The sequence below is a fragment of the Bidens hawaiensis genome, unplaced genomic scaffold (genome assembly GCF_021521415.1).
Source record: "Bidens hawaiensis isolate Kalapana, Puna unplaced genomic scaffold, B.hawaiensis_p1.1 tig00020148_1, whole genome shotgun sequence".
NCBI classification, from domain to species: domain Eukaryota; kingdom Viridiplantae; phylum Streptophyta; class Magnoliopsida; order Asterales; family Asteraceae; genus Bidens; species Bidens hawaiensis.
The window spans coordinates 337,699-407,274 of NW_027493070.1; the positions used below are offsets into that span (position 1 = coordinate 337,699).

At 33.9% G+C, this 69,576-nt stretch overlaps 7 protein-coding genes across 7 annotated transcripts; 4 read left to right on the top strand and 3 right to left on the bottom strand.

Annotated features, from left to right (window-relative positions):
- Positions 1–25,414: 25,414 nt before the first annotated feature.
- LOC143559994 (ribosome-binding factor PSRP1, chloroplastic-like) lies at positions 25,415–28,444 on the top strand. Its single transcript, XM_077048405.1, has 5 exons — positions 25,415–25,677; positions 26,564–26,707; positions 27,271–27,543; positions 27,676–27,784; positions 28,318–28,444. The coding sequence occupies exons 1-5, from the start codon at positions 25,432–25,434 to the stop codon at positions 28,434–28,436; spliced, it is 891 nt and encodes a 296-aa protein (XP_076904520.1). The 5' UTR covers positions 25,415–25,431; the 3' UTR covers positions 28,437–28,444.
- Positions 28,445–34,779: 6,335 nt separating this feature from the next.
- LOC143559995 (uncharacterized) lies at positions 34,780–37,905 on the top strand. Its single transcript, XM_077048406.1, has 6 exons — positions 34,780–35,069; positions 35,730–35,892; positions 36,014–36,190; positions 36,269–36,352; positions 37,168–37,249; positions 37,339–37,905. Exons 1-6 carry the CDS (start codon positions 34,780–34,782, stop codon positions 37,806–37,808), a joined length of 1,266 nt encoding a protein of 421 aa, XP_076904521.1. The 3' UTR covers positions 37,809–37,905.
- A 663-nt stretch (positions 37,906–38,568) lies between these two features.
- LOC143559996 (large ribosomal subunit protein P1-like) lies at positions 38,569–40,266 on the bottom strand. The gene is made up of 3 exons (XM_077048407.1): positions 40,160–40,266; positions 39,866–40,081; positions 38,569–38,702 (listed from the first exon to the last, which is right to left on the bottom strand). Exons 1-3 carry the CDS (start codon positions 40,226–40,228, stop codon positions 38,649–38,651), a joined length of 339 nt encoding a protein of 112 aa, XP_076904522.1. The 5' UTR covers positions 40,229–40,266; the 3' UTR covers positions 38,569–38,648.
- A 1,434-nt stretch (positions 40,267–41,700) lies between these two features.
- On the bottom strand, positions 41,701–44,545 carry LOC143560007 (serine/arginine-rich splicing factor SR34A-like). Its single transcript, XM_077048416.1, has 13 exons — positions 44,226–44,545; positions 43,923–44,041; positions 43,333–43,398; positions 43,154–43,228; positions 42,930–43,056; positions 42,766–42,812; positions 42,600–42,657; positions 42,471–42,520; positions 42,321–42,377; positions 42,080–42,171; positions 41,936–42,007; positions 41,798–41,834; positions 41,701–41,715 (listed from the first exon to the last, which is right to left on the bottom strand). The coding sequence occupies exons 2-13, from the start codon at positions 44,007–44,009 to the stop codon at positions 41,701–41,703; spliced, it is 783 nt and encodes a 260-aa protein (XP_076904531.1). The 5' UTR covers positions 44,010–44,041; positions 44,226–44,545.
- A 10,340-nt stretch (positions 44,546–54,885) lies between these two features.
- On the top strand, positions 54,886–59,250 carry LOC143560017 (polyadenylate-binding protein-interacting protein 11-like). Its single transcript, XM_077048424.1, has 11 exons — positions 54,886–55,062; positions 55,135–55,526; positions 56,901–57,008; positions 57,095–57,139; positions 57,235–57,307; positions 57,396–57,508; positions 57,610–57,669; positions 57,743–57,790; positions 57,888–57,956; positions 58,513–58,574; positions 59,211–59,250. Exons 2-11 carry the CDS (start codon positions 55,197–55,199, stop codon positions 59,248–59,250), a joined length of 948 nt encoding a protein of 315 aa, XP_076904539.1. The 5' UTR covers positions 54,886–55,062; positions 55,135–55,196.
- A 4,118-nt stretch (positions 59,251–63,368) lies between these two features.
- Positions 63,369–65,457, top strand: LOC143560008 (uncharacterized). The gene is made up of 4 exons (XM_077048417.1): positions 63,369–63,434; positions 64,299–64,375; positions 64,981–65,080; positions 65,173–65,457. Exons 1-4 carry the CDS (start codon positions 63,369–63,371, stop codon positions 65,455–65,457), a joined length of 528 nt encoding a protein of 175 aa, XP_076904532.1.
- Positions 65,458–67,244: 1,787 nt separating this feature from the next.
- Positions 67,245–69,035, bottom strand: LOC143559997 (uncharacterized). The gene is made up of 5 exons (XM_077048408.1): positions 68,769–69,035; positions 68,576–68,674; positions 68,091–68,476; positions 67,473–67,505; positions 67,245–67,360 (listed from the first exon to the last, which is right to left on the bottom strand). Coding segments are annotated over exons 2-5 (498 nt in total). The 5' UTR covers positions 68,654–68,674; positions 68,769–69,035; the 3' UTR covers positions 67,245–67,359.
- Positions 69,036–69,576: the final 541 nt, after the last annotated feature.

The window sequence follows — 69,576 nt, forward strand, 5'->3', positions numbered from 1 at the left end:
GATTTGTTACCAACCACTCTCAACTTTCATCTTATTTGTTTTTGTCACACCCTCACTAACGGACGACTAACGTTGTTGGTGGAATCCCGTCATAATCATACTAGATTGCCGGATGCACTTCACAACCGTCGGAACGCCCTTGCATCTTATCATGATCCTTTCTTTGTGCCAATTGGACATTGAGTTGTTGCAGCCACCTTCGGTAGATGTCCGAATCACCCTTAATCAGAGGTCCCTGCCGACTACGACAAACCCATAGTTGTGCCGCCTCCATCATCTCTGTTTCTGATCGTCTAATTATCCATAAACTCGGGATTCGTCAGAAACCCTAGCTGCGCCACCTCCCTCTTCTCTGTTTCCAATCGTATGCTTCTCAAAAAATCGGGATACCAATAACGACATTAATCGTCCGTTAGCGAGGGAGTGATAAAAACAAAAGGGTGAAAGTTGGGAGTGGTGGGTAGCAAATCGAAGTTGAAAGTGTTATCAGCCAACGAGTGAAAGTTGGGAGTATTAAAAACCAATATCCCTTTTAAAATGAACAAAGATAAACACAAATATTTGTCTTATGAAAAAAGGGGCGGTTGATGTAGGTGACGATGATGGTTGATGCATGAGAGAGGAAGTTGATGATGGTGAGGTAATCGGAAGTAAACCGATGATGAAGAGAATAGACCGGTGACAGAGAATATATAGAGGGGAGAACTAAATTAGGGTTTGATGATGAAATAGTTTCACAAAAAAAATATGTTATAACCCGTTTAACGGATATCCAGGTTTGGTGAGACCCATGACTCGCAAAAATTATTGTTTGATTATTAAAGAGTTTCATAAATAAAATAACATGTTATAGCCCATTTAAGGACTATCCAGGTTTGATGAGATTCATACCTGTGAGTTCGGGTTAAATGAATGAGAAGCCTTAAATCACAAATCAAACAGTTTGATGACTTGAGAAAAGGTGAGAAGCAACCAGAGAATGATACATAAGATTTTTTTGATATTATAGATAGATAGATTTTTAATTTTGCCAGAGGTTCTTCATTTTAGCTATTTTTTATGTGCATGTTCAATAATACGTTGCTCATTTAACAAGTATTTATGAAATCAAAAACCTAAAAAATATATATTTTCTTATTTTATAATTTACAACAAATATTAATATTGAGACTGGATTAAATAATAAAAAATTATACTGTATATAAAAGAAACCCTATAGCTACAGTAACAAGATTGTGGTCCAATTAGTGGCTGTCATATGACAGCCACTAACTTTCTTTTCTTTTTTTTTTCAAATCTATTTTATAATTTATTGCTTTTAAACTAAGTGAAGTAGCAAAAACAGAAGCTGGTAGGGTGGTTTTGTTGTATAGTATCAACATGTAGGCATCTTTTTTTTTAGTATTTGTTCATTTGAAAGTAAGAAAAGTAATAAAAAAAGGAAGCTGCTGTTGTGGTATTGTTTTGTTGTTGCAACTTGCCAGTCCCGAGTTCGAACCTTCTTGAAGCCATTATTTTTTGTTTTTTTTTTAAATAGAAATAAAATTTTTTATTTATAGATTTCATACGTAATCAACTAATGAAAAAATAAGATGATGTGGTGTTTTGTTTTTTTAATTTGTTTTAAGGAATTATTTTTTTGGTTTAGTTTTGATATCGTAAAGAATGTTACCAATACCAACGTAATTCGCGTCAACCTACAGAAACGATGTCTGGGTGTAACCAACACATACTTGCCGCTTGGTTTATTATCTGACGCGCCTGATGCAACGCGCCAGGTAACAACCTAGTATCATTTATAGCACATGTAAAGCTATTTAATATTTATACATTATGCAAGTCTAATTTTATTTATAAAAAAATAATCGAGAACGTGAAGCTTCTTCCGTTTACCTTTTTTTTTAATATTATTTTTTTTATTATATGTTTAAACACCGTCATCAATAGTGGCATCATTAGTCATCACTTACGACACATCATGTACGTGTGGACATATATAAGTAATTATATATTCAAACCAGAAGTTAGCACTGCCGACTTAGGGTGGGAAGGGTGACCACCTTCGACCGATCATCTTGGCAGACCCGAATTTTTATAAAATTTTTTATGTCTATATTTTCTTTTAAAAGAAAATATGTATTTTTAAACTCAGTTATCCAATTCATTTATAGTCATTTTTATTAAAAAAAATTACACAATCTAAATCATAACCCAATAAGCTTATTATGAAAATTTAAATAATTAAAATCAATAAAAAAACATTTTACATTATGCTTAAAGTTTTTCTCGTCTTGGGCCCAAAAAATTTAACTATTCACATGGATGACCCTGCTAGTTTGCTTCTATATATTGGGGGTATGCACGATTTGGTTGTGGGTTAAAACCAAACCAAAAACAGAAGCTTTGGTTTTTGGATTTTTGAAAGTGTTCGGTTTCGTGTTAGTTTTGGTTTTAGTTTTTGTCATTTGGGCTTGAAAATATTGTGCCGGAAAAAAAAAGTTGGCCAAAAATATTGAATTTGGTATAAAAACAACAACAACAACCACACCAAGTGTATCCCACGAATATAAAAGTTATTAGTAGGGTGTTGGAAGTAAGCAAACTTGATAAATAGACTGCTTCCAATGAGATCCTGCCTCGAAAGTTATATCCAGACTTGTAGGTCCTCTAAATCCATTTAGAGCTCCTGCTTGTAGGTCCTCTAAATGGATCTCAAGACTTGACTCGGATCAATCCGTGTTGTTGGTTAGCGGAAATCACCAACGACACTCGGATTTCGGATCTTAGTTTGTTATTACAAAAGAGAGAAAATAAGAAGAGAGGTTTTGGAGAGAGAGGGAGAAACTTTTATTTCTTCGAGTGAAAGGGTTGGAGTTAGTTGAAAAAATGGGTTAAGTGGCCCTTTTATAGGGTCCCCATTTATCCAAAACTTACAAAATAAACGTATAAACTAAACGTACCGAGTACGTACTACACCGACTAAAAGCAAACTAAAACGACATATACAATCCTAAAAACAATATAGAATATTGGCCATACAATCTCCCTCTAGGATTGAGTATGTCGAGGAACCTTCGTCAAGTTCTTTGCTTCGTCTTTATTTCTTGAAACTTAGTACTTGTCTTGATCCAGGATCTTGAACCAGATTGGATCTTGAACATTTCTTTATTTTCCAGTCTTATAGACTTGAACTTCAATCTTATTTACTGGGAAGGATTGGCAACAACAAATTTTAGAAACATCAGATGCGGGAGGCTCGACATCTAATTTTCTCTTGTTGACTTTCTTGAGCCAACAGGTTTCTTTCCTTGTCTTCAGATACAATCAGTTCTTTTTTTAGGTTCAACCACCAACTTTCACGTTCTCGTTTTCTTTTTAAGTGCTTCAACATCTGCAACTCCAAGCAGACTTGATCTTGATCTACTTGTCCATGTATAGCTACACAAACCTTAGAACGATAAGATTCGTTCACAGACCCTCTCAAGGGTCAAGAAGAAATCGTTCATAGGCCCTCCCAATTTCAATCCCTCAACTTGTAAATGATTTGTTTAAGTCCCAGATTTCTAACGAACTTTGCATGAACGACCTTGACAACAAAACACATGATTTTGAATGAAACAAAGTTTAACAAAAAATGTACGAACATAATAAAAACTTAAAATCTTTTTGGCATTTTCATATTAAAATATAACGAAAATATATACATAACATTTTGAAGTTAAAACTAAAATAAAACAAAATCCAAATAAACAATAAAAGATAGGAGTAAATATGAAATTGATATTATATATCAATAATATTTACAGAAGACGTTTATAAATTATTTTCTGAGAAAGATCACAACATGGAATCACATTATCTGTTAACATTCTAGATCACACTTCTATTTGGACATTATTATGCCAAGAGCCCAAAGTCGATTGTAGATATAATTTGTCCACTTTAAACTTAACAAGTATTTTGATGTCAACATGATACGTTAAGGTACAATTAGGCACAATGCTTGTGTGGTCCCCATTTAATCCGACAAATTACAGACTCCATCATACCTCGAGCTTAATTTGCTTTCACATGTCACCTCAACTTGACTTAAACCTTTCTTAGTTGATCTCAGTAATCTTATTAACACACTTGACACTTTGACTTTGTGCACTTGAAACTTTGTACACTTAACTCGATCTAGAAAGATTAAAATAAAGCAGAAGTTCAGGCCATAACAATCAGGTCGGATAATACCATATTATCACTGTCACACCCCGACCAATGAAGGCGGAAACATCGAGGCGCGACATGATTGCTCATTGCACAATGACACTATAAAGTTATAATATTTAAACAACTCATTTAAAATCCATATCATCATAAATAACACAACAATTGTTCATACAAAATGCCAAATAGATAGATAAACAAATAACTTGTTCATTTATTTTCTAATATCCTAAAGCCAAGATAATAAGTTTCTTCAAGTAATCCAATCAAGCTAACATCAAACCTGTAACATTGCATAAAATAGAGTTTGTCAACACGAAAGTTGGTGAGCAATTTTCATAGTTTTGGACAATAAGTATATAGTATGAAATCCACAACTAGTATATGAAAACAATAAATAATAGCAACAATTTAGATAATAAAACCGTCAATAAGAATACATTGACGACAATAATGAAATCGTCAATAAGAATACATTGACGACACCTTTCTATATGGGGATACCATATATACTCGGAATTAACGTATGATCATACTTTGATGAGGCTACCCGCCTTAGCATTCAAGAGGCTACCCGCCTTAGCATTCAAGAATTTGCACATAATCATGTAAAGCATATAACACCAAATCGAGCATTTATTTAAGTAAACACATACAATACGTGTTGTGGTTTAAGACTCAAGTATAAATCATTTGAATTTGAATAAGTATGCAATGCCACCCCCAAAATGAAAGATGGAAAACGGGGGATGAAAAAGTACTCACATTAACAAGTAACTTGAAAGATAGTGTCGTGAATAATCGGAGAGATCGGTTTAACGAGCAAGACCTGTATTAAACGGGTCTTGTGTTAGTAGGTAGTCTTGGAAGGGTTTAAAATAAAATACATGACAAATAAAGTAAATAAATAAAGTTTAGGATTTAAAATGTAAATATTTGAGAAATTAAAGAAACGAGTTTTGTAAAATAAGTTTACTCGAAACCGGGTCTCGGTATTCTATTCATTAGTTTTTTTCTTTTTTTTTACTCAACCTATGTTAAATAATAATGTGGGTTAAAATGCGATATTGCAAAACCATTGGTTATAAGAATACCCAAAACGAGGTTTAAACGAGTGTTCGGGTTTGTCGGTTCGAGACTTGATAATTGACCAAGCTCACAGTTAACTTCCCAAAATAATAAATGTTATGAGATAACTCAATAAAATCAAAATAGACTTAACCAAGTATGTAGTTCTATTGTGAAGAACCTTAACGTTCGTTAAGCGAGTATACGACCTTATCGGTTCGAACTTGTTATAAGATCAAGTTGGTTACCAACATGCCAAGTATGTTTAGAAACTAACTAAAATTGATTTAAAATATAATCTTGAAGAAAAATATGAGTTTTGGTAGCTAAAAACACACTTGTGTGTCTTAAGCGAGTGAACTCGGTTTAGTTCGGTTTTTGGTTCGGTCCTTGACTCGGAATAAGACCGAGGATGGTTACCACATACCCAATTACCATGGAACTTGTAAAATAACTTATAAATAATAATACTCAAGTTTTACATTCAAAATGTTAACAATAAAGCTTTTAAACAAAAGTTCGGTTTTTGGTTCGGTCCTTGACTCGGAATAAGACCGAGGATGGTTACCACATACCCAATTACCATGGAACTTGCAAAATAACTTATAAATAATAATACTCAAGTTTTACATTCAAAAAGTTAACAATAAAGCTTTTAAACAAAAGTTCGGTTTTTGGTTCGGTCCTTGACTCGGAATAAGACCGAGGATGGTTACCACATACCCAATTACCATGGAACTTGTAAAATAACTTATAAATAATAATACTCAAGTTTTATATTCAAAAAGTTAACAATAATGCTTTTAAACAAAAGTTCGGTTTTTGGTTCGGTTCTCAACTCGGGATGAAACCGAGGCTAGTCACCACATACCCAATACCATGGAACTTGACAAATATGAACAATAAACTAAAATACGTAGAAGTTAAGCAAGTATAACAAGTTATATGGTTAGATTTTTTAAATATATAAACAAGGACTACAAAGTCCTCCATGTAACATTGCCTTACTAGCCCGACATTTCAACCGGCCGAGACCGGAGAAATGAAAGACCGAAGGTAAACAAGGAGTGTATATTATATATATGTTGTAACATCAAGCTTTAAGTATTGAGAAGCTAGTTAAAATGAAAGATTAGCTTATGAAAAACAACCTTAAAATTCAAGAATTTGATAGAGAAATGAAGAAATGAGCAAGCACAAATGAAGAAGATGGGTGTGTATATATAGAGTAAGTTGAATGGGTCTTTCATAAAGGGTGTTTCATGAAAATGGGTTGGTTATAGACCCAAGAAGCACAAACTACAAATGGGTCCTTCAAGTCTCCATTTTGGTAGTTTTAGTCCCTGGAGTTCGTTTTGAGCGTTTTCGGGGAATTTTAAGAACCGAAAAGGGTGTTTTTTTTAACCAACAACTATAAAACAAATATTTAACATACAATTCATCATTTTGATAATATCGAAAGGTTCGGGATACAAAACGGTTCGGGTTTACATTAAGAATACAAGTATAAAATAACTCGCAATTGACAAATGTCACAATCACGCAGAGAAAGTCCAAGGCTTGAACAAAAGAAAGAAAATAAAACAAAGCAGAAGATTCAGGGCCTTAACAATCAGGTCGGATAATACCATATTATCACGCAGGAGAAAGTCCAAGGCTTGAATCAAAATAAATGAAGAAATAAAGCAGAAGTTAAAATTCCTAGAACTGACTCTTTTTCTGACTCTTTTTCTTGATTTTTCTTTTTCTTTTCTGACTCTTTTATTTTTCTTTTTCTTGCTTTTCTTGACGCTTTACTTGACTCTTTTCTTGACTCAATAAAAATTAAAAATGACACTGATTTTTCATAAGACAACTGTGATAAGGTAAAGAGAGGCTTGGGTATGACATGTTTAATTGCATTTTAGCCTTCATTAATATGACTTTAGTTGGAGTCGGCAACCGCTTCATAACGTGTAACCACTAGCATAGGCAGATATTTATGTTTATATCAATATGACACTTACTCATTTGTCAAGCCTATCTACACATCACGCAATGATCTTGTTGGCTTTTTATCTACTCTTTTCATGTGCTAGAATCGTTAGAGATAATTTCTTATCATATTCCAATGGTCGGATCAATTTCTCAAAATTTTAAATATCCGACTCCCTCTAAGCAGGAGCTCCATCTAAACGGGACAATTCCGTTTAGATTTTCTTAAAAGTAAGATAAAATCTTTTTGGTAAATATCCGACTCCCTCTAAGCATGAGCTCCCTTTAAACGGGACAATTCCTTTTAGATTTTCTTAAAAGTAAGATAAAATCTTTTTGGTAAATCGAATGATTTGTTTTTGCTTTTCTTAAGATGAATTGAAAATCTTTTTGGTAAGTTAAACTTAACTCATTTTCTCCCTCTAAAATTGTGACATATTTGAAAAATATTTACAATTTTATATACAAAAAGATAGATAGTTTGTTTTAATCAAAATTGATCATGCCGATCTATTCGACCCGAAATTCAAATCGAGCATGATCGATGGTTGTAGTGAAAATGTCAGCAAAGTTGTTGTCAGATAGACTATCTTAAGCATGCATTATCACATTGTATGACAAAGTTGAAGAGATTCAAACCGAGATCCAATAGCTGATGCTGGATCCATCACTTGAGAGAAGCAGTTGGACGAGGTTGGTTTGAGAAACGCTCGAAAAGTTGTTGTTGAACCATTTAAACAAGGCTTCCCTTCCATGAAGTTTGTCCTCCCATGTCGCTTTTGAAATACTCGAATCCGCCATCAAATGGTTTAACATCAAATAGCAAGAGTTCGTTTCCCATCATATGCCAGGTGCAATCACTATCTAAGTACCTAATACTATTGATAGTCCTCCTTGATTGACCCTGCATGCACTAAGCTTTCAAATAGACATGGGTTCCCGGGATACTTTTGTCCCGGGAAGGTCAACCGTAAATCGACCAAACTTGATTTTATTTCCTGAAAACCATTTATTTCTTGTTGGAGCCTCACTTGATGAAGAGCGCTCCTTAGGAATCCAAGCAAAAACTTGTTCCTTGGTTTTGGCAATTTTGGACTTCTCTTTTCTAGCTTTTGAAATTGTTTTTGGTAAATCCTCAGACTTTACAGTCTTTGGATCATTTTTGATTTTATCCTTCTTGGTTTTCCAAAAAGGTTTCTTTTTGTGTTTTAATTTATTTACTTTGGATCTCACATCCACTTCACTAGGTTTACTATCAGCTTGATCAGTCCTTGAATCAGGGCTACTAAAAGCTCTTTTTGGGGACTGACTAAGCCGCCTTTGAATATCAAGTTGTTGCTTGAACCAGTGCTTGCAATGTCTTGCAAGGTGAGAAGAGTGACCACACACAAAACAACACTTTCTCCTGGGAGTGCCAAAGAACTCATCTGAACTATAATGTGGTTGGTGTGGTGGGAAAGGTGATCCATGGAAAGTAACATGATTATAAAACACATTTGTATAATATGGATCAACAAAATTTTGTTGATAATGACCATAGTAGTTGTTATCACAGAAGTTGTATGACTAAGGGTTTCTTGATTGATTGGTTGTTTGAGAAAATGATCGTTTATTTGGTGGAACATATTTACACGACGTACTTGTCTTTTCATTTTCAAAAACTTTGCTTTTACATGAATTATCCTCAGTCTCACAACTTGATGATGAACAACTTGATATGTTCACCTCAACATGCCTACTTTCGTTGACACATTTTTCAACAAAAGTTTCATCACAAACGGTTTCATAATCTGAGTCAGAAGAAGAACATTCACTTTCATTACGTACATCATTACAACTGTCTTCGCTAGTGGTTTCGTAAAATACAGTTTTTGATTCCGACATCAAACATCCTAACATGGATTCACAAACTTTATTACAAACTGGATTGTTAATAGTTTTGGTTAGATCCACACATGATTCAAAACGTGGTTCTAACTTTCTTTTTAGCTTACAACCCAGGTTAACCGTCGCACATTCACCACCATTTACATCACCAGCTGCTACACAAGACACATTGATGTCAAATTTATCAGATGATGGGACTGGAGCAGCAGTTTGAGAGGCAGCAGGAACAAATTTCACAGGCGTTGGTATTCTACCAACCCTGTATTCTATTTCTTCCTCTGGAAAAGTATTATAGCTAAAGTGGGGCAAACTGGTGTAGTTATCATTGAATGGTGGTGGTACAGCAGTGTAATCGTACCCCAACCCCGCTTTAACATTAGTACTTCTCTGGGATCCAATAAGATCATCTAACTTCTCAGATGATGCCTCAAATCTTTCGACTTGTTTTTCCTTTTCTTTCTTATCAGAAACTTCGAGTTTTAATTTCTTAATTTATTCTTTTAAATCATTAATTATGTCTTTATAATAAATGACATTATGCTTTTCTCGAAAAATTTCAAGTCTAAGATTAGCTACATCATCGTGATGAGTTTTAATCTTTTCAACGTAGATCTTGTCAGCTTTTACATATTCAGCATTTAACTGACGAAGTTTTGCATTTTCTTTCAAAACTTCGTCTTGATGATATCTATAGTATGTGACTTTGTTGATGAATGCTTAAGAACAAAGATTGTGATTTACCTCATCAGCTGGTGATGTGTCGGGAATGATAGGACATGCATGACTACTTTTACCGGCAGCACTTGTCCCAACTTTATTTTCTTTGAACTGATTGTTCATTTGGAGCTTATCTTCCATTATTTCAAAAGACTTGATGGTAGAAGCCAACTCTGAGAGTGTCATGGTATGCAAATTTGTGGTTCTTTTGATGGTAACCACATTGATGCTCCATGTATAAGGCAGTGAACTCAACAGCTTCATGTTGATCTGAAACAAACCATTGATGATACCAACACTTCTCATTTTGGTGACGAGTGACTAAAATCTGTTGATGAGAGAGGAAATCGATTCTCCTTTAATATGTGTAAACATGTAAGACATTTTTTTTAACTTGATTATATATATATATATATTTTTTTGCTACAGTACCGAGTCGCTACAGTGTTTCGCATGAGTTGCTACAGTACCGAGTCGCTACAGTGTTTCGCATGAGTTGTTACAGTACCGAGTTGCTACAGTACCCCCCGATGCGAAGCGGTTGCTACAGTACCCCCGTGCGAAGCGAAACGATTTGTTACAGTACCCCCCCCCCCCCCGCGCGCGCGATTGCTACAGTACCTCGGAAGCGACTGCTACAGTACCCCGATGTGAAATTATTTATTTATTTATTTTATTTTTTTAAAAATATAGCACCCAAACTTCCAAAAAGTCAAAAAGACTTTAGTATAAAAATCAATAATTCGGCCTAGATCTGAGTTTTAAGCCGAATCTGAGCTCAGACACAAAAACTTAAAATACTAAAAACTTGGATTTAGTGATTCTCGTGTATTTCCAAGGTGTAAGGGACTCCAAAAGAGATGAGTAACACGAAATCAACCTCAAATCCAACAAAAACTAAGATCAAAACCCGAGAAGTTTGACCCGAAAACCACAAAAAGTCGAGCCGAAAGCTCTGATACCACTTGTAGGTCCTCTAAATGGATCTCAAGACTTGACTCGGATCAATCCGTGTTGTTGGTTAGCGGAAATCACCAACGACACTCGGATCTCGGATCTTAGTTTGTTATTACAAAAGAGAGAAAATAAGAGAGGTTTTTGAAGAGAGAGAGAGAGAAACTTTTATTTCTTTGAGTGAAAGGGTTGGAGTTAGTTGGATAAATGGGTTAAGTGGCACTTTTATAGGGTCCCCATTTATCCAAAACTTACAAAATAAACGTACAAACTAAACGTACCGAGTACGTACTACACCGACTAAAAGCAAACTAAAACGACATATACAATCCTAAAAACAATATAGAATATTGACCCTATAGTAGGTTAGAATGTGGGATGTTACTTGTCCCTATACAATTATATATTCATAACAAAAAATTGGTAACACAACACTAACTTATATAAGAGCCACATAAATAACAAAATAACTAAGATAATATATCGGAACTAACTAGATAAACATCAAAAGGTGCTAAAGGTTTGATAAGTTTATTGGTTTTTATATAAAAATATACATTATATAAACGTTTTGAAACTATTACTCACTTTTGGAAAAATATGCTCGATGTAATCTCGAGTTATGGAAATTAGGGTTCTTAAGCCTAGGCTCGTTGCTCGTTCGATAAAAGCTCGAATAAAACTATCTAAAAAAACATGATTTGAAACATCCTAAACTAAGTTGGCTCATTTTTGTAACTGAGCCAAAATCGACCTAGGCTCGGCTCGCTGGCTCGATCTTAATCTCTTTTTAACTTCAAAATCGAGCTAGAGTCTTAGCTGAGTTGCCTCGTTTAATTTCAAGCCCGAGCTCGAAACCGTTGGGTTCTACTCGTTAACAGCCCTAATGAAAATCGGGTTAATTAATTACTCAATCATGCATAAATTAAATGAGTTGTATTTAAATTATGATGGCTAATTAGATAAAAAGATACACATGTTTGTTTATTATTAATTAGGAGTTTAGGTCAATCTCCAACTATATGGAGTCATGGTCTATTTAACCTAATCAAAGCTATAATTATGATTAGATGAGCTTGTAATAAGTTCTATTGGTCATAAGATCTAGAGTTATTCAATTCAAATTCATCGTATATTTTTGTTTTAACGAGTTATATTAATTTGTTCTTGAAACTATACATAATAGGTAATAAATATTTTGAAACATCTAAAAATAAAAATCATTTAAAACCCAACAATACGGCAAGTTAGATTTTAAAGTAAATAGCACGTTGATATTATAATGAGATGTGTCAATATGCCAAAACAATTGTTGGACGTATGGTCACCGTCTCTTGATTTGAGTCCTTTCACAACGACTTTTAGAGTGTCAAATGGGCAAATTTTATATTTTTATTATTTATTAAATTTTTGTTTTATAAATTTTTTTTACTAATTTGTAAATTTTATCAATCTATGAGAAAAAACAAACAAATCATTAAAGAAAATACAATATAAAAAGAAAATACAATATAAAAAAATAATTGAAATGAGACTTTATACACTCCGTATAGCTCTATACTGGACGTGTAGGGGGTGTCCCTAGTAAGAAAAAAAAGCACATACAAACAAATTAGTTTAATGGTGTTTTTTTTATTGTACATAATATAAGCATTCATATATATGAAGTAAAAAAGTTTAAAAATAATATATAAACCTTTTGAAAGAAAAAAAAAGATAGCGATTTAATTTCATAATATTCTTCGTAATAATTTAGTTTTTTGTAATGATCATCTACACATGAGCACACATGTAAATTGCATACACATGCGTGTGTGTGCGTACATGTAGATATGATTATTACAAAAGCTAAATTATCATGAAAATATAGAGAAAAAAAACTGAATCCTTTAATTTTTTCAACCAAAGGTCTATATTTTTTAAAACAATTAAAATAACTTGTTCATATATAATTGTTTTTTTCATTATAAACATTACCTACATGAGCATAGATTATGTTTAGTAAATATACTTACACATGATTACACAAGTTCTATAACTCACGAATGTGCACCGTTATAGTGTCATACCATCAAGCACCCAATATGGCAATATACCATTCTACCTACAATCATCGATCTCACCTCCATTGACTCAATCTCCATCCTAATCGAGTCGCAAGACTAATCATCGCCCATTATCCTGATCGACCACCCACTTTTCACCGCCACAAGCACAACAACCTATGCTACCCACAATTGCTTGATAAACCATGCACAACCGCTCGACCATCATAATTACCACCACAGACGTTCACCATTGTATGCACCGTACTAGGCATCAATTTACGGAACATTTTGTAATTTGAGATAGATATTGATTTGTATGACTTGATTATATTGATTGTTTATATGGATGTATATGGATTTGGTGACATCACACTAGATATATCATTTACATGCTTTTGGTGACATTTGGTTCTATGAGTACATTATCCTGATTGTGCAAATATGTAACTTTTTAATATGGATGTTGTATACACATTTTGCATGTTTGATTTTACATGACCTAAATGTTAAGTTTAACCTCTTTTTAAAATGATCACACACAATAATGGTGCCTGGTGGCACCATAGAGTAATCATACCAAAGTCTTGTTTCATCAGTCCTTTGTGTTATTCATGTATGAGCGCATGCGATACAGAAGTGTAACACCCTAGTAAATCCCATATCGGCTGCAGACAGGAGAGGTTTGGTTCATAAGAAATTGTCTCGTCTCTTAAGTTAGTAACGTGTTTTAGGCTTAATGCTAATAAATGAGATGACAGCTCCACAGTTAACTATGCTTAGATAGGAGTAGTACTGGGAAGTATCTACCCAGCAACCAAAAATGAGCAACCAATAACAAATTCATGAGCTCTTCGTGGGCAAAGCGGACAATATTGGTGGTATGAGAGATCGAATACTACAAGAAGAAGATGGAAGCTAAGCTGATGAGGATGCAACTGCTTCCAGCATCATAAAAAAAGAGTTGTACTGAAAGGGTCATGAAGGTCAGCTCGATTTTTCTCTTGTATATAACCTTTTATTCTAAAAAGATTTTGACTAAATTGCGGTTTCCGTCCCTATGGTTTGTCCAAATCTGCGGTTTTAGTCCGATAGTTTCAAATTTACGATTTTCATTCCTGTGGTTTCATTTCACTTCCGAATTCACTAATCCCGTTAAGTCTGGCCGTTAAACCCATCAGCGTGTCCTTCACGTGAAGGGCAGTTTTGTCATTTTTCTCTCCAAATAAACCCCGGTCCTAATTCCCCACGTGAGGGGCTGGGGTGTTTTTTTTGGGGGGGGAGCGGACAAAGCTGCCCCTCACGTGAACAACACGCTGATGGGTTTAACGACCAGACTTAACGGGATTAGTGAATTCGGGTTTAATTACAAGTGAAATGAAACCACATAGACGAAAATTGTAAATTTGAAACTATTGGACTAAAACCGCTGATTTTGACAAAACACGGGGACGAAAACCCCAGTTCGATTTTTTTTTTTTTTTTTTTTTTTGGCACACAATCTCCTTTTCTATCATCTGTGTGTCATCCTTTACTAGCGATATTTTTTTACAACTTCATTTTTCTATACAATAAATCACATTAAAACTGGTTGCAGATTCATGTGTAGAAGTCATGGTCATGCCGAATGCTAGATCTATTATGCATTGACATGTGCATACATGTTGACGTATACCAAGTGACATATGCATTTAGATTCATCGTACATTTCAAATCAAATTAATGTTTAAAGAAAACCCTTTCACAGTTTTAAAGACGCGCTTTAATTGTTCGGTTCGCATGTTACTGGTAAGGTACTGACACCCATATAAATATCGTGTAACTTATTACTAAAAAATATCGTATTTTGAATAAAACTCTGTTTTCAACAAAATTAGCACCCGAATGTCTATATAAAAACAAGCACGGTTGTGAATTATGTAAGAAGGTTGATGAGCGCACATTGTTAGAGAAAAAATCAAGTTGCACAATAAAATAAATGGATTAAAGGCGTGTTTAAACCATAAAAACAAATACATGTCATATGCTGTTTGGTTATAATCGGTTCGGTTTGTGGTGGTACCAATACGATACGGTACCAACACATGTATAAGCTTACCATACCAAAGGAATACGATATTTTGAATAAAACTCCGTTTTCAACATATTTATACTGCAATGCCGAGTAAAAAAAATTTTAAAAACAACTGTATATTAAGCTTTTTTTGTTAACAAATGCAAGTTATTAAAGAAAAAAATGTGCGTAAAGGAGTACAGAGTCCCGACAAAGATCATATAACATTAGTAAAGTACAAAGATCATATAACATTAGTAAAGTACAACGAGCAAAGGTTAACTTCGAAACGAAATCTAAACAGAGTGCTTCACGACCCTAACCTGATGCGTTACGTTACATAACTATTTTTTTTTTTCACAAAACAAATTCATACCCAACATCCAAAACATTCAAACAATTAAACATATACAAGAAACTTGCACTGGGCCATATGGATCCAAACTGCATTCATACTAGCCCACCAGAGCCCAATATTGACCAATCCTCTTTGTTTATTAATCCAAATATTTGGGGCTAGAAGTCTAGAATATCTTTTACGAATATTTATTAATAAGATTTATTTTATCCAGCTATTTTGTTTCTTTGGGCCTGCCTTTTCTTGTTTCCAGCATTTCTTATCTGGGCCCAACTTCATATTAACTTGTTCTTAAAAATCTTTTCCATTTTAGCCCAATTGCTCTCATTACAACCGACTTATTTGGGTCTTGGTGTAACAGACTTAGAGGTACACAAAATACCCGGTTCCTGAAAATACCCGGTTTGTGCACCTCTATAGACTATAACATGCTATATTCTCAAATAGCATCCAGTCTTAACCCGAAGAAATGAATTTCTTGCCTTATTTCATAGATTAAAAGGTTCGAGATCCATTTTGTTCTCCAGCATACTAGCGGGTCTGGTCTTGATTGCCTAAAGCAAATATTTTGTCATTAGGGTGCGATGCAGCTGCAAGCAGGTAGCAAAGATTTTACATTCGCTGTGAAAGGAACGTGGAAATGATTCACGAGTTGATGCTCATAAGCGTATTTGAGTCTTTTCACACACTTAACTGAAAAATCTAATGACCATCCATGTTAAAAAGCACTAATGTTGTCCGCTTCAAACTATTGAAGTGCATACCTGTAATTTAAGAAAAGTTTAAGTATATGTGCAACCTGAGACCATAGGGAGCATACTTGTTACATTCTTTCTCATATAATAAAAATACTAAATAGAATATAAAGTCAAATATTTCATCAAGCATCAATAGTAATGTACTAAATATAATTAAAGACATTAACCTATCGGTATCAGAGTGTTGAACAAAACTTTGTATTTTAAAAATGATACGGAGTTTAAGTCTTGTATTATGCATTGTAAAAAAGTGTGTAATTTATGAAAATACTCATAGTGTAAGTTGTGGTTCAAAAGGAATTAACTAAATTATATGTAACATTAATCTTGCATTTTTGTGGTTTGTGTCCAAAATTATTTTTATTTTTGTTTTCTTATTAACATTTTAATTAATTAAGTTGTAAATAATAATTTCAAAACATGATTAGATTCGTCACGGTATCAGAATGATACCGGCACTTGCGATATCAATCTGAAAAGCAAAGCCCAAAATAAATAAACCGTAATACGTCTAAGAGGAAAATTTTGTATCACTTTCTTTTGACTACGCCATGGGTTTTTCGACACGCACAGCCGAGCTGCCGTCACAATGTACCGAACACATGCATATTTTTATATACATTTTGATATAAATTGTACTCGATCCATTTTCGTCTCTTTACACACATGAGTTATCATTGCACTTCAGCAAGCTTTATCATTTAGTCAAGACAGATCCAAAACATTTCTTAGAAAAAGCTCAAATTACTATATATAATAAATAAGAAGTTTTGTGACACAACCACGTAATTGGTCCATGCGGCCTCACGTGGTAGGTCTACCTTTTTATTTGTTTTTCGTTTTTAAATTTGTGTCGGTTCGCCACAGTAAATACGAGTTTTTTTACCGTTGACACCGTTAAATGGTTCCGGCCAAATTCGCGTAAGTCACGATCGCAACCTAAGGCTTTTTCCCCGCAAGTTTTTTAGTCCATCGATTCTGGGCGAATTCACGTCAGGTCACAGCCACAACGCACGTATAGATTTGGTTTTCGTCACTGTCTTTTTTATGTAAATATGTTAATTTGTTGTATTTTGAGTGTGGACGAATTAACTTATTGCTATAATTTTTATGTCGTAACCCGATACCAGCCGAACTCGTGTCGGTTCACCACTACAACACATGATTTTCTGTGTACGATTTAGTCTTGAAAACGTCGATTCCGACTGAATTCACGTTAGTTAGCAAACGGAAGACGCGGTTTTTTATCACTTTTTTCCCTGGATTCAAGAATCAACAAAGCGTATCAGTTCGAACTGCAACGCTCGTGTTTTTTTTGTTCGCCGTAACCAGATACTAACCGAAGTGTCATAGGTTCGTAACCGCAACGCATGTTTTGTTATGTTAATTTTGTAGTTTAGCGTTAACAGTTTTTTTTGGGGAGGAGGGGGGTTGCTTATTACTGGTTTCATAACCCGGCATCGACCAAGTCACCTCGACTCGCAGACGCACTACACGATCTGATAAGTTGTACGAGGAATAACATCAACCCGGCACAACGCACGGGAATCTTCCTAGTTCCACATAAATTTCATTTAACAAAATGGTTCTGATACCAGAAGTGTGGATATCTTGTTTTCATGATTTTTTGAAAATTATTTCAAAGATTATAGTTTTTTGATTTAAGGAAAAACGAGTAAAATCATTGAAGTATAACAGTTATGAGACAGATATACCTTAGATCTCCATTGTCTCTGAACCTTTGTGATGAGTGATCAATCCAATCATTATCTTCCTATGGCCTCCTGCCTTGACGGAAATAAAAATGACTCCAGGACTCCAGATTTCATAACAAAAATCAGAGATGTTGATAAAAAGAAATATTTTATTTCATAACTGTTTTTTCCGGAGGAAAACTTCTAGATATTTACATCATTTTCCCCTAAAGGGGAGCTTACTCACACATAGCTAAGATTACAAGGAAATTAAATTTTTCGGGAGAGTTTTCGATGCCTCTATCCCTTACAATTCTTACATTATATAGGAAAAACAATGAACATAAAGTTCTTTTTGTTTACGTAAGTGATTACGTAATTATCTTCATAATTGAACCCGTGTGGGGTCCTAATTACGTGTCCTCCATTATTTGACCGAGAGGTTGTCGCTTTGCCTGCTTTATTCACATGCTTGCTTTTAATCAATGAACCCATGTGTAGGGTCCAATCCATGTGTATCCTCCATCATTTCGTCTGAGAGGATGTCACTTTCTCTGCACTCTTCACATGCATGATTTTCTATTATGCGTGCCAGTTCTTGACATAATAATTTTCTAGTGGCCGGACCTACATCAAGTTGATTGAGAACGATTCGTTGCTCAATGGTCTCTATTGCATTTTTTTCATGAACAGGTAGGGGGGTTCCACTGTAACTAGTAATTATGCAGTTTTGGCTGCAGTAATTAATTTTCTTAAAACTTCCAACTTTAATCTGCTGAAGAGTCTTTAAGATTTTTAGATACCCATTAACTCTAATGGAGACCCAATTGCTGACATCTTCTTTTTCTTCCATGACTTTGGAAGATTGGACATTTCTTGTTTTAGCTAAGCCAACCTCTAATAAATGTAAGGCGGGAAAGCTTTTTCCTTGATACCAATCTGGTATCGCAGAGGTGCATTCAATATAAATGTTAGCATCTTTGGCAGCTGCAATCTTCTTTCTGAAGGTTTTTATAGCCTTCTGTGAACAAGTTAATTTCTTGTAAATTAGCAGAAGGATATATACATTTAATTAGTCCAGCAGAAAATGCAAGAGAAACTAAATGAGGATCAGATCCTGGACAGAAGTTGTATAGACTTTTTGATGTCTTGTCTTCTGTGTATATATTTTCGACTTCAAAGTCGTCCGGGCTAAGAGCCCTAGCTTTAGACCAGACTGATCGGAATTCGTCCAAACTTATTATGTCGATTTCTTCATTCTGAATCTCTATTCTTTTTTCTGATTTTCTTTCAAATGGTGAATTAGAAAAGTTAACCGGTGATATTCTTGTTGTCTTTACTACAGGTGTAGGAAAGATAGAAATTCTTAATGGAATTTCTTTTTTCCCAAATTCTGCAGAAAATCTTGTGGCTTCTTGTTGGGCTTGTAACAAGGAGCTGAATTTTTTGTAGGGAGCTGATGTATTCTGGACATATTTTGAGACAATAGCCCAGTCTGCATAAATTCCTCTGTGGTCCCCATAAAAAATGACGTAGAATCTTGAATTTTGATTTCATGGAGATGTCACCTTTTGAGCATAGGTTGTTTTAATAGTTTTTGGCAAACTATCAGCCATAAACGGATTTGAGTATTCTTTACCGGAGCCGTTTGCTTCCGGACTAAAAGATGATTGTGGCTCATCTTTTGCCTCATGTATGCTTTTTCCCAAAGCATCAGGGATCAACGGACTTGATTTTTCTTTACCTTTAGCCGTTTGTAAAGGAATAGATTCTGTTTTTAGACTTTCGTCTTCCTGTACAGAATTTACAGTTTTGGTGTTAAGCAATTCATTGTATAACACAATTTGCTGTTGCACAGCTCGTAATTCTATTAAAAGAATTTTTTCTTTTAGGCATAGGGCCTTGATTTTTTCTTTTTCTTCTTCCATCACAATTCTTTTTCTAAATGAGGGTGTGATGAACTTTCGAAAGAGACGCATTCTATTTATAGAAAAAGATTACGTCATTGCTTACGTATTTTGAAAGTCACGTGTCAAGCTATCAGCTAGCACGTTTTTTGGTCCTTCAAGATGTTCATTATTAAAGGAATATATTGAAAACCACATTTGCCATCTGACTAGGCGTCCTTGCTTATTATCTCCTGAAATTTTTGGTTTTTAGGAAATAAGTGAAGTTTTTATTATCTGTCCTGACTAGGAATTTTACAGGGGTTAGATAAATAGAAAACTTTGAAATGGTGTTTTTTACCGCCAGTAATTCTTTTTCATTACTGTGGTAGTTTCTTTCAGCTGGTTTAAAACTTCCAAAGGTGTATTTACAAATTTCCTCTCTATCAGCTGTTTTTGCCTTTAAGACCCCACCCCAAAAGTCATTTGAGGCATCAGTTTCAATTATAAGAAAATCTTCTTCTTTTGGAAGATAAAGTCTAGGAAAACTTTTTAAGTTTTTTTTTATCTTTTTAATATAATCTGTATCGGCTTCTTTCCAATCCCATACATATTCCTTTTTTAATTTTACCTGTAGCGGCTTTCTGAGCTCTGCAAGCTTCGGGATGTAGCTTTCGGCATAAGTTAAAACACCAAAAAATCTTTGCAGATGTTTTTTGTCTTCTAAAGTATTTGGAAATTTATGTAAATTTTCCAAAATATGTTTTTGTGGACAATGAGTTCCTTGATCTATTTCAAGACCTAAAAAGTTTATCTTTGTTTTAAAAAGATTTGCTTTCTTTTTTGACAAAATAATTCCATATTTTTCAATTGTTTTTAAAACAGATAAAACATGAAAATAGTGATGTTCCTCAGAGTTAGAAAATATTATGATATCGTCTACATAGACGGTATAATAATCTTCTAATCCTCTTAAAGCATTCTGCATATGTCTTTGAAATATACTAGGTGCTTGTTTTAATCCGAAAGGAACTACCTTCCATTGATAATGACCATCAGGACATGTGAATGCAGTTAGTAACTGAGATTCTTCATCTAATAGTACCTGCCAGAAACCACTTTTGCAGTCGAAACTAGAAAATATGGTTTTTCCTCTTAAGAGGGTTAGTAATTCTTGCATACACGGAAGATTATGACTATCTCCTATTGTTGCTAAATTAACCGCTTTATAATTTACTACCATTCGCTTTTTTCCTCTTCTTTTTTCAGCTTCATTTTCAACTAGAAATGCTGGTGACATATGAGGTGACTTACTTGGAACAATTAATTTTAGCTCAAGCAACTCTTTAATTTGTTTACTAAACTCTTCTCTATCTTGTGGACTGTATTTCATTGGTTTTACCCTGATTACAGTCTTAGGATCTATTAATTTTATTGACGCTTTCATCCAGTTTTTGGATTTTTCTAGGTCAATGGGATTTTCTGAGCATACTTTTTCAAGTAGTGCTTCTATTTTTTGATATTTTTGTATTTCTATGAAATATTTTTCTTCTGGTTTTATAACTTCTTGAGTTATATTAGTACCAGGTATTTGCTTTGTTTTTGAATCTTTTTTCATTGACTCAAGAAAATCGGGGTTCCCAACGCGAAGTGCTTTGGTTATTTTCTTAATCAGAATCATTTCTTGATTAAGGTGAAAACATATTCTGTCTAACCATTGTGTAAAGGTCCATAAAGCTGACAGAAATTATTTCCAATGAGTAAATCTATTCCTGATTCCTGCCGATAAATGGTAGGAATAGGAAATGGTTCTCCTGAAAAGTAAACTATAAGATTTCTCCAAACCTTATTTAGTTTGATTGTTTCTTCATTAGCTATAGTTACTTTAATGTCCTTGGGTGTGTTTTCCCAAAGTTCTTCAAGGATAACGTACTTACTTGCTAGACAGAGGCTTGCTCCGGTATCAACATAGCAATGTAAAGTTATCGTTTTATATCCTTTTAGAAAAACTTTTCCTTTGATATAAATAGAGTTGGGATTGGTTATATTAGCATAAACCAATTCCTCTTGTTTTAAAATATTTTGATAAAAATGTAATTTGCCTAATTCATTTTCTTCCCGCTTATGAGTTGTAGTCATTCTGAGTCAGTAGAATCGTCAGAAGAGTCGTATTTGACTGTTAATGAATATACCTGAGTATACCCATCGTAAATGTTTTCAGAAGGAAAATATCCTTCTTCTTCAGCTTCTAAAATGAGCTTTGTTTTTTCTGGGAATTTTTGTCGGTTAGGACATTCGTTGGCATAATGTCCTTCTTCAGAACATATCCAACATCTGCATTTTTTCTTTCCTTGCGGGCAGATTTTTGGTTTTTCTTTTGAAAAATATTTTCCTGGCGTAAATTTTTTCTTCTTGGTTTTCCAGAACCTTCTTTTTGTATATTTTCTTTTATATTTCTTTTTGAAGTATTTTTTTATCTTTGGGTGGGTCACATCCAAAGGATAATTGAGGTATTTCAGTTAAAGTACTCCAACATTTTTTGTTAAATCTTTTTAACTGTTTTTGTTTATTGGAGAAATCACAATAGACTGCTATTTCTTCTTTAACAATTCTTGTAGCAAATCCGATGGAATACATAGTAAAAGAATTCTTTTCTTTATTCCATATTTCTTTGGCTTTTTCTCCTACTACGGGGATTTTCATTAAGTAGGTTTATATCCATGAATGATATTCACCCGTACTTAATTTGTACAAGTTTTGCTCAAATAAGCAAGTGAAATCGTCTAAAAGACATATATCACATAATTGTGCTTTCGTAAGATTTTGTCTTGCTTTTTCCAGCAATTTTTGATTTTCTTGATCTTTATTTGTAAGAAAATCAAGACCTAAAAACATCATATACATGGCGTTTATTAGTTCATCAAAGAGGTCTATACCATTCATATTTTCATTCCAGGTTGTACCTTTAATGAAATCTTGAATATTTCCGGAAGATTTATGTTCTCTTAGTAATAAAACTGCTTTAGCATTAGAGAACTCTTCTGGATTGGATTGGATAATGAGACTAATCTCAGTATTCCATTTGTCTATAACTGATTTTCTTTTTTCAAGATCGAAGATACAGTCTATTTTAATAGTGTCAATTGTGGTTGAACTTCCATTATTAGAGTTTTGTATACCTTTGTGATAAGGCATAGAAAATTCTACATTTTTCTTTTTGTGGCTAGTATAACTAGTACTGGCCCTATTTGTTATACTATTGTACATAGGAGTGTATTCTTCAGAAGAACTTTCATCTTCAGTTATAGGTTCTAGTGTTATATCTTTTTCATTTTTAGGTTCTTTGAATGTAAAAACCTTTTCTGGAAAATATTTGTCTCTAAGGCTTTTATTTTCCGCAAATTTTTGTTCGCATTATTTATCACTTAGTGACATTAGTTGAACTAGTTCATGTATTTGTTCAGCTGAGCCTGTCTCTAACTGATTGTCAAATATTTGTTCTAGCCTTTGAGAGATAGAACTCATTTTTTTGTTTTGTTAAGCTCTTGAATTTCTCTTTCAAGTTTTAACTTTTGCTTTAATAACTCGGATAGAGTTTCTAATTTGTCACCTGGGTGCATACTCCAGTCATCCTGAATTATGCTGAATTTTTGAATTATGTGACACTTTTGTAGCTCAATTTTAATAATTTAGACATCTCACATGGGCTTCTTTTCTCTTTTAAAAGGTTATCACATGGGCGTTCTTTTAAAAGATTATCACATGGGCGTTGTCCTTTCATGTCAGTTTTTTTTTTTTTTTAAGAAATGTATTTTTTTTTTAATATTCTATGGTTCTTTCGTACCAAAAGGCCATTTTAATGCATTTGGACATTTAGAACTTCCTAATGACGGAAGATTTTTGTGTGTTGTTCCATCTTTTGAGGCTTAGCTTCCTCTATTTTATCAATCTTTTCTGAGACATCCTTAATGATCTTTGCAGCTATAGTCTCTAGATTTTCATTGGTAGATAATTTTTCTACTTTATTAGTTAAATCTCTAATTAATTCTTCTAACTTTAGAAGAGAACTCATGTTGTGGTTATTAGAGTTCTTCTCGCTTTAAGATTAGAGAGTTTCTTTTTAGCAACAGCTAATTCTTGTTTGAAGAATCTTATATTCTGAGCTTTTATGTTATCCTGTAACATAAAGTTATATCTAGTTTGGTTTATTTGGCCTTCGTATCTCAGAATTTCACTTTTTTCAAAGTTAATTGCATCATCTAGAGCTTTAACTGCTTCTATGATTGGCGTTAAAGGCATTATATTCCTATAACCTCTTTAAGAATTTCTCCATGCTTATCTATTCTTTCTGACATAGATCGTATTAATTGTATTTCTGTAGAGGTGGAAGTTGGTTCTCTAGTTCTTAGAGTGTGTCCAGAAAAACTATGTCTAGGTCTAGACTCTAAAATTTGTTTATCTCGAGCTATGTTTATTGCCCAATTTTCTTGAAGTTGTGAAGGTTCAGTGAATTTACTTTCTTCTACTGTTCCTATATCTGAGAATACATCTTCGATTGTTATACTCTCTTTGTCTTTATACTCTATTGAATGAGTATTGTTGGTAATAGCATACGATATTAGATAATTAATCGTAAATACTTTATTTCCTGGTTCCATTAGATCAGTTCTTTCGCATTGATGTATGAAACTAAGAGTTTTGTCGAAATCTCTTGAATCTCGATGTAAAGCAAAAATACGGTAAACATAAATTTACCATAAGCTAAATTTCCTTGTACTGCCCCTAAGAGAGCATCTTGTCTGTTAATGATTCTATTATCAACAACAGCCATTTTTATAGGAAAATTAATTCCATCTCTAAACTGTGCTTTTAGTAAGATTTTTACCGCTCCTATATGCACCATGTTCATTGATTTTCTTAATTCGGGTTTAATAGTCAAAAGTCTTTTTGCTATTTCTTCTTTAGTTAAGAGTGGCAAAAATACTTTTCCCGATGTATCCTTTATGTCTACTGAAAATTCTTCAGTATTAAAGCAGTAAAGGATTTTATTTTTTCTTGAAAAAGCCTTTGAAACTAGGCTTTGCAAACTATTAGGTTGATTAAAACCTGTCTATTATCAAGCTTGAACTTAAGCTTGCTTATTTTTGTTAATTGGTCAAAATTAATCATGTAATCTGACTGAAAACCTCTTTCATTTTCACTAAAGTTGATAACTTCAGTATTTTGTTTGTATGATTCTTCAGAATCATCTTCAATCAGAAAATTTTTATTTTCCATTTTAACTGAGCCTAAGGCTTAGTGTTTAATTATAGCTGAGCACAAGGCTCTGACATTAATTTTTAAAAAGCTGAGCACAAGGCTCTGATACTAGAAGCTTATTACTGGTTTCGTAACCCAGCACCGATCGAAGTCACCTCGACTCGCAGCCGCACTACACAATTTAATAAGTTATACGAGTAATAACATCAACCCAGCGCAACGCACCAGAAACCTAAACCTAGTTTAGCATAAATTTCATTTAACAAACATGTAACAATGTCCTAAAACCTCATAAAATCCTTTCCATGTTTTTGTCCTAATTAATTCAATGTCATCCATTCCACACTACAAACCAATGTCATCATGGCCCAAAATGGACCAGTTTCCAATAAAATCTGCCACCATTCTGCATATTATCCACATCCAGATAATAATAATAAAATTAATAATTCAAAAAGACCCACAAAAACTACATTGTCCACTGAGTAAAAACCTTCATCTTCTTCCCATTTAATATCTCATCTCACATACCCTAAAAACTCAAAATCTGCAAATTACTACTAAAAATGGCAGCTTTTTATGCATCACCAACTCCAACCATACAATTAACCAAAACCCATTTGCCCAAATCATCTCCTGTCTTGTTTTCTTCAAGCAAATCCAGTTTCTTGAAATCTAGTTCATTTTTCAAGATTGCTGTTCTTGATGTACCCAGAAGCTGCATCATCAAGCAAAAGACTTATGGGATTAAGATGTCATGGGATGGGCCTTTGTCATCTGTGAAATTGATCCTTCAAGGCAGAAATCTTGAGGTAGTTTACTTAGTTTTTTTTTTTTAATTTAATTTTTCATGAAAAATTGGATAAAAGAGTAGTGTTTTAATGTTATCATTCATAGATCTTTATAGCCCTTTTTGGATAGTAAAATTAAGTCTTTTAAAAATTACATTTATTTTTTTAATATTTAAAAATAATTTGCTTAGTTTTTGGACAGAAATCTTGAGGTAGTTTACTTAGTATTTTTTTTAATGTTATTTTTTAATTTACTTTTTCATGAAAAATTGGGTAAAAGAGTAGTGTTTTAAAGTTTACACTCATAGATCTTCATAACCTTTTTTGGATAGTAAAATTAAGTCTTTTAAAATTTACATTTATAGATTAGGGGTGATAAGTCTTGGGGTGTGCACGGTTCGGTTTGGTTATCATCCTAAACTGAAACCAAAGTTATAGGTTAATCTATTTTATTAATCAATAGGTTTTAGGTTAATTGGTTTGGATTATTTGGTTAGTTTGTTGATTTTCGGCTGGAGCCGAGGTTAATAACCAAAAGTTCAAAACCAGACTTGGGAATGCTTAGAAATATATGAAGTGGAGATATAAAAGCTAGAATTATATTAAAGTATGAATGGTTCGGTTCGCTTAAGTTAACTGAGGGTAAAAAAAACTGATAACTGATTTTCAGTAATTTCTGTTCGGTTAACAGTTTGGTTATTGCTCACCATACTCATAGCATTACTATTCATGACTCGTTGGACTCAACTAAATAGCCCGATAGTCTCAGGCACGAGGGAAGCAAAAGTATCAAATGCAAATAAGATTTTGGAAATTTGTTGTAAAAAAAGAGTTATTTATATATTTATTTATTATTATTATTTTTGGCTGTTTAAATTTGAGCTAATTTGATGATTGTATGAAACAGTTGTCTGAATCTGTGAAGAATCATGTGGAAGATAAAGTCGGAAAGGCGATTCAAAAGCATAGTCATCTTGTTAGAGAAGTTGATGTTCGGCTTTCTGTTAGAGGTGGAGAAATTGGAAAAGGCCCTAAAGTTCGACGAGCTGAGGTCTGTTATTATTATTTTGTGTAATTTTCTTTAAAATTAGGGTTGATTTCTCGAAAGAGAAGATAATATCCTCGTTTTACTGATCATAAGACTGGAAACGAACCGAAATTTTGGCAAATTGTTTGTTTATGCTCGTTCGTTTAACAAATGAAAGAACATGGACAAGTAATTTCGTTCTGTTAACTAAATAAACGGACAGTGTTCATGAATGTTCGATAACGTGTTCGTTAATGTTTGTTTGTTTATGTTTGTTAATAAGATTTTTAATGACTTTTATAAGTTTATCATATAGATTAAGCTAAATAATTAACTATAAAACAAAAATATATATAGTATTATGTAATTAAGTAATATGTAAAATTAACATATGAATTTGAATGTTAAAGAAACACCACCACAAACTTGGTAGCGAGACCGAACGATTGACACTGACCATTCCCGGTTAGCCAAATCAAATAAAACATTGTTTGTCAGTTGTTCGTGAACCGTTCGCGTCGGTTCGTTTATAGGTCAATCTATGTGGTTATTGTCTTAATTTTGATGAAGTTACTTTAAAAACATAGGTTACATTATTTACCAAGAAACATGGAGTTATTCGGGCCGAAGAGGAAGCAGAAACATTGTATGCAAGTATAGATTTAGTATCATCTGTGATTCAAAGAAAACTAAGGAAAATCAAGGAGAAAGATTCAGATCACGGTAGACACATGAAGGGATTCGATAGGCTGAAAGTTCGGGACCCACAAATATTAATAAATCAAGATTCAGTTGCGGTTCCGCAAGAAGAAGAAGATGATGTTACAAGTGAAGGCTTTACAGAAGATCTTGTCCCAAAGGTTAGCATATGGTTTTTAATTTGAATTATGATTTTCCAATTATATATCTTTATCATTATTATTATTATTGTTGTTATTATTATTATTATTATTATTATGATGTGTAGCTAAGTTGTAAATAATTTTTATTAGATCGTTCGAACAAAATATTTCGATATGCCCCCGTTGACTGTTGAGGAAGCGATTGAGCAACTAGAGAATGTTGACCATGACTTTTACGGCTTCCGAAATGAAGAAACTGGTAAGACTTTTCGCTATGTTTCTCGACTTCACTTTGCTTTAGTGTCGATTTGGGTAACGGGTCAACCCACAAAGACTGTTTGTTGACTTTTTTTGGAACTTTATAATTAGTTTATGTGCTATACATGCTTACAAAAAGTTTATTAACCCAAACCATTTCTTTTTGTAAATGATTTAAGAGTGAGTTATGCATTTTTTTTTCTTTTTTACATTTTGGATTTAAAAACTGATAGTTTCTAAAGAATGTGACCATAACTTTATCCTTTTTTGTAGAGTTTTTTCAAACTTTTTGAACCTTTTTTTTTTTTAATGAGTTAGGAATAAGGAATTAGTTATGCACTTTTTTAACATTTTGTATAAAAGAATGGTAATTCCTGTAGAATGTTGGCCATGGCTATTTACATTTTTGTTGACTTTCAATCCGTTGACCCGTTGGATAAAAAACATAATACAAATCGACCCATTTAGCTGCTACCCGCATTTTGTATTATTTGGTGTAAATTACTAAATATTAATGATGTTTTTTGATTCCAGGTGAAATTAATATTTTATACAAAAGAAAATCAGGAGGATACGGGATAATAGTTCCGAAAGAGAACGGGGAAACTGCAAAAATAGAGGATGTGAATGCTGAAATTCTAAAGCAGCATTAGTTTGAAGACTCATGAATATGTTTTGTAAAAGAAGAAGATGATTACTTGCATATGTGTGGTTGTTCTTTATTCAAGATTAGCTCAAGTTTGAATCTTTACGTATTCTTGATTCAAGATTCGCTAAAGTTTGAATCTTTACGTGTTCTTGATTCAAGATCAACTAAAGTTTGAATCTTTACGCACCCAAATATGTGAAAATGATGTATACTGTGTTTTGTTGTCATCCAAGAAGTAGGAAAACTGAGTCTGTAATCTTCCAAGTCATGGAGTAAGTTAATATGCTATTTTTGTGCTTTCATGATCTGTCTAATCTTGATATTGGTTAGGTAAATAATGGTTTTTAGTTATATGCTAATAGATATAAGCAATACTTTAGTTCTTCTCGTCTTACTGTGAGGTTTTTTATTGTTCTTACTTAAGTTGACATCTATCTCCTTCAGGGCCGTCTTTGAGATTTCAAGTGCCCAAGACTAGATTTAATAAATGGTCCTATTTTTTTTCCAAAACTAATTGTAAGTTACTGATTTACAAGCCCAATAACATTTTATTATATTATTTAATTTTTAATGAACTTGTTCATATTTCTTGGCACTTATTGGTGTTTTTTATCAGTCATTTTTAAGTCTAGCTCATTAATAACAGTTATAAAAATTATATACATAACTTTTTAAAAAATCATGCCTTTATAAAAACGGTGCCCTTGACAACGGGCACATTATGTATGAGGTCTAAAATAGCCCTAATCTTCTCTATACATAGCTAAACCATCTCAATCTTTCATGAGTCTAGGACTGTGCAATTGTTCGGAACCGTGAGAACTGAACCGGAACCAAACCAGAACCGAAAATGCACGAAAAATAGAATCGGAACCGGAACCTGTTATGGTAAACCGGTTCGGTAAAGTCGGTTTTTGCTAATCGGGGTTAGTCATTTATTTATCAAATGGGTTGCGCAAACTTTGCAAATTGCAAAACAAGTTCATATAATTATATGCCTTCTTTCACAATAAAATTAATTTAGATTACAACATGAACATCAATTATTTTTTTGATCAAAACCTAACTGTTAAAGTTAGATAAACCATTAATGATGATAAATTAAATGAAGATTATATTATTTTATATTATATTACCATTAAAGTATGAATCAAAATTTATCTTGGCTGTTAGGTATTGAACTCAAGAAAAAATATTCAAATTAAAGAATGATTGAATAGATGCTGGCTAATAAGTTACTCTATAAAAATGGGGATTGATAAATTTATTTAAAAAGTTTTTAATATTCCTGTTCTTCAGTTCCATGTCTATAACCGTCAGTTTTACCTGGAATCGAACAGGGAACCATTTAATGCAAAATCTGAGAACTGAGAGCAAGAAGGTAATACACGTTAACAGTTCTAAAACACTGGTTAAATTCCGGTTCTTCGATTCTGACGGTTCCAAAACGCTTTTTTTGCCCACCCTTACATGTGTCATGGACCATACTAAATTCTACAAGGAGGCCCCACACTTCATCCCACCACAAACAGATTTGTGAATAACATTCAGAGGACCAGTGCAATGCGTCGTCATCCGCCACGTAGCGTCCACGTGTCACCCAATCGGATCTTCTAGGAGCTTTGAAATTGCTTATTGAAATTGTTTTGTTTTGTAACTTTTGTTTAGTATTTGTTTTTGTTTTAATTAAACAGTTAAAATTGGAGAAAATTCTTAAAATAATATAATTATAGAGAGAATCTTAAATTGATTTAAAGTTTAAAATCATTCCATTAAAGTTTTAGTGAAAACAATTGGAGGAGACACATGAAATCGTGTCGATGGATTTCAAGATCCAATAACATTATGCAACATGTTTGAATCAGACAAAGCTCACACAAGAACCGTTGGACCCGTTAAAGTTGATATGAAAACCGTCTAAATCAAAAGTCTAGGGAGATGGGTTTTAATATAATATTATTGTTCGCTTGTTGCTCACTTGCCTTCTGTTTCGATGTAATCATAAACAATTGGAGATTAAAACTTATAATTTAAATTTCTTGATGTATGTAGAAGTAAAAATATTATTATATTTAATTTTGCTCAATTTTTCTTTCATAACTTTTGTGACATTCGTCAATTTCGGGTCTTGTTTGTATTCGTTTTTGTATTTGTTTATTATGTAAACCGACCCGATTTGTAAACCGAAGCTTATGTTATAATCAAAATGATGGATTTATGTTACAATATTGTTTCACACTTGTTGGGTCTTGAAAACATCCTATTTTTATTTTTATTTTATTTATTTATTTATTTATTTATTATTATTATTATTTTGTTTTGTGTTTTTGTCTTGATCCATTTTGCATGAAAACTCTTGTGTCTCACACTCATATTTGACCACCAACATTACCCTATATATACACCACCTTTCCTCTTCATTTTCCCTTGCTACAACTCCAAAAAAGAAAAAACTCTCTCAAACATCAAAGATTCAAGGTTATCTTCTTAAGTGTTCTTGAAGGTTTTTTAGTCTTTCATCTTAATTAGTTTATGTAGCCTTATTAATACTTGTTTATGGTTGTGCAAAATATATATAATATACACCCCTTGTTTACCTTTGGTAGTTACTTCTCCGATTCCGGTCGGTGAGGTTTCGGACCTCATAAGGCAAGGCTTCATGGAGGACTTCGTGTCCTTGATATATATACATCTATATAACGTGTTCATACATATTAATCTTGCTTATTTTAGTTTGTTGGTCATGTTTACAAGTTCCATGGTTATGGGTTTTTAAGAGTCTATGCTTCGGTTTAACCGTAAATAGCTCTAAACCGTAAACCAAACTTTGTTACTAGTTTTGTTAAATAATTGTTTAAACATACTTATTGTTAGATCTAAGTTTCTAAAATCATTTTTACAAATTCTATGGTTATGGGTTTGTAGAATCTTACCTCGGTCTTAACCCGAAACACGATCCGAACCGAAAACCGAACTTCTGTTTAAAGACTTTATTGTTAACTTTTGGTTGTAAAACTTAAAGTATTTTTATTTGTACATTATTATACAAGTTCTTTAGTGTTTGGACATGTGGAAACCATCTATGAACTTGTTGTGAGATGGAAATCGAACCAAACCGATGCTTACTCGCTTAAGACACACAAGTGTGTTTTTTTTAGCCATCAAGACTTGTATATTTCTTTAAAAATAGTTACAAATTGATTTTTAAATATTTTCTTAAGTACTTGGAAATGTTGGATCCAACTTGATCTCATAACAAAGTTTGGACCGACAAAACCGAACACTCGCTTAACGTGCGTTGTTAGTTCTAAAACAATGGAACTACATACTTGGTTAGGTCTTATTAAATTTTATTGAGTTATCTCATAACATTCAATATTTTGGAAAGTTGACTTTGGCTTTGACCAGTTATCAAGACCCGAACCGACAACCCGAACACTCGATAAAAAAAAACCGTTTTAGTATCTTTATTCCAAAGGGATTTGCATTCTTGCATTTTACCCACCTTATTACTTAACATAGGTTGAGTAAATATTAAGGTTAGATACTTTAACCCGGTTTCGAGCAAACTTACATTTTTAAAGGGTTATTATTATAAATTCTTAAATAGTTACATTTTAAACCTTTAACTTTAAGTATTTACATTTCTCAACATTTATTTTGTTTAAAGACCTTCAAGACAACCTTTCTAAATTCAAGACTTCTTTTCTTTTTAGGCATTGTGCGTTAAACTCGTCGTTCCGACAAATCTCCAAATTATCATCTTTCAAGTTTACTACTTGAAGGTGAGTACTTCATACCCCATTTTCCATCTTTTATTTTGGGGTGACATTTCATACATATTCAACAAAATACTTTATATTTGAATCTTAAACCACAAACGTAGTTGTATACTTTACCTAAATAATTGCTCGATTTCGTGTTCTATGCTTATATGCCTATGTGTTTATCGCTTTTGGTTGGTGGAACTATAAAATCTTAGACTATTTGGCATCCCCTTATAGCAAGGTGTTGTTAACGTAATGCAATTAACGATAACTATAAAATCCTAGACTATTTGGCATCCCCTTATAGCTAGGTGTCGCTAATGTGTTTAGCGATATCTATTTATCCAAATTACCACTTTTATTTTATTGTTTCGTATGCAAGTTTTGTGGTTATCTTTATTATATACTAATATGATTAAACTTATGAATTGCTCACCAACCTTTGTGTTGACAAACTTTATTTTATGAAATGTTGCAGGTTTGCATCTTGGTTGATTTATGATTGTGAAGAAAACGACATCAAAGACCTTAGGATATTAGTAAAAATGAACAATATCAAATTTGCCATATTTTGTGATATCTTGTTTATGGTTATTTTATGGATAATTGTTATGTGACATTTTCGATGTTGTGAAATGAAATGAGTTTATTAAATACTGTCACTTTAATTAGTGTCATGTGCTTATGGACAATCGTTACACCTCGGCGTGTTCCGCCGCCTTTGGTCGGGGTGTGACAACTTTTAAACTATAAACTTTTTTAAAAAATTTTAAATATGAGACGAGCTTATTTTTATCTACGTGCGATATAAATTTTACTCAAACCGACTCGAGTCAAATTTATGTTGAAATTGTATATATATAAATCTATGCTGCAATTGTTTTAAACATAGTTTGGAACATTTCAATTTCAAAACTTTATAATTGAGTTTGGAATACAATACCCGAACCATTTTTAACTGGAACAAAGAAAAACTTAACCGAAACCGACCCATACCTAACGGTTAACAAAGCTATGTGTGGAGGTAGGGTACTAATCCACTAAGCGCGAGGAAATAACTTATCCACGATCGCGGAGAATTCACAGTAATAAAACAACCGCAGGAAACATGAATATAACCACTCGCAGGAATAGTACCTTCCGTGGTAAGATACATAAATCTTCTGTGGAGTTAACACATCGTAATCACAACGAAAGAAATCCAGCATAGGACTTGTCGTGACTAAGCACATGTTAGCACGTGATAAGGAAGTGAAGAGCCAATCACAGGCTAGGATACCTGTACTATCCACAAACACACGATGGACTAATGAGAAAGTCCAACACCATACTTGCCAATGACAAGAATTTCCGTACGCCAGCTGTCCGACCAATCAGGAGTCGCTATCATGCACAACCATAAGAATAGAAGGTTCCATTGAGTGGGACAGCTGGTCCAATCGTTCTCTCTCCCTTCGGCTATAAATACCACTTGAGAAACAATAGTAAAGGGATCCGACTCGCTCTCATCTTCTACACATCACTTACCATACTGATTCTTACGTCGGAGGGTGGTTACGAGAAGACCTCCCAATCCCCCTTCTCGTAGCGGACTCACGGTGTTCTGTTTTGCAGGTTAACGGTCGTCAGAGACTTGAACAGTTGTTATAGCGATCTCCGGAGAACATCAAGCTAAGCCCACCCGAGGTTAGGTTGGTGTTAATCCATTCTCGGTCGAGACATGGAACTAAGCCTACCAATAGTTAGTTTAGTGTTTCTTCACTATGGTTAACCGATTACTTAAGGCCCCCATAATTAAACCAAACAGGCTTTGTACACCCGTTATCAAAACCCTAAAAAGGTAAAACTAAAATAAAAACCATGTGAGAGGAGGTTACACATATGCCTAACATTTACATGTAAATTGACCAAAACCCACCTTGGATTCATCGTCTCTTCCACCGTTGATTTCAATTCAACGGTCACGATCATCTTTCCAGCCTCACTCACCGTTGGCGGTTTTTAATCCAATCCCACTCATTTCATTCGTTCATCCTTATCTTTCTAGCCTCATTGCATTGTAAGATAGCTAGCTGCCTGTAACACCATACAATACAACTCTCCTGCCTAAATAATAATAATAATAATATCATTAACATTTTTCTTCGCTATTTTTACACAAATATTAATCTTTTTCACATACCCATTTCATAATTCCCGTAAATACATTCATAGTTGTTGTAAAGCTTGAATCTTGTTGAGTCTTTGTTTGAGATTTTAAGGGTTTTCTGAATTTTTAAGGTTGTTTTTTTCTCTCTCTGAATTTTTAAGGTTTTCTGAATCTTGTTGAGTCTTTGTTTTTTAAGGTTTTTCTGAAATTTTAAGCGTGTTTTTTTTCTGAATTTTTAAGTTTTTCTGAATCTTGTTGAGTCTTTGTTTTGAGATTTTAAGGTTTTCTTGGATTTTAAGGTTTTTCTTAGATTTTTAGTGTTTTTTTTGTTTTTGTTTTTTTGTTTTTCTGAATTTTTAAGATTTTCTGAATCTTTGGATTTTAAGGTTTTCTGGGATTTTAAGGTTTTCTGAAGAATCTTGTTACAAAGCATGAATCTTGTTGAGACTTTTTCTGAAATTTTAAGGTTTTCTGAGATATTAAGGAGACCAACAAGTGATATAGAGATGTTGGTGTATCTGGGTTGTGTTGCAACTGGTTTCTTGATTGGGGTTATGGTTGGGTGGGTGTGGAGACCTAAGTGGGCTGGGTTTAGTGTTAGTAACATATTTGATGGGTTGTTAGTCAAGAATCAAATAGTCGAGTCTAACCCGAACCTGAATCATTCGGTTCGGGCCAACGAGGGTTTCAAGTCGCAATCGATTGATCATCCGAGTTGCAGGTAGGTACAAGATTATTGGTATATTTTAGGGGGGGGTGTTTGGGGATAAACAAGTCGCAATCGATTGATCATCCGAGTTATGATTGTGATATATTTTAAGGGGGGTGTTTGGGGATAAACAGTATGTTAATTTATCTGTGAGTGTTTGGGAGTTAGTTTAACGTACATGAACACTTAAACGAACGGGTTTTCTTGTTCATGTTCTACGTTAATATTATAGTCGAACTGTTCACGAACATAAACGAGCATAAGCGGACATAAACAAATTTTTTTTAGTATTAGTAAAAGTAGTGGTATTCCCAAATTAAAGTCTAAAATAAAGATTTCAAAAGTGAACAAAGATATCTAATAAAGGTTTTTTAATATCTGTTCAGATTGATTTAAAATTAATATTAGTAATAAATAATTTGAACAATTATTTAAACGAGCGAACAAAGATGAATGTACACGAACGCAAATGAATGGATGGGACATTTGTTCATGTTTATTCGTTTAACCGAATGAACAAAAATTTGTATTTATGTTCGTTCACTTATTAAATAAATGAGCATAAACAAACTTCTTGTTGAACAGTTCACGAATGGTTCACTGAACGTTTTAGCTCACCAAATTATGTCTATTTTATCATCAATATTAATTTTATTGATATCATGTGTATAGTTCATTGGTTACCAGAAAAGAGGATGATCATCTTCCGAAAGATGAAGACTTGAAACATTTATGGCAACTTGTCGAAAGGAAAGACAACGGTCCACCATGGAAACATATGATGGACCGCTCAACTGATACAATGACATACCAAGCATGGCAAAGAGATCTACTGGTACTTACATTTTTTTAATTATATGTTTATATTGCTGATATGGCACGGTTGATGCCACGTCAGCTCACATGTCACATGTCGTGTCCCATTTATTTATTATGCTCGTTTTTCGTTACGGTAGACGGGTCCTCCACAATATTGTAGCAAGACTGTTTATGAAGATGCTGCACCTGAATTATTAAGGGATTTCTTTTGGGATGATGACTTGAGATTGAAATGGGATGATATGTTGTTACACGCGGCCATACTCGAAGAGTTTCCCGACATAGGAGCCAGTGTTGTGCATTGGATACGCAGGGTGAGTTAACGGGCCGAGTTTGGTTGATCTTTCTTATTTATATCTGTGGTGTTACTGATCTTTTGCTTGTCGATCCAGTTTCCGTTCTTTTGCAGTGATAGAGAATACATAATTGGCAGACGGATTTGGGAAGTCGATGGATCCTATTATTGCGTGACAAAGGTATGGCAAAGCTTTTTAAATCCTGCAAGGTGCTGACATGTCTAGTTACTAAAAGTAGATTAGGAGCCGTTAAAAAAAAACTTATTTATTTAACGGGCCTTCCCTGGTACACGTAGCTAATTAAAAGTTGGATGTAAACGGCCAAGTTGAGTCCAAGATCGACAAAAAAATAAAAAATAAAAAAAAACCTATTTATTTAAGAAACGGGCCTTCCCTGGTACACGCAGCTAATTAAAAGTTGGATGTAAAAGAGCCAAGTTGAGTCCAAGATCGACCCAAAAAAAAAACTATTTATTTAAGAAACGGGCCTTCCCTGGTACACGTAGCTAATTAGAAGTTGGATGTAAACGAGCCAAGTTGAGTCCAAGATCGACCCAAAAAAAAAACTATTTATTTAAGAAACGGGCCTTCCCTGGTACACGTAGCAAATTAGAAGTTGGATCTAAACGAGCCAAGTTGAGTCCAAGATCGACTAAACTCGAACCTCATCTCGTTTATTTTAAAAAGAGCTCAAGCCTAAGCTTGTGACCTTGTGTTAGCGAAATTTTATTTAGACGGCGAGTGTAAATTTGGGTCTTGAGTAGATTATAGACTTTGGTCATAAGTTTGAAGGTGTTATAAGTTTAAATACAATTTTCTTAAATATATACAATATATATATTAAAATTTAAAAATTTTTGGGCCTACACGGTAGTCGGGCCTGTGGCCGTCGATCCCTCCGCCATGGCTCATACCGGGCCTGCTTTTAACATTCGATATCATTACATACAACTTGAAAATACAAGCTTTTTTTAACCTCATTGTTCTTGATGTAGGGAGTCCCACACTCTTCGGTCCCAAGAAAGCAGAAGCCACGGCGTGTTGACCTTTATTACTCAAGTTGGTTCATTAGACCAGGTATTATGTTGTTCATACATAAACCGAAAATTTTAAAATTTGTAGTTGTAGATTTGTTAAGACTTTAAAGCCGAATGATATGATGACAGTTGAATCAAAGAAAGGGAGCAACCGACCGGCATGTGAAGTAACATTCTTCCATTATGAAGACATGGGCATCCCTTGGGAACTCGCAAAGTTTGGAGTCAGGCAAGGAATGTGGGGAACGGCTAAAAACATCGAGCGAGGTTTTCGTTGGTACCAAAAGGAACGAGCTTCTGCGAAAACAATATCGCACCATGTGACCATGGCTCGAATGAGTACCAAAATTGATCAAGACTGTTTGGCTCGGTTAGATTTGATTGAAGATAACGAAGTTGTGGCGCAGACCCAAGTGATGGCCAGTGAAGAGAAACAAGGAGGGATAGATATAAACTTGCAGAAGCTTTTGGTTGTCGGTGCAGCGGTTGCTTTCGCTTGCAGTCTTGACCGTGGGCAGCTAACGAAAGCAGTTATATTCGGAGTTGCAAAACGATTTGAGAATATTGGACGGCGGGCATTTCCGGCACCACAATTATGATGTGTTAATTTCTTATAAGTGTTCTTTGATCTTTTTAAAATATACGGAACTTGAATATAGAAACTGAAATTACAATGTATACATCTTTCATCTGTTAATAAACAAATAAGTTGATAAATTATGGTTTCAAAATCAATTATTAAGCACTCTTAAATGCATATGATCTGCAAGCATTCTCTCTACATATATTAGTAGCGGGAAGCTAAAATCAGACCATTAACCGACAAAACTGAACTGAAATCATCCAAAAATCGAATCAACCATCAACCAACAAAACCGAACCCTAATTAACCGAAAACCAAATCAACTAAAAAACAGTAACCGGTTTATTTTTGTATACAGCCTACAGCATTACAACAATACTAGCATATAGTTAAACATATGCAAGTAGCAGTAAGCAGAAACTGACCCACAGAAGCGAACTCAGATAAACCAAAAATCGATTACTGATTCAATTTTGTGTTCTCACTTTCTCAGTTAACCAAAAATAGCCAAAACCAAACCAATTTCTTGCATTTCATGTCTTTTACAGCCACTTCTTGTTAGTTTCATTTTATGCAATTCTAAGCAAAATTTTTACCCCAAATTTTGTTTTAGTTATTAACCAAACCAAAAACAAACCAACCAAATAAACCAAATCGATTAATAAAATATATATATTAAACCATGGTTTCAGTTCAGTTAAAGCGAATAACCAAACCATGCACACCCCAGATGAAAACCACTGGTTTCATTTTTTCCAACAAGTAACTTGTTTGATATTCAACAACAAAATCTAATTATCAAATAAGTTCTCAAAATCTGGTACAAGAACCTTACAAATTGAAACCAAAAAAAAAACTAATCGAACAAGCTGAATCCCATATCGTCATCACTTTCTTCCTTTGCTTCCTCCTGCAAAAATCCAAACCAAATTAATTTTACAAACTAATCATACTTTATTTGAACATCTGTTCCTACAGTATTCTATTATGTGTTTTTGCTTTGGCCACTAAAGTGTGATAAACCGCAAAAGGGCCCTTACACATGTGGCGTTACCCCATTAATTATACTACAAACGCCTAGCTGAGACTTCATTCATTTAATGAATTACACAACCTTGAACCAAGCTTAGGCTCATTTATGTATTTGTCAAAAAATATATTAAATAGTTAAAGATGTATTTAAATTATTGAAAATAACTTATCTCAAGCCGAACCTGAGCTTAAAAGGTTTACAGTATTTGACTTGCTTATATTTGATTTTCACTTAAATTTTTTTTAAACTACCGGGGTCACATAAATTACATCTTAGTTTTCCTTCACTGACAACCTTAACACCATCAAACATGAATATGACTCGTTTATATGTCATGATGATAAAACAATTTTAAGTTTCATGTACCAAAAAGAGAATGACAAAGTCTAGCATACCAATTTCAATTAATTAAGAAAATAAAAATATTTACATACCACACTCTATTTATTAACAGGTCCTGCCTATGGGTGCAATCAAGCCAGGCCACTCATGAGCTTCGCGAGCTACTCATAATCGGATCGTTAAAAGGCTTGATCAAGCCGAGCTTAATCGAGCCCGAGCTCGAGCCTAAAAGTAAGCTCGCATAATAAGCGAGCCCGAGCTTCACTTATCAGGCTCAAGCTGGCTCGCAAGCCTAAACAAGCCTGTCATTTTTATAATTTTATAAAATATATTTAGATAAAATATATATTTAGTAATTATTAATTAATATATATAATGTTGTAAAAATAACTAAATAACAAATATTATTTTAGACACAAAATTATAATTATAAAAAATATTTATAAACAATTACAAACATATTAAAAAAGATTAGTAAATAATAAACCCTCGCGAGCTTGAAAATCTACTCACAAGCTCCGTGTAAGTTAAACAAGCTGAGCCCGAGTTTACACCCCAAGTCTTATCATATCTTAAACATGTACTCAATTGCCAGCTGTCTATCTCTAAACTCTAAACATACAATTGTGGCATACTCACTTCTACCTACGATTCGATATAAATTTTATTCAAAACCGAACCGCTAATAAAACAAATACCTTCTTCTCTTCAGCAGCGGGAGCATCGGCAACCGCGGCACCACAACCACCACCAGCACTAGCAGCAACAGCCACCGCGGCACCACCGCCAACAGCTCCAACATTCATTACCAAATCATCCAAATTCTTCTTCTCGCATAGCTTAGCGAATAAGCTAGGCCAGTACGATTCAATTGCCACGTTAGCTGCGCTTACAAGTGTAGCAATCTTCTCAGCCTAATTTCATGAATCAATTAGAACTTAAATGAATGAATGAATAATAATAATAATAATAATAATAATAATAATGATTACGGTGATTGAAATGCCGTCGTCGTGGAGGATTAATGAAGCGTAGGTGCAAGCGAGCTCGCTAACCGCCATTTGTACGGAGATCTGGTTGTGATATTGTGTTGTATTGTGCGGCGTTGAGTGTCAATGTGAAGAGAGTGGGGTATATAGGTTGAGATTTAGGGGTTTTGTATTGTATTGGGCTTGCATTTTAGCCCAAAAAAACATTTTGGGCCTAATTTCATTCTTAATGTGAACAAATTGGGTTTTTCTGATACTCGGTTCTAGGTATAGAATATGGTTCCGGTATGATCGGGTATTGGAAAATCGGATAAGATCAATACCTGGGTCGGGCTCGGTTACGGATATTGTCTCTAAAAACCATACCCTAAGCATTGGGTTGGGATCGAGTATAGAACCGGGTATTTGAATACCTTATTTTCGGGGTTTTCTGTGTATTTTTCGGGTATAGATTGCGTTTTCTAAGGGGCTACACTTTGTTGGGGTATTTTCCGGGTATTTTCAGGCATATATCGGATATTTGAAATAACCTGTCTCGGGTATTGAAAAAATCTGGTTTCGGGTATGGAACCGGTTCCGGTTTTCGGGTACTATCGGGTTCGGTTCCAGGTACGGGTTTTTGTAATGAAATGCATGTCTTATCCGTACCCTACAAGTCCGGTACAAGTTCGGGTAGTAAAAAACCGGGTCTAAAAAAAGACCGTACCCGGTTTTTTTCCAGGACCGGTTCCGGGTTTTTTGTCACCTCTTTATGCTAATATAGCTGAATTGGTTACACAGTTAAGTTTTAGATTGTGCATTTGTGCATATGAGTGTAAACGAGCCGAGTCAGAGCTCGACTATGCTTGAGTTCGGCTCGTTTACTTACAAGAGCTCAACCTAAAGTTAGGGTCGGTTTGAGCTCTCGTTTCTAAAGCTCAAGCTCGGCTGGTAATATGTTTTTCTTAAGCTTGGGCTCGGCTCTTTATTATTTATTAACTAATTAATATACAGTTTTAAATATATTTTGAAAAAAACTTTAAATGAGCCTAAGCTCGACTCAAGCTCAGTTGTGAAGTTGAAACTAATACATAGAAGTCCACAAATATAAAGCATAAAATCGCATCCGTTTTGACGAGCATAAATTTGCTTCCAATACAAGACTCGAGCTCATGCTCGATAAGTAAAAATAACTTTTCTAATGCTCGGCCCGAGTTTAAAAAAAATAACATCAGGTCATTAGAGGTTTTTAACGATCCGAGCTCGAGTAGCTTGTGAACAAGGCAGCTCGTTTGCACCCCTATTCATAGCAGTTAATTAAAACTGATATACAAACAATAAAAATGTGATAAAAACACTTTTCAAGAGCATAAACAGACAAAAGTGAGTTGTCAAGTCTGATTGAAACACAACTAGAAAATCTGATAAGTAGCACAAACAAACAAGACCAACAGACACATTACATACGGTTCAGATGTCTAACTGCATCATTCATCAAACAAGTTCCTACAACATATTAATCCCTAATAAATAGGCTGCAAAACGCAAACGGAGCTATCATTGACTCAAGGACTTAACACCTGAAAATAAAATAGGATACAATCAAAATATATCATAGACGCGGCACGACTTCATTCATGCGTAAAAGTAAGCATGCCATACCTTACGAGGCGATTCTGACTTTGACCTTGACCTGTCCCTGCACCAACGTTGTAGAAAACGATGAGTTTGTCACGAACAATTACTATTTTAGCCTCTGTATATACATGCATGTGGTGTGTGTAGGCGATATTAAAATACCTCGGTGACTTCACAGGAGATGCGGATCTGGACTTTGGTGGTGATTTTGACACAGAGCGGTCCAATGATTTGCTGGAAAAAGAAAAGGCAGATTCCAAAATTAAATGAATTATAAAACAACCAGAATTAAATAATTTGTAATACCTCCTGCTGCGGCTCCTGCTTCGGCTGCGACTCCTGCTTCTGCTACGGCTCCTGCTTCTGCTTCTTGACGGACTCCTATCATACTCCCTTACCTGCACAATAAACATTATGTAATTGCATACAACCTTTTAAATCATTTTGTTCAAAATTTCTAAAATGTTAGCGTAACAAAAATAAACCCGTGATCATGATTAACCTATTAAGTATACGCCATGCTTATATTAGGAAAAAGAAAAACCACCTCGATGTAGGTTCTTGTCCATGGATTTCGAAACTCGGTGTCATCAAGCTTCCTTATCTAAGATACAAAGTACACATCAGATGTTTAATGGACTGAATAAATATGTTAAACACGCCATAGCGACTCTGAAATAATATTTCATCAACTTACAGCATATTTCATGTCATCGTAGTTGGTATAGTCAACAAGACCAAATGTCCCTGAATATGAACTTTTGTTAGGATACGAAATCCATGTTAATTGATAAGAGTAAATTCATAACAATGTTAAAACTTATACCCTTGCTATCACGAGAAACTTCAGCAAAACATACATCTCCAGCCTTACGCATGTGGTCCTGGGAAAAAATGTTACATTTTTATTTTTATTTCAGTTAACAGAGCAACAAAAATATAAAATATATATATATATATATATATATAAAAGCTAAAAGCATCAGTGTTACCTTAAGATCCTGCCAAGAAGCAGATGATGGTAGCCCTCGAACAATAACTGCACATAAAAAAAATAAGAAAAAAATAAGGAACTTGCCAAAAAATACAATTGAGAAAATGCATTCATTAAGTTATAGTTTATAATTAATCTATAAATGTATATCTCGAGAGGCACCTCGATACTCGGTACGTTGTGAAATGCCAAAACGTCCACCACCTCCACGGCCACGTCCACCGCCGCCATAGCTACCGCGGCCATCACCTGAGGATGATTGTCCACGGCTGCCATGAGCAAGCTCAACCTGCACAACAAAGCATATCAAAGATTTTTTTTACTTTTTAATAATATAAAAGCAAAAGCATTAGTTGAGGCGATAAAAAAGCATATAACTGTGTTACCCTCAGGCGGCAACCATCAAAGTTATAGCCATCCCGACCCCTGATAGCATCTTCAGCGTCTCGAGCATTTGCAAACTACAAATTTAAACAACCGCAAGCAGTTAATTATTGTCGAATTTCATTCCTCCAGACATATATTTCATACAATCAGAGAACGAAGTTGGACTACAATAAGTTACCTCCACAAAACAATAGCAAGGAGGACGAGGTGGAATCTTCAATTCTATGTCCAATATGCGCCCATACTGCACAAAGCAAAACCATCTTAAGAATGCTGAACATATCTTCCAGCTTAAAAATTTAGCATACAACACTAAAAGTTCAGATTCATAATTTGCAAAACTCCAGTAATATAATCAGGAATGATACTACAAAAACTTGATTCTAACCAGCATAAAAGTGTGTTACTCAAAACTGTAGTTTTATCAGATTATTTAGGAATCTTGAGCAAGTGCTGCCATAATCTCTTCTGATGCACAAGGAAACAGCATATGTGTGCCAGGCATGTAATTTGCATTATTCAATATAGGTATATAATATATAGGTATATAACAGATGCTATATGTTAGCAACTTAGTATTGTAAATGATATCTGATAAATGTTTTTTATTATAATGCCAAAATGATTTAAAAAACGGCTCAACCCTGGTTATTCTTTGAATATTTTTGAAAAAGTGACTTCACATTTTGGTAGTTTAACTAGTTGACTAAAACTAAAAACAATTATATGAATCTTTAATTTTATTAAAAGGAGACAAATGACACACACCTTGTAAAAAAGATCTTCAACTTCCCATTCCTTAATATCCAGGGGGAGATTCCCAACATAAATCATGCGTGAGAAACGGCTACTCATTTTTCAGTTCCAAGGAGACAGCTAACTGAAAACTGCAAAAAAAAACTAAACAAATAAATAACCTATAAAAACAAAAATAAAAAAGAGATCATGAAGTGATGTTTCCTAGTTTATCAAAAGAGCACTCCCAGTGTATTGTGTAAGTCACACATCTTTAACTGTCATGTGGTATCATGCAATAAAAAATATGAAATAAAACAAAATCATGAAGCAAACCAAAAGAGCACTCCTCGTGATGAGCAGTGCTTCATTAGCTCCAATGCTCATGCAATCCATGAAGCTCCAAAGCAATAATATAATGAAATAAAATTCCCAAATCCTCTATATTGCTCATAAGCGCCAATATGCTCCACAGCTATGCATTTTGGCAATAAATTTGAGGTCCAACTATATTTTATTTAACCACAACTCCAAAAGATATTCCCTAAATCCCCATTTACATCCCTATGTATGATTCCAAAGCTCATACTTGTCCAAGCGGTTGACATCTATCATAAACAAAGCATCTCAGTCATAAGATGATGTAAAATTACCATATGTTTTTACTCTACTGCGACTCTGTGAGATAGCCACCCCAGTTAACACTTTTAAGAGCCCTCCGTGTCATAAAACGATTTAAAACTACCATTTTAGTGTATTTACCTTACTCTTAACACTTTTTTTACTGTACTGTGAAATATCCAACCCAGGTATCAATTTTAAGACACCTCTCATTCATAAGATGTAAACCTTGCTCTTGACACTTGTTTTACTGTAGCTGTGAAATATCCACCCTAGTTATCACTTTTAACATCCCTGAGTGATGTATTTTTGAAGTGAACATAAACTCATAAGTCATATCAGCTGCTCAATTTCTAATATCTTAAAAGGTGCATCACTTTTGAAACTTAATATTCAACAAGTTCGAATAATTATGTGTTTGTTTCAAGACAATGAAACAACTAGTTTTCCCCTCTCACCACTTGGTTCTTTTTCAGGAAGCTGCAAGAACAAACTAAAAGCGGCTCTCGATAGACTGTAATTAGGGTTGCCAATTTCAGACACCGTGACACAGACCTGTTAACACGACACGCAACTACACGAAGTTAAACAAGCTTGGGTTTGAGCTCAACAGGTTTCTGCGTCTTGAACAGGTCAACATGTTCAAGACAGTTAAATTTTTGTCCAAATACTTGGATTTTTTATTCAAATTACATTAAGGATTATGTATTAATTAAGAATTTATAAACTTTTGGCAACTTCTGTTTCGCCACATAGTACATATGGGATATTTATTGTGTGCCATAAACAAGTCGTGTCGTGTAACCTATATCTAAACAGGTTTGTGTTCGTGTTTGAAAAAAAAACAATACAATTAGTTATCGTGTCATGTAGGGGTGTGCAACTGAAACAAAAACCGATGGTTTGGTTTTCTGTTTTTGTAAATAAGCGAAGTTACGGATCAGTTTTTGGTTTTTCATGTAACAAAAACTGAAAAATAGGAACCGAACCAAATTTATAGATTTTATTTTTTTTTCTTTTTGCAAGTAATTTATATAAATTCTATAAATACGTAACTCAAATACATTAGCTAAATGTATAATAACCACCTAATTATAAATCAACAAAATGATTGAGACCCAAGTTCATTAATTTAGGCCAGTTTCTTTACACAAAATTTCCAAGCTCAATTGAAAAAACTTAAACCAAACCCTAACAGAACCCAAACTGACGACCAAAAACCAAAACCCAACAGTTTTTAAAAAGTCAAAATCAAAGTTTCGGATTTTGGTTCGGTTTTAGCCCAAAACCGACCCCAATCGATCTATGCTCCATGTCTAACACCAAATGTCGTGTCTGACCTATTATCCCAACCCTTATTGTAATTCATGCATCTCCTTCATGTATACTAGGATAAATGTTTGTTATAGTGAATAGGGGTGCAAATGAGCCAGAGTCTAAGCTTTACTTGTCGAGCTCGTGAAGAAAGCTTGATCGAGCATATCGAGCCTAAAAGTAGGCTCATTTAATAAGCGAGCCCGGGTCCAAGCATCACTTATCGAGCTCGAGCCAGCTCACGAGCGTAAAGAAGCCTATAGTTTTACAAATTTTATAATGTATACTTTGATATTTATAATTGTATATAATGTTTTAAAAACAATAACTAATATAAATATATATTACGTTAAATACAAAAATAATTATAAATGTCTAAAACTAGTTAATTACAAAAAAAAAATATATAGTAAACAAACCAAGCCCAAGCCGCACTCGAACTTGAGAAACTACTCACTAGCCGAGCTCAAGCTTGAGAAACTACTCACGAGCCAAGCTCGAGCTTTAAAAATAGGGATGGAAACAAGCCGAGCTCGAGCTCGAGCTCCGTGTAAGTTAAACGAGCAAGCTCGAGTTCGGCTCGGCTTGCACCCCTAACTTACTAAAGCACAATAATAGCAATAATAATTCAACTATATAAGCTATAACTTCAAATTAGGGTCTATAAATAAGTGAAATCACAAATTAACAAGTTAACTGTTAACACATGTAGTGATGAATTGTTCTTACTGTGAATGACGGTGAAAACTGACTCCGGCTAGGGTTTCAGATTCCGATTGTTTAGCTGTAACGTAATATAATAATAATAATAATAATAATAATAATAATAATAATAATAATAATAATCTTGCGATTCAAATCAAATAGAAGACAAAATTAAGCAAGGATTTGTTGAAAATTGATTAAATTATGATTTGGTGAATCACATACCTGAATGGAATTGGAATTGAGCGATGCGAAATAGGCGTCTCGTTGTGCTTTTGATTGTACCAGATATGTAGCATGCGTTGGGCTTATTGGGCTTTGAAACAGGTTTTTTTACCAAGTTACAATCGGTTTCGTTTCGGGTTTTGTACGGTTTCAGTTCGCTTAACCGGTTTTGAACTGGTTTTGATGGAGAAAATTAGAAACCGGTTTTGCATCTATGGTTTCAATCAGTTCCAAACCGGTTTCTACATAATCGGTTTCAAAACGGTTTGGTTTCGATTCGATTTTCGGGTAAGTTCGGTTAACCGGTTTATTTGGCCACCTCTCTGTGCTGATGCTGGTATGATTGTATATATGCGTTGGGGCGACGGATAACAAAATTCTAGAAAATAAAGTCGTAATATGATCGAAAGAATATATGTGTTTGTTTCGTTGTGACGGTTTAATAAAGTCGTAATACACTTACTATTTAAGTTGTAGTTTTTCATTTGTTTTTTTGTTTCTTTTTTTTCAAGTCATGGTATGCCATATAGCTCACTCAAAACTCTTTTCCATCATTAGAAGTTTGACAAATTCTACACCAGTAAGTGTCGAATTAGTAAGAGGTCTGAATGATTAAAAGTCTCTAAGCTAGTTAGTGCTAACTGTTGGGTACACTGATGTGGTGGTGACTAGTGGCGGAGGAGGAAGTGGTATGCTAGTGGCAAACTCAGGGTTATGAACACATATTAAGGGATAATGGGGTACAAATTTTATTCAGCATCATTTTGAAGCTTAATAGGTAAAATATTTGTTGGCCAATTCAGATATGTCATTTTGTGAACTAAACACACTTAATGTTGACTGATTCGTATGTGGCATTATTAAGAGACTACCAAATATAACACCATTTATGCATTTTAAAACATGATATTATATAACATTTTGAATGTGCTACTGCGGCATGCTTGTCTTGATATAAATGTTATTAAAAATCGAAGAACAAACATATAAATTGTCTAAGCTACTTAAAGGTTTCGATGCAACCTTTAATAGGTGCTTTATAAAATTCAATTGTTGTCATTGTTTTATATTTACTTTTAACAACGTTTTGACATAAATTTTTTCCACATGGCGAATACTTTTTTTATTAACTTTACATTCATGTATTTTCTTTCTCTTTCGGAAAAGAAAATTTCATTCAACCACCAACAACAACAAAACAGCTGGACCCTCCACTGATCAAAGAGGGCCAGTGCAAAAGAAATCAAAGTATTTACATTTATATTTTATTGATACACATGTTTTGTTTTATTCTTGTTTATAAAATAGTTCATAATATGCAAACTCATTATCTGTAATAGAACGTATGTTATCACCACCTGCTTTAACATAATCTTCGGTTATGTCACTATTTATTGTTACTGATACTTCACCAATATTTGTATAATATATTTTGTTCCCTATATATGCCTTGGGCTTTTGTATCGTAGCTCGAACGATTGGGCCAACTAGTCCTACCTATTTTCTTAAAATGTTGCCAGAGGTGAAGAGGGTGTTGTTTGTTTTTCTAAAAAAGGTATGTGCAGGCTCTTTCGTCTGCGCCGCGCAGGCCACGCGCAAACATTTTCCATCTACAAATTATTTGATTTTTTGAAAACGTTTCATTTAAAAAACTTCTGGCGAACTCCTTTTGGTGCAGACTTGGCTCATTCACTTCTAAGATCTTCTAAGGTATGCAGAGAGTTAAACACCACTAGGGATGAGATTGGGATGGTACCGGTACCGATCCCGAAAATCCCGATCCCGAAATTTGGAAATTGTCGGTACCGGTACCGAAATGTTCGGTTCGGTACCGGTATTACGTGTAAAATTCGGGAAATACCGGTACTGGTACCGGTACCGTACCGATACCGAAAACTCAAAACTTGGTACCGACGGTACCAAATCGGTACCGAATTCGGTACCGGCACCGGTACGGTACCGATACCAATCGCTACCCGTACCGAAAACGCTCATCCCTAAACACCACCATTTACCAACACCCAATGTCCACCACCATTGTCCACTGTCCACTACCACCCACCACCGCCGTCTACCACCGTCCACCACCACTATCCACCACCATCCACTACCACTACCACCGTCCACCACCACCACCACTATCCACTACCACAATTCATACATAACCACCAGTTTATTTAGCATTCTATAGACGTTAAAAAACAAATAGTCCTGTTCTTGCGGACTACAGAGATTTTGGTCCATCCTTTCTTTTACAGATTCTTTTACAGATGTCTGCAGATTTGGTTCACAGATTGCATACATTTTACCTCTGAAAAACAAACAACATTTTATAAAATAGACAATATGTATTTAACTAGTGTATGTAACTAGTATAAGAGTCAATTGTCCGTACCCATAGGCCATAGATCCTAGGAATCATTCTTAATACGAGGTACGAGTCACGAGAGGCATAACTATGGAAAATGAGCACTTACTGTATACCATTGTGGACTATATTCGCATCACAACTTTGACCCCTTATTATTTTCTTACGTAACATTGTAATGAGACACGAGCTAAAGGTGTTGTATAAACCGTATTTTCATAAACAGGAACCGGGTATAAACCAGTTTCGGGTATGGTCAACAAAAGTCAAAACCGGGTCTGAGTAGATACCGGTTCCGGGTAGGGGTGTTCTTCGGGTTTGTTTTTCGGGTCGGGTTCTTCGGGTTTCAAAGTTTTAAATCTTGACCCGAAACCCAACCCAAATCTTTCACGGGTTTTTCGGGTTTCGGGTAATTCAGGTTCGGGTTTTTCGGGTTGAGTTAATCGGGTTTCGAGTATCCTAGAAAACAAACAAACAAAAGAAAAAAAACACAAAAACAAAAAAAAATTAAAAACTACAATGCTAAAATTAAAACAATATATAGTTTTTTGCTTATAACACAAATAATCAAATAACAAACCAACATAACTTGATAAAACAATTCAATAAAAGAGTAAAACTAACTCGTGTCTTAATCGTATTCAATCGGGCGTGATTTGGTTATTCGATTTTGGTTGCTATTAGTAATAAACGAAAAACATAAATTAATAATAAATAAGTTAGAATGACAACATAGAGCTAGATTATGATAACTTTAGTGGCTAAGACTTAGCTTATTATACCTAAAAATATATTTAATTTTAAAACTAAAGTTTATTCAGGTTGACCCGAAACTTATAAATCAAACCCGAGAACCAACCCAGATTACTTCGGTTCGGGTTCGGGTTAGTCTTTTCTCGGGTTCGGGTTCTTCGGGTCGGGTTAGTTCGGGTTCGGGTTCGGGTTTTTTCGGGTCAGGTTTCGGGTTTCGGGTAAAAGTGACAGCCCTAGTTTCGGGTATAGTCGGGTATTTGACTGGATTTTCCGGATTTTTTTTGGGTTTCGGGTAGGGTCGGATCGTGTTTTGACCCGGTATTGATGGAACCGGTTCCACCGGCTCCGGGTTGGTTCCGGTTCTGGTACAGTTCCGGGGAGAAACCCAAAGCCCGGACCCCGATTCGTAACCACGGGTAGGGTAGGGTCAAGTCCGGCTCCGGATAGAAACCGCTAGGTCAGGTCCATAACAGGGTTTTTTTTTTTGTTTCACCTCTAACACGAGCCATGGTAAAAATGGTAATTATAAGTTATAACATAAAGCAATACTTTTTCCATAATTCCTTTTGTCTATATACCATAAACTCTTTTTAAGTGTTTTTATTATTTAATTATATTATTATACCGTACTAGCAAATATCGATATCCTGAAAATTGGGTAATTATTAGTTATATTTTTCTGCTAAATTGTGTCTAACATCTAACTTCAACGGAATGTGAATCAATAACGGAAGATTGAGCATACACGAGTCCATGACTTTATCGCAACTCTTATGACAACCTCGGTTTCCCTAGTGAGTAGAGATTTGTAGAGTTCTTATTTCAAAATAATCGACTTCTAACCACGTCTTTCATTCAATCCATCGTCATCGAAAGAGTGAATTTTATGTTTCTTTGTGGTCCAAGTTCTTTTAGTTATCTTGAGCGCCACGCTAATTTGTAGTCTGAAAATTAACGTTGCTACAACTAATACATGATAATTGTATGAGTTTGAATACAATTATACATTTGTTACAAAAGTAATTAACTTATTGGTGTATAAATGCATAATTACACAACATATTATACAAGAAGTCACATCTAAAAGAACTTGTGTAGCCTGCCTACCTCTGTCATTTTCTTATTCTCCATAATTATTTGTTGATACATCAGTAAATTAATTAATGTATGAGAGCGATTAGGTCCAATAGTTGTCACGAGAGCAATTAGGATTACATATACATATATGTACATATAATACTTAATATTAATCTTAATCTTAGTCGTCTGTATCTACAGTGATTTTCTATCGATCATTTTCTTTCATTTGCACCATGTTTAATTATGTAGGTCATTCTTTTTCCCCATGTCTAAATTTTTCAATTTTTTAAACAAATTTATATCATCTGGGAGACTTTGCTTATACATTGCTTATGCGAAACTCGCTTTCGCATCACTCGCTAAGACGAAACTAGCACAACTTTGTCAAACCCTTTAGGTAAATCGTACGTCTTTAGCTCCTTTAGCTTGTAACTAAAAGCATTCTCAGCCGAAACATTTAATATGCAACAATCTCATATAACTCTTAACAACTCCATCCGATCTAAATTCGTCCACTGAAGTCATGTTTCTCACATCCTCCATAACAAAGTTTTAGAAAGTCACGAATACGGAGCCGATTGATTAAGGTAACTCGACTGCTCTTTCTTATTTTCGATTCCGATTATTCAGTTTCAATGCCCTTTCAGTTTCGTTCAATGTTAGCCTAGGATTTAGTTATCGTGTCGAATATGCTTCTTTCTCTTTGGTTATATGTTTAGTTCTTTCTATTTGTATTTGGCATGAAGTGACATATATCAATCTTATACGTCTAGAGGTTGAATCAGGCATGAAATTTTAAAACTTGAATTCATTTGTATGCAACATTTTCCTTTTTTACCTTATTTTAGTGTAAAGTGTGCAAATTTGGAAATATGCATCACACTTTCCAAACATCCACAAGCACATGTTATCAAGAACATGTCTATGAAAGCCTGTCATTTATATTTATTCGACATCAATCTAGCTACTTAGGCTATGTGTAGTCTGCAAAAAAGGAATTGTTGATTAAGGAGTGTAGTGGTATGTGTATGTGTGTGTATGCTACACATAAAAGAATTAAAATAATATTATTTTCAAACATGTAACAACGATAAAATTACGCTCCCCTAGTCGCCCCTTTTATCGCCGGGGGAGGGAGGGTGGAAGGGTGTTCCTATTGAATATCGTTCAAAATGGTCAGAAATTGTAATTGTGGTCCAGTATACACAGCCTAAAATAAAGTTAAAGCTTCCTGAAACGTATGCAGTTTGTTTGATATAGATTTACTTGTCAGAAGAAGATGATTACTTAAATTTTATGGAATATTCTCAAAGTTAGAGCTTGCTATCTTAATTTGACTAAATGCAATAAAAAGGCAAGTCTCATTTAATTCTGAAGATAAAATTAAATATGAATATTGAATACTAGAGAACTCCAAGGTGAATTCAACATGAATAGGAAATTATAACTCAACAGATGTCATAAAAGTCTTATAACATTCTCAGCCTATTTCCTTAAAATATGTAAGGAGTATTTGTAAATTATATTGTATGGTCATGAGTGGTTCTGAGTAAAGGAGAGAAAAATGTTATAAGAGAAAGTTAAATTTGACGAGTCACTATTCATACCCTATAATTTTTTAATATTTTTGAAAAGTGGATATGAGTGGAGAAAAGAGAAAAAATAATGATAAAGGTATAAAAAAAATATTATTTAATTAAATAAAAGAAAAAACAGTAATTTGTAATGTAATTATATGATATATATAAATATAAGGTAGGAAATGGATTGGGAATACTCAAAAATTAAAGGAAATTGATTAAATGGTCGGAAAACATGATATTTATATATTTACAAAACTTGGAAGAGTTGGCATTAGAGATGTGTACATTAAGCTTCATAGTTTGTAGTTCATTTTATCCTTTTCTTTTCTTTTTTTTAATACTTTGAGCACCGACACTTTTCATAGTTTACAAATACATACAAAATATTTTTTAGATTTAGCCGCCAACATTTTTCTACTTTTAACTTTGATCACATATACTTTTCGTCTTTCACAATTTTTTTTTAAGATTTAAGTATAAATTTAATGTGTTAACACGCTGCAACGTATGTGTGTAGTTAATGTTTTTATGTATATTTTCCCCGTTTAACGGCCCCGTCGCAACGTTTAGTTTTTTTTTTTTCTGTATTTTATGTTTCGCTCTAATTTTGTGTGTTAACACAATGCAACGAACTTGTGTGGTTCAACGTTTTTACGTCTACTTCTTATTTATTTGTTCAATTTCCTTAATGGTTAATGTTAGTTATTTGGCCATGGGAGAGGGGATGACGGATGGTGGTGGTAACTTCATGTTTTCGAGTGGAGTTTAAATGTAATAAATTACTCACCCTTCGCAGCGGGAGAGGTGTTAATACTAGTTTTGAATATGTATGGATATACAAACAAGTTTTTAATTGTAAAACTCATCGTTTAAGAACTCAAAGCCGCCTCACATTGCAAGTAGGAAACCTTTTTAACGTCATCTCCTTTCTACGCTACGGCATGACATTTATGCAGTATAGTTTTGACGATCTAACATCTTAGATGCTAGTACCAACGTATACATCGTTGCATTTGTTATAAATTTATAACCCACTTAAAGTTTTATTTATTAGCCAAACTAAAACCTTTAGCTATCACATTAATGAATACATGTAAAAAAAAACGTTCCATGATTATTAAATTACATAACTAACACTTTTTAGTTTTTACAAGTACTGTAAACACACATGTTATACCCTTTTTTATAACCAATTAAAAAACTATAAAACCAAATTGTAATTTTTGGTTTAACATTACATTATTAACCCAACTACCACTTTACACTAAACAAGAAAGTATCTGAATATAAAAAAGATCTTTTATAAAACTTTCCATGATTAAAACGGGTCCGAGTGGATGATGATCCCACCATTTTTGGCATCATTATATTAAACAATTAAATATATTAAAACCCAATATATTAAATAATTAAATATATTAAAACCCAATAAAATAAAGGGATTTTTACATATTTCCCCTTCCTAAACAAGGGAAATTACATATTTTTTCAAAATACAAGTTTTTAATGCAAAATGTACAATGCTCTTTAAGCATGGTTTAGAGAAATATGTAATTTCAAAGTTTAGAAAGGGGAAATATGTAAATGCCCCATAAATAAAAAAACTAAATTATTATCATGAGCTAATCCGTGTTTTCGTCCCATTTTGTTTTATGCCAGAAAGTTTTGCTCTTGTGACGACACGATTGTCAAGTGGCAGCCACCGATAGTAGGGATGAGATCCGTACTGTACCGGTATTGAAAATCTCGGTCCCAAAAATCATAAATTATTGGTACTGGTACTGTACTAAACGTAAAAATTCGGGAAATACCGGTACTGAACCGTACCGGTCCCGAAACTCAAAACTTTGGTATCAATTCGATACCGATGGTACGAATCAATACCGATTTCGGTACCGGTACCAAATTTGTTTGTTTCTAGCCGGTAGAGGTGCTCAAAATGGGTATTTTCAGGAGTGGGAACCGGGTATTATCAATAAAAGTCAAAACCGGGTCGGGTAGGAATCGATTCCATGTATAGTTGGGTTTGACCAGGTTTTCCGGGTAGGGTCGAGTTTTGACTGGGTATTTCCGGTTCCGGGTACGGTTCCACGGAGAAATCCTGTACCAGGTCATACCAGCGGGGCAGATACTAACAGGAACCGAGTATTTTGTGCACCTTTAACCGGCGGTACGATTTTCCGGAGAACGTCAAAGTCAAACTCTGAAGTCAGCGTGAGTCCAGTTAAGACAACATAGTGTAGTCATTTTGGGACAACCCAGATTGTGAAATAGCTGTCTTTCTAAAAATAAATAAAAAAGTAAATAAAAGCATGAAGAAAAAATAAAATAAAGTAGTGTTGTGCTACATTGAATGCCTTCATTTCATTTCTTCAACATTGACGGATAAATCAATTTCCATAAAAGATTCAATCTTCACACCACACCTCACAAATCCCCTTCTGGGTTTTCTAATTCGACCCGAATTACAACCGGGTTCGGTTCGATTTTCGGTGAATGTGTGATCTCGTTAGCTCAATTTGAGGTACATATTTTCGCCCAAAAACCAGTCAAATTATTAATTTTTATTAACTAATTTCACAATCTTGATCAACAGAAGCAATACCCAGATCACAAACATTTGATCTTTCGAATCTTTGAATCCAATTTCTTGATCAAATGGCTGTTGTTGAAAATGGGTCTGATGTTGACCAGTCAACAAACTCATCCCACCATCACAATCAGCAGCCGGTGAAGATGACGTCACTGCCGCCGGCGCCGGAGACGGCTGCCGGAAATGGGTACGACGGCGGTGATGGGTTTAAGAAAGAAATTAAGGATTTGGAAGAAATGTTATCAAAGCTTAATCCAATGGCTGAAGAATTTATCCCAAATCAAAGACCTGCATTGCTGACGTCATCAGCTGCATATTTTGGTTATGCTGCTGTTAATAATTTCTTGGTGCAAACTAATAACAATGGGCTTGCTAATGGCAGTCCCACAAGAAGGGTATACACACACACACACATATATATGTCATTACAGAATAATTAACGTTTTTTATAATTTTTTGTGTATGTTAATGTTATTTGAGGATAGTTTTATCACTTTTTATATCTATTTTTAAGATAACAATTATGAAAACTAGTTTTTACACATATCTAATTTTTTTTACATATATGTAAATTGGTTATTACATAAATTTTACACGTATGTGATTTATATATGTAATCAAAAAGTTATATATAAAATATGGTAAAACTAGTCTAAAACAATGTTAATATATGAAAATTAAAACAATGTTTGGTTGTTATGGGTTCTTAGAAGTTCTTAACTTTTTTGGAGTTCTAAAATGATACCAACCCTATATATATATATGTTTGTGTGTGTTATAAATTTTGTTAATGATCCTGGCTTTCTACTTTTGTTTTAGGGTGTTTGGATAGAAAGTTAGAAACAAAGTGCTATAGTCTTGATAATAAGTTATAAAGTTAAAAAAAAAAATTATTTTCGACTTTTGGTAATCTTAATTGGGGGTGTTTGGATGGAAACAAACTGCGATGATCTTGATCATAAATTATGAATTTTTAACAATCTTGATGTTATCTTGATTCGGGGGTGTTTGGATAGAAGCAAACAACAAATAATCTTGATTATAAGATATAAAGTTTTAAAATTTTCTTTTCCACTTTTAGTAATCTTGGTTGAGGGTGTTTGAATGGAAACAAACTGCGATGATCTTGATCATAAATTATGAATTTTTAACAATCTTGATGTTATCTTGATTCGGGGGTGTTTGGATAGAAGCAAACAACAAATAATCTTTGATTATAAGATATAAAGTTTTAAAATTTTTATTTTCCACTTTTAGTAATCTTGGTTGAGGGTGTTTGAATGGAAACAAACTGCGATGATCTTGATTATAAATTATGAATTTTTAACAATCTTGATGTTATCTTGATTCGGGGGTGTTTGGATAGAAGCAAACTGCAATAATCTTGATTATAAATTATAAATTATTACTTTTTAATAATCTTGATATTAAAAACTGCAATAATCTTGATTATAAAGTATGCATTTTTAATGATCTTGATTTCCCCCTTTTAATAATCTTGATTATCTGTTGTTTGGAGGTTAGGGTGAAATAATCAGTTTGGGAATTGCCTATCCAAATTGTGCTGGTTACAACTGATTATCCAGACTGTAATTTACCTGATCGTGCTGGCTATTGGTTAGCAGGGTATTTGTGGGCCCGTGAGTTTATCGATAACGGGTTCTCGTGGTTACAAAAAAATTGATTATCTGCATATAAAAGTTTAACTAAGCATAGATTATGATTATTAACTTGTAACTTACCCTATTATTTATGATGTTTATGACCAGAAGGGGAATTTTAGTTATGGGAAAAGAAGGATGAACAGCCGAACCAGCATGGCCCAACGTGACGATGTGATTAAAAGAACGGTTTACGTGTCTGATATTGATCAGCAGGTAAAGAAGGAATCATATATTTATTTTTATGATTTGTTGTTCTTTTGTTGATTATTAGTCATAACTTTAGATATATGATGATGTAGGTAACTGAAGAACAACTTGCGGCTCTCTTCGTTAATTGTGGGCAGGTAAACATGCTACGGTTTTGTGAGTTTATTGTATTACAACTTGAAAACTGACTGATTTCGTGAAGATCTTACTTTTTTTTTTTTGGAAATTTAAGGTTGTGGACTGTCGTGTATGTGGTGACCCTAATTCCGTTCTTCATTTTGCATTTATAGAATTTACCGATGAGGGTACGTGAATAATGATTTTAAAATTTAGTATCGAGTAAATACTTAATTTTTTTTCCATTTTTTGTGATTGTATTTAATGTGTTTGCAGAAGGTGCAAGGAAAGCGTTGACACTTAGTGGAACTATGCTTGGGTACTATCCTGTTAGGGTTCTACCTTCAAAAACCGCAATCGCACCCGTAAATCCAACTTTTCTACCCCAGGTGATGCTCTTTTACCTTTGACTTTTCAAGACTTTGACTTTTGTTGACCTCGATAAGCTATGAAATACACGTTTTGACTTTTAAAAAATTTTGTTTTATAGTCTGAAGACGAGAGGGAAATGTGTGCAAGAACTATTTACTGCACTAACATCGATAAGAAGGTAAATTCATTTACTTTCTTTTCTTTAATGCATATGATGATTAAATTATTTTGGATATACTTTTTTTAATCAGGTCACTCAAGCCGATGTCAAACTCTTCTTTGAAACACTCTGTGGCGAGGTATGCGGCTGCCCGTTTTAAAAACTCCAAAAAATATACTCTTATTAGTTATTTCTTAAATTTCAAACCACACGTTGTGGAATTTGTTATTTTCTAGGTTTATCGCTTGAGGTTGCTTGGGGATTATAATCACTCCACTCGTATCGCCTTTGTTGAGTTTGTAATGGTAAATTTTCATGATACTTTTAGCGCATTTTTGTTGCTTAAAAAAGGAATTAACTTGAAGCATATAAATACACAAAACTTGATTATTAATCCTTAGTGACGCAGGCCCTACTAAATCTTGGATCGTATAATATTTTAGTTAAATACAATTTCGTAATTTGAGTGCATGTATCGTATATTTTTTTTTCCGGGTTTATTACACTAAATTGTAACTTTCTTTCACCTTTTTGTCAGTATACGACATACGTAAGAACAAAATTAAATTTTTTTCCATTATATGTGGCATACGTTTAATTTGTTTGCCACTGTATGTGATTAACCTTCTATAGGAGGTAAAATGACGATGTGACACGCTACATCTTGAAAAACCTGGTGTCACCTCACCGTTTACCTGCTACAAAAGGTTAGTTACGTAAAATAGTTGACAAAAAAAAGCATGTTGCGAGGAAAATAATTAATTTTTTTACATACAATGACAAAATGTGAAAGTAAGTTACATTTCCGTTTCAAATATATTTTCTTAAAAATCTTGGTATTTACAGTATTGTTTTTTGCAGGCCGAGAGTGCAATTGCAGCTCTGAACTGCAGTGGCGCTGTGCTGGGAGCATTGCCAATAAGGTTGAGTGGTCTTTTTCTGTCGTTTTATTTATAAACGGGTCGATGCAGGTTATGTTTAATCTTGGGCAAAATAAAAAAACAGAAAGCTTTAAAGGAAACGAGGCAAATGGGTCGAAATTTGTCAATAGTGTATATTTAAGGTTAAACCATACGAAATAAAAACAAACTCGACATTTGTTTTCTTCTGATTTTAGTAACCAACTTTAAATTAGAAGCAAAATAGAAACCCCTTTATTACAGATTTTAGCTACCATATTACATTTTCATTTTTTGTTGATTTTTCGATAAATACTTATGTGGCGTCTTATTTGTCATTTTAGTGGTTATGCCATGTGCATCTGATATGATTTCAAATGTATTATTTTTAAATACATTTTAAGAATATTATTTTTCATATTAATTTATTTTTGTGACGTTCGATGTCCCATGGACATTAAAATCAGTTAAAATGCGTTGATCCGATCGGTTGCTAAAAATCAGTAATTATTTGTTAGCTGGTTTATTTACTTCTAAAAGTCAACTTATTTCTAAAAACTTATATAAATATTAAAGCATGTTTACGGTCAACCCGACTTGTCTGACCCGTCCATTTTCTCCCTTGATAAATGCTTCTGATTTGGACCCGTTTTGATGCAGGGTGAGCCCGTCAAAGACGCCAGTGAGGCCACGTGTTTGAAACCTTTAGCTAACTTCATGTCCCACTTTTATTTATATTTTCTTTAACCTTCATTTTTTTTTAAAGATTTTATGATAATGCACTTTTCTAATAATACTAATTATTATTATTATTATTATTATTAACCACCTCTTTTTTCAAACAAAACATCAAATTTAGTGCAATACTATTTGCTACAAAAATAAACTAATAATTTTAACTCCTTTGAATATCTTTTTTATGTTATATGCTTATCATGTATTGGTTGATTTGAATAATTACTGGATTTATAAGAAAATAATTTATACGAAGTATAATTAGTATATTGGAGTTTTAAAATGGTTCAATGCAAAATATAAAATTTATCTTTTATCAAGCATTTATATTTTTTATTAATAAAATTTTAAATTAATTGCTTTATTAAAGAGCTATAAAGTTAAATATACATCTTATTTATAAAAAAAATTCAAAAGAAAATCATGAAAATGAATAAATCTTGATAATCAAAATTAGTGAACAGTTGAACACTGATTTAACTATTTACAACCCACAAAATATTAGCTTTTTCAATCAAATAACACAAACTACTATTTGGCATCTTTGAGCATAATATACCACGAGACACGTGTTTTTATCGGGTGAAGATTATGTCTAATAGCGTCTCATGGTGTAATTTCCACCTAATGAGTCATCACTAACGTATTTTTCGCATAGTTTGAACTAGGGTTGACCCCAAGGTGTGCGAGCCACACCGCCAAACGAGGCCCTTTCTCCAAGGGCCTAATATTATATATGTATGTATGAAACCCTAAAAAACTTAACGATAAAAGAAAAAAGGGTATATCTTTTTAATACTATATTTTTTTGCCATTTTTATTGTTATAACGTTAATCATCATTTAAAAAAAATAGTTTGTAAAATTCGTTACTCGTTAGGGTCTAGACTATAAATTCTCAGGACCGGTCTGATAAGAACACATGTCGTATTTTGTTAGTTCATTTCATATGCTAACATTTAGGGGTGCAAACGAACTGAGCTCTCGCGAGCTACTCGAGATCGGCTTGTTAAAAAACTCGATCAAACCGAGCTTAATCGAGCCTAAGCCCGAGCTCAAGCCTAAAAGTAAGCTCGCTTAATAAATGACCCAGAGCCCGAGCTTCATTTATTGAGCTCAAGCCGGCTCGCAAGCCTAAACGAGTCTGCCATTTTTATTATTTTTTAAAACATATATTTAATAATTATTAATATATACCCTCTATACATAATGTAAAAAATAAATATAAATAACTAAATAATATATATTATTTTATACATAAAATTATAATAAAAAATTATAACTATGTAAAATAAATAATTGATACATAGTAAACGAGTTGAGCCCGAGCTCTATAAGTTCAACGAGTCGAGCACTGGCTCGACTCGTTTGCACCCCTACTAATAACATTTCACATATTTTATACCCAAAAATGATATGTGGAAAAAGGTAAACGTTTGTAAGAATATTTTAACTTAATTTAATCAGTATCAACTAATCCATATTCGTTATCTTTCAAAATTTGAATGTATATTAATATATTGTTTTATTATACATAGTATACATATATATAAATGTAAACGGGTTCATTAAACATTGAAACCTCATTCAATCATAAACGTAAGATACTTGAATTCATATTCGGCGGCATATAGAGACAAACAAATTATCGGTTTGTCCTTTTCTGCGTGCATATATATATATATATATATATATATATATATATATATATATATATATGCACGCAGAAAAGGACAAACCGATAATTTGTTTGTCTCTATATGCCGCCGAATATGAATTCAAGTATCTTACGTTTATGATACTTGATATGAATAATTTGTTTGTCTCTATATATATATATATATATATATATTAATATTATAATAATAATTTTATATTATAAAATTATACATGAGTAATTACTTTAGTTCAAAATGTGCGTTTAATAGGTTAACCAGATAACAAACATTTCGTGTTGTATCGGCACGACGATGTGAATTCAGTCGGTATCAATTAGTTTCGTAACAGTCTTGACAATAAACCCGGAAAAATAAATGAATAGATTAATATTGACACTCGTATAGCTCGTAATAAAAAAAAACATATTTAAAACGACTTGTAGTAGGCCGGTAATGCCCGCACGGTGTGGTTGGAACTTGGAAGTCAGCACAAATTCGGTCGATATCGGGTTACAACATCATAACTAAACAAAGATAATTGGTCAAAGATCAAATACAAAAGAATAAGGCTATGTGTTGTGGTCCAGCGAACAATGGCTTCAACAGATAAATTGAGCCAAGTCACTCGCGAAAACCGCAACAGGTGCCAAGTGAACGGTGGCTTCAACAGCACACGTGAACCAGCCAGCGGCCGCGATAGGCAAAAAGTGAAGGGACATGGACGCAAATGGCTAGCGAACCACAGCGGGCTCAAGCGAACTGTGGGGCGGACGACAAAGAGTGAAGGGTTAGGTCCGGTCAGCGCCAATGACGCAATATGATAGGTAGAATCTTGGTGGTGACTTCATCCACAACAGATAGCCTAACACATTTGAAACAAAACAAAACCTATGGCGAATCACAAACTATACAAACAAAACCCACGTGTTGCAATGCCAAACTGACATGAATTCGATTGGAATCGACAATAAATTGTGAACATAAATTAGTAAGCTAAAAAATAACAAGATAAAAAAATGTTAGCGTGGCTCAACCATGATCAGCCACCCCAATCACTAGGACCAATCAGCTTCTTACCGTACCAACCGATAGTTATTGATAAGTATAAAATTTCATTTGTGCGGATCCCACCACACTGTAGTATATTATATAATAAGACGTAAGATTCGGGACAAATAGAATTAACATATTAAACACGTAAGAGCATTCCCATCCAATTACCTAACATATATTCATATGTATCATATAACTATACTAAAATCAATGTATTTTCCGTTTTATGTTCAATTAAATAATACTTTTTATACCTTTATCGTTATATTTTCTCTTTCCTTCACTCACAACCACTTTCAGAATATATAAATAAATATACGGCATGAATATTGAAACACCAAATTTAACTTTTCCATATAATATTTTTTCTTTCCTCCACTCGAAACCACCTATAGCCATACCATGTAATTTATAGATTTCCCCTCACATATTTGTAATACTCTAAGGTAGTGTTTGGTATGCAGGAATGACAGTAGGAATGGAATGATTCATTACGTGGGAGTGAAAAAAGTGGTGTTTGGTTGTTCAATGGAATGGAATCATCCATTACACATGGAATCTCATTCCATCAAAACCATTCCTTCCCACCCCCTTCTTTTTTTTTTCATTCCATTCCTTATTCACCATACTTTCTCAACAATACTACCACCTAACTATAACCACCACCACTACCATTGGCACCACCACCAACTGCCGACACCACCGCCGCCGCCACCATCGCCACCATTTTCGTCGCCGGAGCTACCACCGTCGCCATTATAGTTTTTTTTTTTTTGGTTAAAAACTATTTTGAGATATGAGTGTTTTTATTATTTCTATTTCATTTCTACAATTTTTTTGGATACCAAACAATAAAAATTAATAATTGATTTCATTCTCATATGTTAACCAAAAAAGACAAATGAATTGTAATGATCCATTTCATTCTCTTGTCAATTCCATTCATTCTCTCATTCTATTCCTCCTTCATTCCATTACCTCCAACTAAGCATACCCTAAATAACTAAACTAGAGTAATTACAGTTTTGAATACGAAAAATAACATAGTTTAAGGGGGTGTTTGGGATTCCTTATTTTTACTTCCTTATAACTTATGACTTATGATAAGTTAAAAAAAAGTGTTAAGGTTTCCTTATTATGTGAGAGGAAATATTGATAAGTTACACATTTATAACTTATGACTTCTCCTTATAACTTATAAGTTATAACTATAAGTTGGTGAAAATTATGAATCCAAACAGCCCCTAAATAATTTATATTTTATTCTAACCCTATATATATGATAATAATAATAAATCTTTGTTTCTTTTAAATTCATTTTTTGTTTGATTTGGTTGCAGGGTTTAGGGTTCTGACGTGTCTCCGGCGACAAAATGCAACAGCAACCACCGCCGTCGAATACACCTCTCAATGCAATCACCGCCGATCAGATTCAAAAGGTTTAAATATTATTATTATTATTATTATTATTATTATTATTATTATTTATTCTCATTACCGTCACCGACTAACGTGCGCCGTTTGTTTCGCTAGCATGCGCCGATCGACGAAATGAATATATTATTTAATTTGTTAAGTCACTGATTCATGCATTTTTACGTTTATAGAAGAACACATATTCATTTCATAAATTATGAACAAATTCTGTAACATTAGGGGTGTAAACCAGCCGAGACGAGCTAGTTTAGGCTCGAGCTTGGCTCGTTTTAGTTGAAGAGGGCGAGAGTTTGGCTAGTTTATTATTTATTAATTATTTTATTATTATTTTTTTGTATAATTGCTTACATATATATTAATATTATAATTTATATATATAAGACTGAAAAAACGTAGTGTAATTATGTAATTACATCGTAGTGTAATTACACTACACTATAATTAATTACACTACTTGTTTCGCACAGTTAACACTTTTTCATAGTTTGTATTTGATCCAAACCATGTATAATATAATATAAAGTATTTTTAATTATTTATTATTTGTATATATAATAACAATTAACAAATAAATGTATTAAATAAAAGATCGTTTATTCTCAAGAGCTGCCTCGAGCTCGATATGTGAAGCTCGGGCCTAAGCTCGGTTTGATTCGCGCTTTTAATGAGCCGATCTCGAGTAGATCACAAGCGACTCAACTTGTATGGGCCCATGAAAGCCCAATTTTAAATGAAATCATGCACTGCTTATAGTTATATAAACAATTGTTTTTCTAAGTCAAACCTTTAATATTTTTATTTTATAAGTTTAGTGGGGCCCATGGTCATAATAATAATATTGGCTTTGTTCATGTGAATTGTTGCAGCACCTTGAAGACAACAAAAATCTAATTTTGATTATTTTGGAATGTCAAAACCTTGGGAGGTATCAGGAATGTGCTCGGTAAGTTATCTCATATTTAGTTAGAAAATATAAAATGGGTAAGTGGGTAACGGGTCAGAACAAGTTCAGCTATAACGGGCCGGGCCTGGTCGGGTTGACCCGACAAAATTTTAGTCTGTTTTTATAGTTTTTTTAAGAATATAAGATGGGCAACTTTCAGCCCGATAATTTGGTCAGAACAACTTCAGGCTATATCGGGCCAGGGGGGGGGGTTCAGGTTGGCCCGACAAAGTTTAAGTCCATTTTATAGTTTTTTAAGAATATAAGACAGGCAACTTTCAGCCCGATAATTGGATCAGAACAAATTCGGGCTAAAACGGGCTGGGCCGGGGGGTTCATGTTGGCCCGACAAAGTTTTAGTCCATTTTTATAGTTTTTTTAAGAATATAAGACGGGCAACTTTCAGCCCGATAATTGGGTCAGAACAAGTTCAGGCTATAACGGGCCGGGCCGGGGGGTTTAGGTTGGCCCAAAAAACTTTTAGTCCATTTTTTATAGTTTATTCTCAAGAATATACTAAGATGGGCAACTTTCAACCCGTTAATACGACCCACTATAGATTCAAACCGACCTAACGGGCCACTAAATATTGTTAACGGTTTTAGGTACCAAGCTGTGCTTCAGAAGAACTTAATGTACTTGGCTGCCATTGCTGATGCTCAAACACCAGCATCACAGCAACAACAACAGCCAAATCCGTCACAGGCGAGTTCTAGTGATTCAACTTATTTCTTTGTCCTTACAAAAAACAACCATTTTATGTATTTCAATAATAAATGCTTTTATATATATTCTAGGTTACGCTAACGCAGCCGAATTCCATGCCTCAGGCGAGTAGTTTCATGCAGCAACCTGGTGGCAGTGGTCAGAATTCGATGTTTCTGGTAAACTCGAGGCAAGCTCAAGAACAGCAGCAGCAGATGTTGCAGCTGCAGCAACAGCAACAGTTTCGGGCACAGATGGGGTTCAGGGGTGGTGGTCAGAGTGGGTTGTTTGGGATGCAGTCTGGAGGCAGGTCGGAGGTGGCTTATGGTGGAGATGGAAGAGGCATGTTCTTTGATGGTGGCGGTTTTAGCGATTAATGAGGTGTTAGCAAAGCCAAATATGTTAATGATATACTTTGCTTTTGGTTTAGTTGATTTTGAGTTCAAAAGGTGGGAATATAGAAGAGAAAAAGTAGATTGAATTTTTAACATCTTTGTTTTGGAGAATGTTTTATTTGAAAGCTATCTAGAAGTTAAGCTCGGCCCGTTTCGAGCTTTATATATTAGAAACTTTAGTTTGGCTCGTGTGAAAGTTTTGAAGCTCGGGTTCGGGTCATGTTTTGTTTCTCATGGGCCAAATAAAAGAGGGCTATGGTGAAATGGGATATTTTATTAAGTGTATTATTAATGCATTAAACCTCTTAAACCATTTTACTAGAAAGGAGCATCTAAATATTAAAATAAAATAACTTTTGTAATCACTTTGTATAAAAAAAAACAAGAAGTTTACAATTTCTAGAAAAAAGGTTGCAAATATTAGCATGGTATACTAGCTTATAACTAAAATTTTACTGGACTTTATATTTTGTTTGATTTATATCATCATCATGTGACCTGTTTTTTATAAAATTACTGTTCATTGGTTTTATGTAATTATTTGTATTTTGTAGCCATACTATTTTATCATGTCAGATTGAAATTTAATAATCTCACATTTTTGTAGTTGGCGGATAATAATCACTTTAGAAAATAGCTGTCATCGGTCACACCTTTCATACTAATTGTTTTCATTGGCATATGTGAAGAAAAATGTAGCCCGTTAAGGTTTTTTTTTTTTTTTTTTTTGGAATTTCAAAATGAACTTTTAGGGCAACCAAATCACACCAAACTTGATTTCATCTCAAGCCCAAATTGGCCCACAGGACTGGAACCACAAAAGAATAAATAATTTTTTCTTATTCCGTGAACTGTTTATTTTTTCTTATTCCATAAGTTTTAAGATGAAAGCTAGTTTTTATTTGGTTAGAAACTAAAATGAAATTAGATTATTCGTACATTCATATCAACACTTTCAATACTTTATTCCGAAAGGGAAAAAAAAAATTAGACGAAAAGAAACACTATCAACTGTCCATTACTCTACACACATCTTGTCGCTTCAAATACGGGTCTTAATAGTTTAATAGTAGGCATGTTAAACCCAACACAAACCCGAAAATTTGCCTTGTAAATTTGATTTGACACTAGTTTTCGGTAAACAAGTCTTATCGAATATTATTACTCCAAAATAACAAATTTACAATTAAAAAACTCAAAACAAATATATAAAATAAATGCTTAACCAATAAAAACTCATGTTAATTTTATCTTTCCAATTAAACCACTAAAAATATTTTTAGTTTTTTAAAGTGTAATACCTACATATTTATTTATACTAACATATGGCAAAACAGGTAGAAAAAAAAGATAGAGAGCACCAAAACGCATACAAAAGATGGCTTTAAAGTCGTTATAAAATGGCTAGTATCGACGCTTGACGGTCATAGAACTGATTCCAAACCAGTCCTTGCAACCAGTTCTAAATTACAGTCCCGAACTGACTTTTGGGGTAGAAAAAAGTACAGAATCCAATGTCAACCCGTCAGCTAGGTTCGAAGCCAAAATGGTTTCTGTAAGGACCGGTTATGCCATCTGGCTGGAGTTTAGAACCTTTCGAGTTCCAGAACAAGGTTTGGGAGTGGCTTTAATTTAATGAAACCGAAAAAAAAAAACAATTTCTAGCTGCAAGCAACTTGAAAGACACCACACTTTTACAACAGAGAAAAAAAGTCTTTTTTAAGTTATAAAAGCAATTCCAGTTTACTTCCAATTCCAATTCAAGTTTAATTCTCATTTCCAGTTTCAATTCCAATCGGAATCGTACAAACACCAGGAAACCATCTTAATTAACCACTTCAAACTCACCGCCTAAACTCATGCTTCCACATCCTTCCAGAATCTCCTGTTGTAAGCATAAAAACAAAAACAAAAAAAAGAAAGTTACTTGATTGACTAATTTTTACAAGTAAACTTTCACTATTTAATAGCAATGAATATAAAACATCTGATCTTACTATTTTCGGGAACCTGGTAAAGATCCAGCAGACCTGCCGATAGAAAACAGAAATAACATAAGATCAAGATAACACCAGTCGCGATCATTAGGGGTGTGCAAGAAACCAAAAGACCGATCCAAAACCGAAAAATCCAAACCGAAGAAACCAAACCGAAACAAAAACTGGCGGTTTGGTTTTATGTTTTTTGTAAAAACCTGACGGTTCGGTTTTAGTTTTGCATGAAATAAAAGCCGAAAAACCGAACCGAACCGAATTTCTAGATTTTTATTTTAAGTAATTTATAGGAATTTAATAAATATGTAACTCAAATACTTTTGGCCAAATATATAATAATCAATTAGTTAACAATTAGCAAAATTATTTATACCTAAATTCATTATTTTCGGTTAAACTTTCTTTTGGGCCTAAAATTTTCAAGCTCAAATGGCAAAAACCAAACCGAAACCAAAACGAAAACCGAAACACCAAAACCAAATGGTTTCAAAAATCCAAAAACCGAAGGTTTGGTTTTCGGTTTGGTTTTAGCCCAAAACTGCACCAAGTCGCGCCACGCACACTCCTAGTGATAATCCACTTCGAATACATGTTTTTTTGTACGCTAAATGTTAATATTACCTGCACTGCTGTTTCCCATGGTAATTTGGACCCGACCTCCCATTGTTAATAACCTTGCTTTGACTCCCCAAATTAGGTCTATTCATATTAGCCCCATTACCGTTTGCCAATACATGTTTCATTTGATCATTGCTTTTGCTCAAAACTCTCACACCTATAGGATTGAGTGAACCACCATTCGGGTTCTGTGACTCGGTAGACGGGACCCGCTTCAAGCGAGTTTGAGCCATTGGCGTCACAGCAACAGAAGACAACTTTAATGGGTGAGAAGCCGCTGCAGAGGCGGCAACAGTGGCGGCACGGACCTTTGCACGTGCCACCATGCTAGCTATGATTTCCTGTGCGCCCTCACGCACCTGAATACAATCCCCTTCTATCACAAACAGCTGAAGCAAAAAGAATAATAAGAACATAAGTCAACTTATTGCCTGTATTTATCTCAGATAAAGTCAAATAGTCAAAGTTACGAAAACAATTGAGCTTACTTCAGGATGACTGCCCAAAAAAGTATCAAGTTTTCCATGTTTATTCTCATAATCAGGCCAACGAAGTGGTGATAGCATTTTAGTGAGCCGAGTCAGAAGCTGTCAAGAAGTGTTATACAACAAAACATAACAATTGTTAACATATAAAACTAATCCACTTATTATATGATAAGATATAATAAATGCTACTAACCGTAGAGCTAATTTGTATCCTTCCACCTGGACCAGGCGGTATTGTGCGAACAACACAAGCTAATAAAGTTTCTTCATCAAATAAAGCCTTTTCTGCAGTCTTTCCTACTGAAGAATTATTCTGTGTGACGATGTCCACCTTGTTTGGTAGGGTCTCACCAGCCTTTATTGATTGAATAACTTGAGGTGCAATAACAGCAGATGCCACCTGTCCTGTATTTGAAATCTGAGCTTCACCTCCATGATTAGACAAAAAGATTGAACTCTTTTCCTGTGTTTTAACATGCAGGATCAATATGCCATAATAAAAAGTTATAAACCAGTAATCTTGTGAAACAAAACAGTAATTAACACAAACCTGTTGCATAATGCCATTGTCAGATTGATCCAACCTTAGAGAGGCATGGAACTGAGAAGAGATTTGTTGCAAACTCTGCCGTGAATTATAATACAAACCAAGAACATCAATGTTAATGTGGATTCATACAAAACAGACTGATGTAAAGTATTAAAATTTTAAAAATTTATCATTACCTTTTCCTCCTCAGTTTTGGAAGGAACACCACCCATGAATTCAGAATGCGTAGTTTGTCCATTTACAGATGCTCCATAGTCATAATTAGTTTCTTGTCTCATTTGATTTTGGTCACCTTGAGGAGGATACTGTTCATGATTTGGCATCTGTAAACCTTCTGTAAAAACCTACCAAACAGTAAAGAATATCATATAGCAAAATTGTAGTGAATGCCACCACTTCAGTGGTGGCAATTTCACACCATTTGAACTACAACAGGTCAAATGGTTAAATC

Bases quoted from the DNA above. Each gene is read 5' to 3' on its own strand.
- LOC143559994 (XM_077048405.1), top strand. From the start codon at position 25,432: ATGGCAGCTTTTTATGCATCACCAACTCCAACCATACAATTAACCAAA. The intron at 25,678-26,563 runs GTAGTTTACTTA...TGTATGAAACAG, and splicing joins TTCAAGGCAGAAATCTTGAG to TTGTCTGAATCTGTGAAGAA. The intron at 27,544-27,675 runs GTTAGCATATGG...AATTTTTATTAG, and splicing joins CAGAAGATCTTGTCCCAAAG to ATCGTTCGAACAAAATATTT.
- LOC143560008 (XM_077048417.1), top strand. From the start codon at position 63,369: ATGCAACAGCAACCACCGCCGTCGAATACACCTCTCAATGCAATCACC. The intron at 63,435-64,298 runs GTTTAAATATTA...GAATTGTTGCAG, and splicing joins CCGCCGATCAGATTCAAAAG to CACCTTGAAGACAACAAAAA. The intron at 65,081-65,172 runs GCGAGTTCTAGT...TATATATTCTAG, and splicing joins AACAGCCAAATCCGTCACAG to GTTACGCTAACGCAGCCGAA.
- LOC143560017 (XM_077048424.1), top strand. From the start codon at position 55,197: ATGGCTGTTGTTGAAAATGGGTCTGATGTTGACCAGTCAACAAACTCA. The intron at 57,009-57,094 runs GTAAAGAAGGAA...ATGATGATGTAG, and splicing joins TGTCTGATATTGATCAGCAG to GTAACTGAAGAACAACTTGC. The intron at 58,575-59,210 runs GTTGAGTGGTCT...GTTTTGATGCAG, and splicing joins CTGGGAGCATTGCCAATAAG to GGTGAGCCCGTCAAAGACGC.
- LOC143559997 (XM_077048408.1), bottom strand. From the start codon at position 68,653: ATGCTATCACCACTTCGTTGGCCTGATTATGAGAATAAACATGGAAAA. The intron at 68,477-68,575 runs GTAAGCTCAATT...TTTTTGCTTCAG, and splicing joins TTTTGGGCAGTCATCCTGAA to CTGTTTGTGATAGAAGGGGA. The intron at 67,506-68,090 runs GTAATATTAACA...TTCTATCGGCAG, and splicing joins CATGGGAAACAGCAGTGCAG to GTCTGCTGGATCTTTACCAG.
- LOC143560007 (XM_077048416.1), bottom strand. From the start codon at position 44,009: ATGAGTAGCCGTTTCTCACGCATGATTTATGTTGGGAATCTCCCCCTG. The intron at 43,399-43,922 runs GTGTGTGTCATT...TGCTTTGTGCAG, and splicing joins TTGAAGATCTTTTTTACAAG to TATGGGCGCATATTGGACAT. The intron at 43,229-43,332 runs GTAACTTATTGT...TTAAATTTGTAG, and splicing joins CTTGCTATTGTTTTGTGGAG to TTTGCAAATGCTCGAGACGC.
- LOC143559996 (XM_077048407.1), bottom strand. From the start codon at position 40,228: ATGGCGGTTAGCGAGCTCGCTTGCACCTACGCTTCATTAATCCTCCAC. The intron at 40,082-40,159 runs GTAATCATTATT...TCATGAAATTAG, and splicing joins ACGACGGCATTTCAATCACC to GCTGAGAAGATTGCTACACT. The intron at 38,703-39,865 runs GTATTTGTTTTA...GGATTTTTGCAG, and splicing joins CCGCTGCTGAAGAGAAGAAG to GAGGAAGCAAAGGAAGAAAG.
- LOC143559995 (XM_077048406.1), top strand. From the start codon at position 34,780: ATGAATCTTGTTGAGACTTTTTCTGAAATTTTAAGGTTTTCTGAGATA. The intron at 36,191-36,268 runs GTGAGTTAACGG...TTGTCGATCCAG, and splicing joins TTGTGCATTGGATACGCAGG to TTTCCGTTCTTTTGCAGTGA. The intron at 36,353-37,167 runs GTATGGCAAAGC...TTCTTGATGTAG, and splicing joins CCTATTATTGCGTGACAAAG to GGAGTCCCACACTCTTCGGT.